The 71,655-nt window shown below is 42.8% G+C and overlaps 2 protein-coding genes across 3 annotated transcripts; one reads left to right on the top strand and one right to left on the bottom strand.

Moving 5' to 3' along the window:
* Positions 1 to 13,381: 13,381 nt before the first annotated feature.
* TSPAN2 (tetraspanin 2) lies at positions 13,382 to 55,821 on the top strand. 2 transcript variants are annotated; one of them, XM_020282140.2, is made up of 8 exons: positions 13,382 to 13,522; positions 28,812 to 28,914; positions 40,428 to 40,525; positions 42,256 to 42,330; positions 43,525 to 43,623; positions 44,863 to 44,934; positions 50,721 to 50,804; positions 53,431 to 55,820. In XM_020282140.2, exons 1-8 carry the CDS (start codon positions 13,454 to 13,456, stop codon positions 53,494 to 53,496), a joined length of 666 nt encoding a protein of 221 aa, XP_020137729.1. In that variant the 5' UTR covers positions 13,382 to 13,453; the 3' UTR covers positions 53,497 to 55,820. The 2 variants fall into 2 exon arrangements, with proteins under 2 accessions (XP_020137729.1, XP_075856118.1); XM_076000003.1 differs by lacking the exon at positions 42,256 to 42,330 and having other exon boundaries at positions 53,431 to 55,821.
* A 13,572-nt stretch (positions 55,822 to 69,393) lies between these two features.
* Positions 69,394 to 70,343, bottom strand: TSHB (thyroid stimulating hormone subunit beta). The gene is made up of 2 exons (XM_012778397.2): positions 70,182 to 70,343; positions 69,394 to 69,731 (listed from the first exon to the last, which is right to left on the bottom strand). Exons 1-2 carry the CDS (start codon positions 70,341 to 70,343, stop codon positions 69,477 to 69,479), a joined length of 417 nt encoding a protein of 138 aa, XP_012633851.1. The 3' UTR covers positions 69,394 to 69,476.
* Between the last annotated feature and the right edge of the window lie 1,312 nt (positions 70,344 to 71,655).

The following is a 71,655-nucleotide window of genomic DNA, read 5'->3' as shown; positions in this document are numbered from 1 at the left end:
ACACCAGAAGCTAAGGAGGCAATGAACACTGTCCAAGGCTCTGTGACTGGATGGATCTCAGCGAGTGCTTACGTAACTGACCTGGAAACAGGATGCCCCAGGAATTCTCCACATCTGTAAATGACAGTAAATTTGAGACAGTAAAATGGTTGCTGCTAAACTCCTAAAAGATCTTTAGAAGCTGGATGAGGAAGAAGAAATGTGGCCAGTGAGATTTCAATGTGAGTAGAGAAAGTGAAAGTATTTAAATATACATACTAAGATGAGGAGCTTTTATGAATTGAAAGTACCCCAGTGAGAAATATGGACATCTGGGATCTGTCCCTGTCTGAACTCCCAGCTAACCATGTGATCTTCATGGGCCTCAGTTTCCCCAACTATACAATGAGGAAATTGAAATGATTGATCTTTGAGGTCCCTTCCAGAGTTTATAATTTTTTTTTTTTTTTTTAGAGACAGAGTCTCACTCTGTTGCCCGGGCTAGAGTGCCTTGGCATCAGCCTAGCTCACAGCAACCTCAAATTCCTGGGCTCAAGCAATCCTCCTGCCTCAGCCTGCCAAGAAGCTGGTACTACAGGCCCGTGCATGTGCCACCATGCCCGGCTAATTTTTTTTTTTTTTTTTTTTTGAGACAGAGTCTCACTCTGTTGCCTGGCTAGAGTGCCGTGGCATCAGCCTAGCTCACAGCAACCTCAAACTCCTGAGCTCAAGCAATTCTCCTGCCTCAGCCTCCCAAGTAGCTGGGACTACAGGCATCCACCACCATGCCTGGCTAATTTTTTCTATATATGTTTTTAGTCCGCCAATTAATTTCTTTCTATTTTTAGTAGAGACAGGGTGTGGCTCTTGCTCAGGATGGTCTCAAACTCCTGATCTTAAACGATCCTCCTGCCTCGGCTTCTGAGATTGCTAGGATTATAGGCATGAGCCACCTCACTTGGCCAGAGCTTATATTCTTAAAAGCATCTTAAAAGGCATTGTAGTTAGTTTCCTCAAGTAATCACCTCTAAATGTGAATAAACTATTAGATATTATAAGTGTCAGCAAGTGTCACTTGCCTCAGAGTTCCCAGTCAAACTTGCCCCTAAATATTAGTTTTAAACTGATTAAGCCTCCCTTCCATATTTAGTGGGGTAACCTGTGCTTCCCGTCATCACTGGATCCTGGGGAATTACAGTACCTCTTTCCTCATCACCTCTTGCTTAAGTTCCTACCAAAGCTTCTTTTACAATGAGCAGAAAGCCAACTCAAACTGGCTTAAACAATAAAGGGAATTCGTTGGCTCATACAACGGAAAGGTCTAGTAATCAGGAAGATTTCAGGCATGATCTAATCAAGACTGGATTTCATTCTATAATTCCCTTGGCTCTGCTCCCTCCCTGTATAGAATTTATCTCGAGACTGAGCTCCTCATAGTAGCAAAATGGCTGCAGCACTTTCAGGCCATACATGTGCTTAATATCCAGCAAGAGTCCAACACTTCAGACTGATTGAATTGATTTAGGTTAGATAGCCATCCGTGGTGGTAAAATGGGGTTACGATTGATCAGGGCCTATCCCATAAGCCAAAATGTATGGCTGCCATGCCATAAGACAAGAGAGGAAGACAAGGGGGAAGTAACCAGCATTTTCACACTGCAGTTGAGTTTATAAGCCCCGTTCTGCCCCTCATCTCCTGTAGTATTCTCTCTGGCCTACACCAACCCAAGGAAGAAGGCAGCCACCCCTTCCTTTGAATGACCCAGAGAAAATGTCACTCACATAGACATTGTGGGTCCGATTTGTGACAGGGAGGCGTGTGCAGCACAGCACAGCTCAGCACAGATTTTTAAATGTAACATCAAACACCCTGTTTCTCACAAGCTCCTTGACTATCCTTGGGACTGGTATTTTATCATCGACACTGTTTTAGTCTTGGGCCCTAGACTACCAGCTTGTTGTTGATTTTAATTTATATTTCCCTGATTTTTGAGATTCAGAACATTGGTATATGTTTATCATCCATTTGGATTCCCTCTTTTAAAAAGTACTCTTTCAAGTCTTTTTGCCTATGGGGTGGTCTGCCTTTTCTTATTTTTGTGTAGGAATACTTTAAATATTCTGGATACTGGCTTTTTGCTGATTGAATGGCTACAGATATCATCTTCCATTCTATAATGTCTCTTTACTCTCTTAATAGTATCTTCTGATGAGCAAAAGTTGTTAATTTTAGCATAAAAACTCTTTTTATTTATGGCGAGTAGGTACTTTTGTGACTAGCCTAAGAAACATGTTTCTATCTGGAAGTCATACAGATACTCTCCCATATTACCTTCTAATAAATAACTATGTCTGACTAACAAACCCACCCAAAGCTTAGTGACGGAAAACAAAGATCACTTCTTATTCTCACTCAAGTGGCTGGGGCAGCTCACCTTATCTTGGCTGGACTTGGTTCCAGGCTGGGTTTGGCGGGGGCAGCTCACCCAGGGAGTTGTGCCCGTGTGTCTCTCATCTTCCCAGGCTCAGCGGGCTGGCTCAGACACAGCCTTCCCATGGGACGGCATAAGTGGAAGAGGCAAGCAGAGATGAGCAAGGTCCCTTGTGGCCTACGCTCAGAAAGGCATGCTGTCACTTACACTAAAGCAAGTACCATAGCCAAACCTAACTAGAGTCAAGGGAGAGAAAATGTACCCTGCTCTTTTATGAAAGGAACCACAAAGTCGCCCGGGAAAGGGCATGAGCACAGGGAGCAGAGAAGAATCAGGGCCAATAAAGCAATAAATGACATTCTCTGTAAGTCTTATAATTTCGCCTTCTGTTTTAAGTCTATACTCTACATGGAGTTGATTTTTGTGCGTGATGTGAGGTTGGGGTTAAGTTTTCTCTGTGTGGATACCCAATTGACCTAGTGCCATTTTTTAAAGGACATTTTCCCACATTGTGTAGCAGTGGTACTTTTATCATAAATAAAATGTCCACATACATGAAAGTCTGGGCTCTATTTCCTCTTGGTTTATTTGTCTCTCCCAGTGCCAATACTACACTATCTTAAATACTGTAATTTATTATTGCATGTAGAAAAGCAAAATAAGTATATAATTAGATCATCTGAAAACAGTAACAATTTTCTTTCTTCCTTTCTAAATCTTATACATTTAATTTCTTTCTCTTGACTTATGTGGCTATCTGGTATAATGCTGAACAGAAGTAATAATAGCAGGAATCTGTCTTGTCCCCCCAATTTTAATTTGTCATATCAATATATTCCCTTCTATACCTAATTGCCTAGAATTCTACTAAATAATCAATATTGAATTTTATCACAAGGTTTTTCTGAATATATTGAGATGGTCAGAATTTTTTCCTTTAACCTATTAATGTGTTAGATTACATAAATTGATTTTTTTGTTGTTTTTAGTATATATATATTTGTAGGCAGATTCTCACTCTGTCACCTCAGCTACAGTGCAGTGGCATGATCATAGCTCACTGCAACCTCAAACTCTTGGGCTCAAGTGATCCTCCTGCCTCATACATCTGAGTAGCTGGGACTACAGGTGTGTGCCACCACACCTGGCTAATTTTTTCTATTTTCAGTAGAGACAGAGTCTTTCTCTTGCTCAGGCTGGTCTCAAACTTCTGAGCTCAAGCAATCTTCCTGCCTCTGGCTTCCAGAGTGCCAGGATTATACATATGAGCCATTGCGCTCAGTCTTGAATGACTTTCAAATGTAAACCAACATTGCATTCCTGGGGTAAATCTTATATGATCACAATGTATTAAGCTTTTTATGCATTAATATATACTTTTTGGCTATTATTTTGCAGGAGATTTTTGCATCTATATTCATAAGTGAAATTGACCTATAATTTTCCTTTTTTATAATGTTCTGTCTTTTTGGGGGTTTAGGTTTCAAGATTATGGTACTAGCCTCATACATTCAGTATTTATTAAAAGCTCCCTCTTTTTCTAGTCTGTGGAAAAGTTTACATTAGATTGGAATTAATTCATAGTTGGATGTTTAGTAGAACTTACCAGCAAAGGGCAATCCAGGACTGGACTTTTGTTTTTTGTCTTTGTGGAAAGATCATATGCAATTCCTTAAAGGTACAGGACTATTCAGACTTTCTAGTTCTCATTGAGTTAGTTTTAATAAGTTACTTTTTTAAGGAACTTGTCCATTTCATCTAGGTTTCAAATTTATTACCATAGAGTTGTTCAACTACAGGTCTGAAGTGATTGACACCTTTTTATCCCCGACATTGGTTATTTGTGCATTCTCTTTCCTTGATTAGTTTCAACATAAGTTATTGATGTTGTTAGATATTGTGAAGAACAGCTTTTGGCTTTGTCAGTCTTAGACTTTCTTTCCATTTCATCAATTTTTGCTTTTATCTTTATCATCCTCTTTTTTTCCCTGCTTTCTTTGTTTTGTCTTTAGTTTCTTTCTTTGTTTTTCTTTAGTTGGTTTTAACTACTTTTTGAGACGAATGCTTATCCACTTAATTTTCAGTCTTTTTTTCTCACATATACATTTATGGCTGTAATTTTCTCTGTAAGTTGTTTTAGCTACATTCTATTATGTTTGATAAACGATTTTTAGTACCATTCAGTGCAAAATATTTCTCTAATACAGTATGATGTCTTCTTTTGGTTATTTAAAAGTATATTTCTTATTTTACAAATACATTGGGATGTTCTAATTGTCTTCGTATAATTGCATTATTGCCATTATGTAAACTCTGTGATTTCTGTTCTTTGAAATTTGTAGAGATGTGCTTTACGGCCCACGGCACAGTTACTTGTTGTAAATGACCCATGTGTGTTTTAAAAGTATGTATATTCCGCACTTTTAGAATACATTGCTATATCTATTATTATCCATTGCTCATACCAAACCACTCCCAAAACTTAATGGCTTAAAACAATAACCATTTGTATTTGCTCACAATTCTTTTGAGAACTCATCAGCTGGGCTCACTTATCCACTTGCAATTAATGAGTTGGCTAGAGGCTAGCTGGTTATAGATAGCCTCGCTCACATAATCTGGCAGATGGCTGGGGAGTCTTAGTGCTTCACGTGGCCTCTCAAGTCAGCTAGCTTGAATTTGTTCACGTGGCAGCAGCATTCCAACTGGGCAAGTACAAAACTGCAGGCCTCTTGGGCCTAGACTGAGAAGTCACACAATGTCATTTTTGCTGCATTCTATTGGTTAAAATAAGCAACAGTGTCAATCCAGATTCACAGGGCAGGGAAATATACTCAACTTCTTGTTGGGAGGAATTTTAAGAAATGCATGGCCATTTTAAATCGACCACAGTGATATATATTTTTCCTCTGATATTAATATAGTTATATCAGCATTTATTTATGTGATTAGTATGTGCATTTCCATTCTTTTGCTTTGAACGTTTCTGGGCCCTTATGTTTTACATGTGCCTCTTGTAAACAGCAAGTTTTTGGATTTGTTTTTGTCTTTGTTTATGTTTTAGTCTGATCTAAACTGGAGCTTTTTTTTAAACTGGAGCTTTTGCTCTGTTAATGTTTAATAAAGTTACTGATATGTCTGGGATGCTAAATTTACCATCTTACTGTGTGCTTTTAATTTATCCTACCTGTTCTGTGTTTCTTTTGCTTCCTGAGATGATTAATTTTATATGTCAACTTGACTGAGCCATGGATGGGGGTGCCAAGACATTTGGTCAAACATTACTCCGAGCATGTTTGTGAGAGTGTTTTTGGATGAGATTAACATTTAAATTGGTAGATTGAATAAAGCAGATTATCATTCTTAATTGGGTGGCCCTCATCCAATCAGTTGAAGGCCTGGACAGAGCAAAGAGGCTGACCCTCCTACAAGTAAGAAGGAACTCCTCTGCCTGACTATCTTAAGCTGGGACATTGATGTTTTCCTGCTTTCAGACTTGAACTGAGACATTAGTTCTTCTTGGGTCTCAAGCTTGCCAGCTTTCAGACTGGAACTATACCATTGCCTCTCCTGGATCTGAGCTTGCTGACTGCAGACAGATCTTGGGACTTACCAGCCTCCAAAATCATGTGAGCCAATTCCTTATAATATATGATGATTGACTAATATAAACAATCCTGCACCTTGCTTTAGAATGTAAAGGTACTTAAGTATCTATAATTTTTCTCTCAGCCTTTGGGGCCTCTGTTGAAACTTAAAGACAACAAGAAAAGTCATATTAAAATTGTGCCAGATTATTATTCTATAATTTTTTAAGTCTTTACTAATTCAGATGATTCAAATGAGGATCAACTATGAGGCACAATAACTATTCAGACTTAGAACTCAGACTTGAATAACTTATGTTCCTCTCCTTCCCCCAACTGCCTGCAAAAGTGAAAACAAAAATGGGCTAGTTGTTCTCAAACGGTCCATGGAAGGTCCACAGTTATCCTTTGAGTTTGCTCTCCTCTCCTGTTTCACAGTCCCTTAAGACTTCACACCCATCTCCACAAACAGGTATACACTCCTTCCTCCCACTAGCAAATACCAGAAGCTGAAAAATGGTGAAAGGAAGCTATTGCTGCCTGAATGCTGCCGGGAAAACATTGTAAAAGGAGCTCCCAGCAACCTGTGACCATGGAGATGGCTTGTAATCAGCAAACCAAGGCCCTCGCTCTCCTTCCTTCTCTGGGCATCCAAGAAATGGTTGGTTTAGAAACCCTGAGCCCACAGACTATTTTCCATCAACAGCTGCATAGCAACAGGATAATTTGCTGTAAACCCAGAAATGAAAAACTGCCCATGTGTTGCTTATGCTTATCAAAACCAGAGTGATGCTAGACAGCAGGCACACTAGCTTCTTTTCTAGCAATAGGTCAGACCTGACATTCTGAACTATCTTCTCGACTGAAACTAAGACACTTGGATACAACATATAAGCACTTAAAAATATAACCACACTGCTGAGCTAGCACAAAAGGAAAAGAAACTAAATGAAGTGAAAGCAAGAACCCCAGGAAGTAAGCAGGCACCAAAGCCACCTTTTGCCCTGAGTTTCTGTCTCAATAGCTGCAATGACTTGGGGTTCATGAAGTAAAGCCTGAAATGCCACTAACACAGAGAGTCCATTAGGAGACCCCATGCAAACCTGCTGCACTCTTCTTGGGGCTACAATCTCAAGGGAAGAGTAGACGAGAAATAAACTCACCTTGCAAAAGAGGACAATGAAATGTATCTGTTTTGATCTTGGTGTGGAGCTAGGGAAATCTCCCCTGAGACCTTGCGACCACAAGCCAGCATTCACATGGCTTTGCTATCTGCATTAATAGTCCGCGGTAGTGCTTTGCGATGATGTGCAGAAGGCAGAGGAAATCCTCTCTGGAGGAGCAAAACCTCAACTGAGGACTAAAAGAATTCCCATCATTTTCCAAGGAAAGTAAGCAGCTTACAGTTAAAAAACAATCATACAATGCACAAGGAACAAGACACTAAGATCAATAGGTAGAAAATTCCACAGGCAGCAAAATCAGATCACAGAGAGTTCAGATAGTGGGGATTATGAGCTATAGAATACAAACTGTTTCTACAACTCCATCCTTGCCTATTTCCTCCTGTTTCCAAATGCAGCCCCCGTCAGTGTCTGGCTCTTAGTCTCTGTTTCTTCAGAGACGCTGCTCTTGCTTTTCCTTTCTTTCGACCTCTCTCTCCCGAGGCACCTTCTCAAGGACTAGGAACACATCTAAATCTTACCCATGAAGGAAAAAAAGAAAACTCGCTTTCATTCACCTTGCTGCACCGCTCATGGCTAAGCCTCTTTACTTTATTTATTTTATTTTTTTATTTTTAAAAGCCTACAGCACCCAGTATTCCCAGGCGATCTCCCAAAAGCCTCTTGAAAGAGCAAACCTTGTGACTCCCCCTTTCTGCCCTAAACTGCGGTCCAGCTTCCCCACCCCACACCCCCCTTCTGAAGTGGCTCTCACCCAGGTTGTCAGTGTCCTTAGGCACCAGGTCACCAAATCCAATGAACTATTCTCTCCCAGAAACTCTTTCCTCGCTCGGCCTCTGTGACACTACTTTGTTCTGATTTTTCTCTTAGGTCTCTGATCATTTCTTCCTGGTCTGCTTTGAGTCTTACGTCTCTTCCGCTCACTCTCTAAAATGCTATTCTAAACTTTCTGTTCTTGACACTTCTCACATTCTCCCTGGGCATACCATCTACTCTCATGGCTTAAAATAGCCATATATCTCCGAGGCATGCATGTCCTGGGGAGGTAAGAAATCTATCTTTCCAGAGGGCACTCCAACATGAACAGTTTTAAGAGAATCACTTTCCAGATCCTCCTGAGAATCACTCTGCCTGAGAATATGCCTGTGATCAAGGCATCTTCCTACACAAGCTACCTCCCACCCATCCTGAATCTGATCATGGAACATTTCCCTAGGGTGTAAAAAGTTCTGGGCCACCAATTTGCAAAATTGCTGTAGGTAATGAGAATGAGAATAACTACAATATGGGTAATAAATGCTCTTATAAGTGAGAAGGGTTCCAACTCTATCCTTTCAATAGAATTGAAGAAAGGCCAAATAGAATTGTCAGTTGATTGACTGATTGATGATTTAAAATAGTCAGGTTTTTTTTTTTTGTTTGTTTGTTTTTTGTTTTTTTTTTGAGACAGAGTTTCACTCTGTCACCTAGTTTGGAGTACAGTGGCATGATCACAATTCACTGCAGCCTTGGCCTCCTGGGCTCAAATGATCCTCCTGCCTTAGCCTTCTTAGTAGCTTGGCTAATTTCTTTTTTTTTTTTTTTTAATTTTTTTGTCTCACTATGTTGCCCAGGCTGGTCTCAAACTCCTGACTTCAAGCAATCCTCCCCTCTAAGCCTCCCAAAGCACTGGGATTATAGGCATGAATCATCATGCCCAGCCTAAAAATAGTTTTTGATGATAGACCAGTGTGTGAATTGGGGCATATAATTCAGAAGGAGTTTAAAGAATTGATGGGCATTACTATAACAACTTCTTCCATCCTCATCTACTTATTTGTCTAAACAAAGTTTTTCAGAATTAATATCAAAGCAATTAAAAACATTAAAGGAATTTATGCTGAGCTCTATATTGTTGTAGCAATAAGTAATATTCATTCATGGATACATGAACTAATAGAAAAAAAACAACCCCACTAATCTCATTAAAAGATGCATTTCCAGCAATATTTTGCCTTTATGTTTAATGACTGTTTATTTAAAATTATATTTATTTTAATCAATTGTATACTAAAAATAATTTTAACAATAACTCAATCCAGAAGAAATTAATTAACACTTAGAGGCTTACGGTCTCAGGAGGAAAATTTTAATTTCTTTTAATAAATATAGTAATTTTTGTACAGGCAAGTATAAAAGAACAGTCAAGAAAAATCTTCCAAGCATAAAAATGCATTACTTTAGGATTACATTTTGTGGAGTAGAAATATAAGTTAAAGGAGAAAAAAGAAAGATTAAAATTTTCACCCTGTAAAGACAGCATGTTTGTATATTTTTTTAAATGGATGAGGTAGCAGCTCACACTGGCATTTAGTTTCTTTTGGATGCATTAAAATGAGTGACATGAATTTCTCTTAAAAGTCCAATATTTAAAATACATCAGAAATGACATCTTTTGAAAATATTCAAATTTGCAATAAATAATTTATATGCTAACTTAAAAATGTATGAGGGTAAATACTGTACAATTCCATTTATAAGAAATTCTAGAGCAGGCAAAATTACAGTGAAAGAAAATCAGAACAATGTTTGCCTCTAGGAGTGGTGAGAGCATACACAATTAGAAAGGGTTACAAGAGAACTTTCTGGGGTGATAGTAATATTCTATTTCTTAATGGGGCTTAGGGTTAGAAAGGCAAAAGTATTTGTCAAACATTATCAAATGGTGTACTTAAAGTGTGTACATTCATTGAGGTAAATGTATCAAACTATGAACATATATTTGAACTCTAATTACTGTCTTACATGTTATAGAGCTTAGAGGTGAAACATATTGATGTCTAAAATTTATTTGGAAATGCCTAAAAAATGACATAGATTGACAAATGGACCAATGTAACCAAAGCAAAATGTTTATTATATTAAATAGAATCTAAATGGTGAGTATATGGTGTTCACTGCACAACTATTTCAACTTTTCTAGATGTTTGAAAATATTCATAATAAAACATTGCAAAAAAGGTACAAGGGGAAATTTTTTTTTCATAACTTTCTTAGGACGTATGTGGGCAAGAGTTTGAAGAGCACTGGCTTCCATTTATCACCATTTGCTGGCGAATCTTTATCTTAAAACTTATAACCCAAATCTTTCTCCTAAATTCCAATCATATGTCCACTCCATCTGGATTTCGCAACCAGATCTAAAACTCAGCAGATCCAAAAATGAATTTATTGCCTTCCCTCTATCAGTTAGGAATATCTTTAGGTACATGTAACAGAACACAAAATCAAACAAAAAGAGGGTATTTTTCTTACATAACAAGAAATCTGGAAGTAGGTGGCTGCTGGTGTTGGTTCAGCGATCCCACAACGTCCTGGCTGGCAGGTCTGCAATTTTTTTGGTCTTTCCTCATAGTCACAAAATGTTCTAGAGCGTCAGGCATCATGTCCGAGTTCAAGACAGGAAAAAAGAGAAAGGAGCAATGCCAGTGACAATTAGTTTAAAGGCTAACTTCCCTATTATGCCATTTAATGTAGTCCCCTACTTTCATATAATAATGTACTCTTGGAAATCAGCTAGGATGTCTTTCGGCCACCATATATACAAAATACACGTATACATACACACATACACATAAAATACCTAGACTACAATTGGCCTCAGAAATGGCTGACTCAGTTATGGGGTAATGTCAGCCCTGATTCAGGTTTTCTCAACTTTCCACTTTGTTGTTCTCAATGTTGTATCTGTCCTCAGGCTGATATGAAGATGGGGACAGCAATTCCAAGTATATCATCCGGACCCAACAACCTTGAGAGGAAGAAGAGAGATCATTTGGCTCCCCACTAGACACCACTCCCATCACATTCGCCAGAAAGCCTGTCAATTAGTTTCCTGAACTAACACAAGGGAGATAGTCCTATGGAAGGTCAGCTTCTGCTAAGAAATGTAACTCTGTGAAAGGAGAGTTAGGCAAGTTTATACTCAAAATCTAAAAAACTGCTATGTTGCAGGTAATCATCTGTCTCTGACACATGTGTGCTAAAATTGTAGTTTGAAAGCACAATAGATTTCTGTGTTATATAATAATAAGGATTCTGTTCCCAGAGTATAGAATATATAATCTCTAAATATATTTTGTCTTAGAGGCATAAAATTCAACAGTGTCTTTAAAGTCTAATATCATTGTTGTTCCTTCAGTTGATTTATTGAGTGCCTCCTGTGTCCCAGACACTACTCTTCTAGTTCTTTTCCTTTATAATACTACTGAGGTGACAGAAACAGAACTATAAGTGTTTGACTGAAGATAAAGATTCACCTCTTTCTGTATATCTGACTTTCCTCTTTGTCTTTATTTCACTATTTGAGACTTATGCGTATTATCAGAATCAGCACTTTCATTTTTCTGCCTTCTATTCATTTTTATAAATAAATTTCACCATTGAAACAAATGTCCCAAGACACAGAAGTAGGCAAAGATGGCAACATGGTAGAAACGGAATGGTTGGCTGATGGAGTTCAATAGAGTAATGTAGTACTTACTCTGTGCCAGGCACTGTTCTAGGCAGTTTACAAATATTAACTCATTAATCTTCACAGCAAAGCTCTACGAGGTTGGTGCTATTATCTCCATGTTGCAGATGAGGGAACTGAGGCCCAAGGATGGGGTTGCAGGCTGTTCATTGGATTGAAAGCTGAGATTTGGCCTTCAGCCTTCCTGACACACCTCCTCCTCTGCCTTCGAGGGCTCCTGCTTCCCTTGGGCTAACTATGGTTTTCATCCTTCCCCCAGAGGCTTTGTTCTCCCCACCCTGGGCTTTTCCACGTGCTGTCTGCCTGGACCGCTCTTCCTCTCTGCTCAGATTCATTCTTCCGGACCAGATGGGGAACACTCTCCTTAGCAAAGGCTTCCCTGGCCGATGCAGAGAGGCCACGTCTGCCTGCCCAGCACCTAGCAGGGGTGGGGTACCTGCGGCCTCCCGCCTCGAGGCCACACGTGGCCTTCTGGATCCTTAACTGCAGCCTTTTGACTGAATCCAAATTTTACAGAACATAAGGATTTCGTTCTGTAAAATTTGGATTAGGTTGAGGGGCCACCCTTGGGGATCCAGAGGGCCACATGTGGCCTTGAGTCCGCAGGTCCCGCCCAACCCTCCCCCCGCCTTACTCGCTTACAGATCTGTCTCCACTACCAGGGAGCGTGGTGATTCCAGGCCCCGCTGTCTCCTCATTGTTGAGTCCCCAGGGCTTGCTACTACGCTGGGCTTATAATAGGCACTTAAAGTTTTGCTGAATCAACAGCATAAGCTCCCTGCATTTTACACTTTCCTCTCTCGCCCATGCTGTCTGACACCACATATTGTAGACACTTAGTCAACGTCAACGGGAGTGGGAGCCTGAATTCCCCCGCCAGCAGCCGAACTTAATAAAAACAAAGCAAAACAAAAACCTCTCCCTGTTCTCCCATCTCACAATTAAGATCACGAGAATCTGGATTCCTTCCAAGCCCTCCCAGCAGCCGAACCCAGCAGGACCCGCGGAGTCTGAGCCTGGCTCCTGCAGGGGCCAGCCGAGCAGGGTGGGGAGCAGCTGTCAGGGCCAGGCAGCCGCCTCCTGCGCCTTCCCGGGTTCTTGCCTATTAAGGTAAGAATCCTCAGAGGAGCGCGGGAGGGGCCAGCTGGAGGGTCCCCTAGAAGCGGCCTCTGCGGCCTGTGTGCTGGCCTGGCGCCCGGGAACCACGTCTCTGGCCACTCGGCTGGGTGCCCCGCGACGGGTCCTGCCGGCTTCAGGGAGGGCTCGGTCCTACATCTCTCTTCCACCTGAAGTCACCTTCCTAGGTTTCCACAGCCACCGAGGCCGCGTCCTTATCCCTCAACCACCATCCTCTCCAGGGAGTCTCTGCGTTGCGCGCTGCTTAACCGGGTCCCGCGTCCCCAGGACGCTCCTTCCTCGCAGATGCTCGGACAGCCGCCGCCAGCGGTGCGCCCGCGGGAGGCTAGGAAGGTGGTCCCCGCGTCAGGAGGGGCGGAGGCGGCCCCTGCGTCCGAGGAAGAGCGGACGCGCTTCTTCTGGCCGCTTGGTCTCCACCCTCCCGGCGCCCCCACCCCTGGCCAGCCTCGCCGCCTGGGGTCCTCGCAGGCCCCGGCCCCCCGCGCCCCGCCCCCCGCGCCCCGCCCCCCGAGGCCCCGCCCGCGGCCCGCCCCGCCCCGCCCCGTCCCCGCCGGCGCCCGCCGCTCCCGGCGCTCGGAGCGCGGGCCTGGGGACTCGGGAGCCCGCCGCCAGGGCCGCAGCATGGGGCGCTTCCGCGGGGGCCTGCGGTGCATCAAGTACCTGCTGCTCGGCTTCAACCTGCTCTTCTGGGTGAGACCCGGAGCTGGAGGGCCGGGCAGGGGCCGGGCGGCGGGCGCGGGGCCGGGTCCCCGGGGAGCGGACCGCTGCGGCGCCCGAGCGGCGCTCCGGGAGAGGGCAGGGTGTTCAAACGGCGAGGCCAGAAGGCGACAAAGAGGGAGGGGAGGGCTGGAGGGGAGACAGCGGGGAGAGAGAGAAGACTGATCAGAAATGATGAGAAGGGGAGAGACACCGTGCGGCTGTGACGAACCCCCTGCCTTGGTTTTTATCTCCCAGCTGGTGACGCCAGGTGCGGGCATGGCCTCTCCTCACCCCCGAGGGCTTGGGGCCCTGGCGGCCCGCTCCCTTCCAGCCTGCCGTGCACACACCCCCTTCCTCTCTGCCTTCCCGCTGGAGCCCAGCCTGGCCGGGGCGTTGGGAGAGGAGCCCCTGCCCTTGGGGCTGCGGGGTGGTGCCCCACGCGAGGTGTGTGGACGCGCCACCCGGCTGTGATGGGTTCGTATAGGGAATTAGGGGTAGGAGTGAAAATTGAAGGGCGGGAGCGTCGTTTTTCTGGGCGTTAGGGAAGGGTACCGCTGGGTGAGAGGAGGTGGAAGGCGCTCTTCTGGCAGGGGTGGGGAGCGGAGGGGCTTCCAAGGGGCAGCGGCGTCTCCTCACAGCCGCCAGCCTGCAGCCTCTGCTAAATACTAAGGCTCCCAAGATGATCTCATTCAACTTTGCAGGGGTGTATGGAACTGACAGCATTCCCGGGATTAACGCCTCTCTGAGAGATAGGGCCTTGACCCTGGACTCCTGTGTTAATGAGACATGATTAGGGCTAGACCATCACTGGATCCCTGGAGACCCTGTCCCAGGCCCTGGACAATTGTGAGACATGGTCTGAAAATTGTCTTTTCTGCACTTTTCCTCTTGGGCTTTCTTAAGAGAATGTCAGCCAGTGTAAGTGCTCAGACAGACCCTGAGGGAAAATACAGAGCTTGCTTGAGGTGAAGAGCTGCTTGGAGGGGGAGGGAGCAGCAGGGGCCTGAGTGATTTGAAACCACTGGGCTGGAGGAGGTAGCTGTCCTCTCTGCTCTGGGAAAGTTGTCTTCCCATGACTGCAACTATTTAATTATTGAATGATGGTCTCTGTGTCTGCCAACCCATTCGCCCAGATGCCAGGGTGACTCCAGCAACTCCAGGCTCTTCAGAGGCCAAAGGGCCATCCTCAGCATCCTTCCGCAGTGGAAGGTGTGAAGGAGGTACCTCTTGGACATCCCCAGAATCTTAAAGATACACATGGCTTTTGTACACCTGGTCATTTACATGCAGCATACTATTGGGAAGGACATTTCTGAAGGCCCCTTATGTTATGTAGTCTGGGCTTAATTTCAAAAGCTGTTAATTATACATGTCATGCTAAAGTGACACCCTTCACTCTCATTGCTTACAAATTCAAAAGGAGTTTTAAGCCTGAGAAGGAATTCTTAGGCTGAGTGCATTGCTTATTTAGCGCCTGATGTTGTGCCAGCCTTCCCAGGGATAATTAGAAACATTTATTGACTGTGTTCAGTGTGTCAGGGACAGTGCTAAGCACTTTACATTCATGATTACACTTAATCCTCACAACACTTCTGATGTGCATACTATTATTATCCCCATTTTTATAGATGAGGAAACAGAGGCTCAAATAGGTTTACTTGGTCAAGATCACACGGCTAGTGAGTGGCAGAGATAGGACTCAAACTCAGCCTACCTGCTCTTAAGTGCTCTGCTGCATTCAATTAACAAGTTGTTCTCAAAAGTGTGGTTCCCGGACCAGCAGCATCAACTTCTCCTGGGAATTTATCAGAAATGCACATTCGCAGCCTGTCCCAAAGCTGTTGAATCAGGGGAGGAACCCAGCAATCAGGTAATTCTGATCTCAAGTTTGAGAACTACTCTATTAAACAATTATTAAACAAATAATAATTTACAAATATAAACACTGTCCCCTAAGCTGCTAATCTAGTTGAGGAGAGGAGACCCAAGCATATAGCACAACACAAAAATAAGACAATGTAGCAAGTGACAAATTTCACGCTGTTGACCATAAACACAGCAAGGAAGGGAAGTGGGAACAACGCAATGTTTGAGTGCCTCCATGTGTGAGCCACTGAGGTTTGATGTGACCTTTTAGATACATGATCTAATTCAGGAGTTTACAGAAAGGATTACAGTAGTAGTGAGGAAACAGAAAAGTTCTCTTTAACTGGGAGATATTTAAGCTGAACCTTGAGGGACTGGGAGGATGGAGGTGAGCAAAGGTGACAGACACACCATCCACCAACAGAGGAACAGAGCAAGGGGGTGTGTGGGCCACCATCTGACTGAGGAAGCCATCAGGCTTGTTTGCAGAGATCCTGAGCAGCCTGTGCTTGTACGAGCAGGGTGTACTTGAGCAATTTATTCTTACTTCTAGTCTTGTTTTCTCATCTGCACAATTGGAGTAATAAAGTTCTTGAGAGGATTAAAAGGAAATATGTTAAGTATCTGACCTCAACTTTCTATAAGCCTAGTACATAGTAAATACTCAAACAATTTTTATTATTACTAAATGCCTGGCACATAGTAAGCATTCAGTAAGTGTTAGCTCTCTTTGATTCCCTTAATGTTGGGGAACAGTATGTATGTTTGCCAAGTGACTTGCTGCTTCTCTCCATTTGAGGAGAACTGCACATTATCCTTTCAATTTGTACTTGTGAATTTTCCCCACTAGAGCTTAAAACACTCTGAGAGCGGGAATTTTGTTCTGTTTTGTTAACAGCTGTATCTCCAGCACCTAGAATAGTACCCTGCACATAGGAGGTACTCAATAAATATCTCTAGAATGAATTAATGAATCTTCAGGTTAAAGAACTTGGTATGAGTAGCCTTCTTGATTTGCACAGATAATCAATAATCAACTTTATCTGAAGGACTGAACCTGTCTCTGTTCATGACCGAGCTGTTTGTGGTCTGCTTACATAAATCGAGCATGGTAGGAAAATATGGGGACCTTCCCCTCCCCTGGTTCCATGGGAGGGTTGGGGGGCCGCTGTGCGGAACAGTGGCCATGTCTATACCTGCACGACCAAAGCCAAAAGGGCAGACCAAAACAGGTGCCTAGTGACTTAGGGGAGTGCGATTGTGTGGGATTAATTATTGAGATATCTACCTTCACTGCGACTGAGGGAACCTGATTCCAGAGAATCTCCACCCTAGTTTCTGAAGTTGTTTTTTCCTGGTTGGAGGGCTTTGTGGGAAGTTCGGGGAAGGAGCAGAGGACTGCTTTCCTGGAAGGACAGGCTTTAGCCATGACTTAAAGTGTGACATGTACACACACCGTTAGAAGCTCATGTGCCTGCTCTCTGAGATATAAGGTCCCCTGGGTGACATCACTTCCTTTCCTGTCAAAAACTCGCCAGAGGCAGGTATGGAGGTGGAGCGGGGTATGTTTTGTGATCTGCCATTTGACAAATCGTTTTGCAGCCTCCTCTGGCAGCTCGGGTTAAGTTTCCCTAAGCTGTGCTCCTGGTTGAATAAACATTCAACAAGATTCTGCCCGAGCCAGCACAGTACTCCCTGGCCCAGGGCAGCTGACTGTATTCACCATTGAATTTTTAAAAACAAAAGTAAAGCCTCTCCATTAACCCCACTAAATTAATTTCTGTTATCGTGGCTGATGTCTGGCATGAAACTCCTCCCAACATCAGCCTAAATTCAGACACTGCAATCAGATAGCATGGCATATTCCTGTGCCTTTCATTGAAATCACCTTTATTTTTTTCCTCCGTTGCATAGCAATATAAATAAAACACTACAACCCACCAAGCCGCACATGTTGGTTTAAAGAAAAACCTGGGCACTGTTTATCCCTTGGTTTGTTGTTGTATGCTCAGCGTTTTCCTATCATTGTGCTGCACTAGCCGCTCAGTGTTACCAACTGACAGGAAGCAGGGTCGCTCATTGTTGAAAGTCAGATGCCATATATGGCAAGCTTGAAGTAGCTCTCCTTTCCTTCTCACCCTTAGTGCTGCAGCTTTGCGCTTTCACTTGCTGATGCCTGACAGGTGCTTTAAGGAAAGACTGTCTCACTGGCCTGGGAGTGAAAGAAGTTTGACTCAAATGAAGCTCATAGAGGTTACACCGCTGCCTCTTTCTCAAACTTACTTCAAACAGTAACTTCAGAGCAATCACCTGTCAGAAAGACTGGCTTAGAAAAGAATTCCTAAAGAAAATATTGTTTGGGGTCCACTCAAAAGCTAAACCACCCTAGAAGGCAGATAGGAATTTCCTCAGCCTCCCTGTAGAATAGTCTTCATTTCTGATTTCTGTCCAGGTGGGAAGAGAGCAGCAGTGGTCAGCCTCCCCTAGTGTGGATGAGAGGGACCTCGTGTTGATGGGAGGGACAAGAAATCTGCAATAGGGGCCAGTCTGGGAAGGCCAGAGCTATCGTTCCTGTGGTCTGGTAGACATCTGGACAGATCTATGTAGTGTGGCACTTCTAATCCAGGAATCCAGAGCCTGGGAGGTGGGTACTGGCATCACACTGCCTGAGTTTATTCCTGGCTCCACCATTTACTACCTAAGGGACCTTGGGCAAGTTGTTTAACTTTTTGAGCCTCAGTTTTCTCATCTGTAAAATGGACGTAATAAAGTACCAACATAAATCTATGATCTTTATGCAGAAAAACATGAGTTAAGATACGTGAGGTAATAAGTATGGCATATGCACATAGTAAATACTCAATAACTAGAAGTACAGTGGGAAAGTAAAATTTGGAATCCAAGGGGTTCCTAAAGGTAAGGGGAAGCAAGCAGATGGCCGACGTCCAGTCAACCAAGCAAAGCAGCACGAGTCTTGTGGTTTATCAAGGGCATGGAGTCAGAAGGAGAGATCCCTTCCTCTACAATCAGTTCACTCAGCAAACATGCACTGACCACCATTTATGTGCCTGACATCCTGCTAAGTGCTGGAGATTCAAAGATGATTAATTGATTAATTAATCAAAGATTGCTCTTGATGCACATGTGCCGGTTTTTTAGCCTCCATTTTACCTTTGATTATAGTTTATTCCCTCTCTAGTCTTTGCTCTTTGGGGGCAGAGACTGTGTCCTCCTGGCATCCCCTTCTTCCAATCCCTCGGGCACCTTAGAGCAGGGTTGTTTGTGCCCTGCTTTGCCACTGTGCTACCAAGTGGGGGCCAGGGGGAGGCAATGGGAAAGTCTTTGGTGACCAGCGCCTTTCACACCTTAATGTACATACAGAGCACCTGGGCATCTTGTTCAACTGTATATTCCAACTCAGTGGCTCTGCATTTCTGCAAGCCCTGCTAGTCTGGGAACACACTTTGGGAACTGCTGTTTTAGGTGTGGCCTGAAGGGGTCAGGCACCCGCCAGTGGCACTTTTTTCTAAATAGGACAGGGAGTACCCCTCCTCTTGGTTTGCTCACTTGGCTGGCTTTTGGCAGTTCTCTTAATTCAGTTACCACTTTACCTTTTTGTTCTAAGTCTCTTTTTTTGCACTAATACTTGATGGTTTCTAGAATGACCAGGAGGCCACTTATGTATTGTCCATGGCATTTCACTGTGTTATTCCAAAACATCATCTTGGGGCCGCTATCCACATGTGACAAAAGAGAATGTCACCTCCATTCCCCAACCTTAATAGTGATGGTTAATATCACAACAGGGCTGCTCTCCTGAGACAAGTGATGCTCTGCTGATCACTGAAACAAACCACGTCATGGTTGCTAAGGAATTAAGGAAAGCACAATGCCAGTATGATGGGAATACCAGATGGGCTGGGAGCACATCTTACGGATGAGTTACGTTGGGTTACATTGGCCGGCCCTTTTCCTCATCTTTAGATTTGATTGGAAACAGAAATAGCAATACTAATTAGCTTTCACCTGATGTTTTAGATAACAAAATGCTTTCACATGCATTATCCCATCTAATAATGAATCGCAGCAATTCCATGAAAGAGAGGTAATTATTCCCATTTTACAGATGTGGAAGCTGAAAGTCAGGCACGGTAAGTGATATGTCCCAGGTCTTCTGATTTTAAACCGCACGTTCTTTTCACTGTTTTAACTTATTGGGACTTGTGGAATATAAGGTATAAGAAATGCTACTAACTTAGAAAATATGAAGTCTGTGATCAGGGAGATTATATCCACTGTTGGATTTAGTCTTGATGCATTCCAGAAATGCAGGGGCAAAGAGATGCCCAAGATATTTGGGCATATGGGAGAGGTGGATTGACTGAGAACACTACTGATCACTTCCTGGCAGAGGAAAAGTAGGTGTGAATTGAGAAAGGGTATGTATCCAGAGATAGTTTAACAAATTAATTTCAGCAGCAAAAACTTGCAGAAGAATAGTGAGTGCTGTACAAATGTAAGCTATGTGCCAGCTGCTTTCCTAAGCACATGTTATTATTAACTCCTTTAATCTTCACCACAACCCTATGAGATAGCAGCTACTATCAATCCAGTTCACATACGAGGAAACAGAGGTACACAGAGTTGAAGGGCCCTGCCTGGTCTCAGAGCTAGCCAGCGCCAGAGCCAGGCCTGTGGGTGTGTCCCCAGAGTCTCTCTAGGCTCTGGACCACTCCAAGTCGACAGATTAACAGGGAGAGAAGGTTGAAGCCATGACGAGCTTGTGAATTCTAGTCCTGTGCTGTCCAGTACAGTGGCCATGCTGCTGATCACATGTAGCTATTTAGATTAATTAAAATTAAAAGAAACGTAGCATTCAGTTTGTCAATCACACTAGCCACACTTCAGGTGCTCCATGGCTGTGAGTGGCTAGTGGCCGCAGTATTGGGCAGCACAGAGAACATGTACATCACTGGAGAAAATTCTATTTGGACAGCTCTAGCCTAAATATAATTATTCTTTCATAAATACATCTTTTCATATTGTTCTCTTATTGGGTCTTAAAAACACTAAAGAGAGGAGGACAGAGTTTCTGTAAGAGGCTACTGGCTTTCTAGTCTAGAAGCTTTAGAAAACTCAAGAAAATTCCACTGTCATGGGAGGGAGGAAGCACAGAGTTGAAATAAAAGTGAATAGAGGAAGATGGCAAGGACTAAGTCACTGGAAGCATAGGAGTAGTGTTTCCTATCTTGAAGACTATGCTTTCAGTTTGAAGGGAGCATTAGTGAGTTTACCAACATCATAATGCCAAGTGCTGGGCACTCAGTGTTCTAAGTGCCTAACATGGACTCATTTAATCTCTTAAGGAGGTGCTATTATTACCTCGACTTTGCAGATGAGGAAGCTGGGGTTAGAGGGGCTAAGTGGCTCTCCTAAGACCACAGGACTAGTAAGTGGCAGAGCCTGATTCAAACCCAGATGCCGAGGACCCACGTTTGTACCCGCCACAACTCTACACCACAGTGCTGTACATGTGGACGTGCTTGTTATTATCCTATCTGAGGGCATCGTCATTCACTCTGCACACACAGAAGAGGTAAACTTTCTGGAAGAGCAGTTAGCAAATGTTCCAATATGGGTACCAAGCTCTATCTTCCCCATCGTAATGGCGACCGGAAAGGAGTCAACTTATAAACTGGGGCCGAGGGAATCGTGCAGGGATGGCAGAATCCCCCAACAGAGGTGGGCAGGGCCAGGGGTACATTGGAAGCTGCTGTTGCTCTTCCAGGAAGCTGCCGTGCTCTTCCTGCATATGTCCGAATCTGTCTAGTCCTCTGTGAATGGGCAAGTGCCACACCTTCCTGACCTCAAACAGGTTCTGGTAAAATTGCTACTAAAAAAAATCTCTATAGAGCACCAAGCCAGATTTTCATGATATCTGCTGGCTTCCATCCAAGCTAACTTCTTACTGAACAGAGTATTTTGGCTTGTTCTGATCTAGCCTGAGTTCTACTTGAAATGTTTTTTTTTCTGCCATTGTCACTCTCTAACAGCTAAAACTGGGAGAAGATCATCGCTATTGACCAATATTTAAGAATCCTGTTTATCTGCTCCCAAGTAGTTCTCTCAAACACCTGAAGACTATTAGGCTGTAAAATAAATATTGTTTAATGTCTCATCTTGGCTTGCGTAAAGCCCTAGATAGATGAGATGTCACAGTAGTCCTTGTGGTGCCCAAGATTGGTGATTATGTGTTCGGAGGGCAAGCCCAGGATAAGAGCCAGCTGGATGCTAGGAGGAGCAAGCCCAGACAACCAAGAAAGGACCATTTTTGTCCTCTCAGAGCTTATCCCCTCACTTCTGTGACTTGCTGGATTGCATTTTCATTCCGTATGTATTTGATCTTCCTTTGGTGGAGCCATTTGCTCACTGAAATCATTAGCTAGCAGTCTGTGATATTCATTTGCCATATAAAGAAAACTATACAGGTATCATCTTTTTCCTAATTCTTGCTGTTTCCTACTCTCCTCCTCCTCATTTTCCCTGTAGTTTTTAAGAGACGGTATTACGTGTAACCTCTGAATAAGCACACTGCACTTTCCATTCTCTGCCTGCAAATTATCTGCTCTGTCATTCACAGCCAACTTTTCATCCCAGGTAAACTTCCATTCCCCAGCCCTTCTACACTGCCTCCCAGCAACGTCCATTGCTCCATGCAAGTTAACTTTATAACAACCTAAACAAACAGAAGACATTGTGTCTGGCACAAATTTGTAGCCCAGTGTTCTTTCCAGAGATGAGCAGAACATTCCCGATTGTACTGTGGTTTGAATTACGCACCCTTCCATCAATGCAGAGAATTAAGCATTAATTGATCATAAAATATACCCTTACCTGAAGGAAGTCTTTCTTAGCATGAGCTTGTTCTTATGAAATTGTGTGAGGAAAATAATATGGAAATCAGAAACACTGGCATCTTAAGGAGCTACCATGCATTTCCAAACCAACACAGCCTTCTTATTATCACGAACTGAGGTGGTCCTGCCTCCCAGTTCCCCTCACCTGGTCCTGATGTCGAGGCCAGGCAGCAAGGTCCCTCGGAGGCCATTTGGCATGAATGTCATATGGCATTCAGCTCTTGTGCTTTTTTCTGGTAAAATCCTTGATTTTGAGAAAGTGCCATCTGAATCCTTGTCTTGCTTTCACTGCATAACAGGATGAAAACCTTCGGAGATGGTTTTCCTCTTTGAGAAAATTAGTATCATCTTCCAGAGCAAATGTGCTTGTGACTTTTGCCTGCTAAAAGGGTGAGACCCCATTACCCTCATGGTATCATAATGGGGTTTACAATCAGATCAAGAATCCTAAGTGCTCATCACATGATTCCATCTGGGATGAGAATTGCCACCAAGAGCAAGAGCAAGAATTAGCTTAAAAGCATTTAATGAAAATTCTAGGGTTGAAGCATCATTTCCAATTTTTCATGACTTCATACCTAAGAAGAGAGTTACAAATGAGTTGGGTTGTGTGTACACGTGGTATTCACCCTGGAGAAACAAAAATACAGAACTGAGATTATTCGTTCTTTCATTCAAATGCAGTGTGTGTGTGTGTGTGTGTGTGTGTGTGTGTGTGTGGTGCTTTGATCATATCAAGTGTTCATATCCCCCTGCTAGGAGAAAACATGTATAGATTTATTCTTTGTGTACGTGTATGGTGCATGGCACACATCCCTGCAGGCACAAGAAAACACAGAGCTCATGCTACATGCTCTAGTCCTGTTTTCTTTTTCTGTGTGCAAGTGTTTTGCTAGGAATATTCAACGGTGTATTCACACAGTGCCTTCCAAGGTATCTATGGTGTTTCCCAGGTGCAGATGAATTTCAAATTAGTATTTTGCAAAGTATTGCCTTGGAGACTTGTGAGAGAGGTTGTTCCCAATTGCTCCTGTCAGCCTGTCTTAGCTCGAGCTGACATTTTTTTTAATTGACATTAATACCATAGACTGTGTAGCTTAAACAACAGAGATTTATTTCTCACAGTTCTGGAAGCTCCAAGTCAGAGATCAGAGTACCAGCATGGTTGGGATCTGGTGAGGGCTCTCTCCCTGGCTTGCAGACAGCTACCTTCTTGCCCTGTTCTCACATAGTGGAGAGAGCACAAACTCTCTGCTGTCTTTTCTTACAAGGTCACTAGACTTATGATGTGTGTACCCTTATGATCTCATCTAAACCTAATGACCTCCCAAAGACCTCCCTCCCAAATGACCTCTCCAAAAACCATCACATTGAGGATTAGGGCTTTAGCATGTGAATTTAGGGGGGGATATAATTCAGTCCATAACACAACCTAAATGGTACCTTGTGAAGGCCTTTCATTCATTCATTTAACAAATGTCTGCAGGGAGCCCTTTCTGCAAGGCAGAGAGGAAGGTGTTTGGGATACCAGCAACAGAGACCCTGTCCCTGCCGTCACACAACTATGGCCTTAATTTTTAATTACAGAAATATTTAAGTAGAAAAAGTTATATGAGCTATAAAGGAAGGTGCATATCTAGGCCAGGGTAGGCTTCCCTGAGGAATGACAATGGAGCAGAGCTGTGTCAGCTGGGGAGAGGGGCAGGGAGGAGAGCATTCTAAGGCCAGGAAACAGCAAGAGCGGAGGCCTCCAGGTGGGAGAAGGGCCTGAAACTGTGGCTGGAGCATCTGAACACCATTAGTTGTGGTTCCTACTTAGGTATAAGACATGTGCTGTCTAGAACTTTCTAAGTGATAGTTTTTTTATCCAAAAAAGGGGAGGGGGGCTTTCTGCTAGATCTGGTCACCAGAGAGCAGGTAGCATATATTTGCTCTTTGTGATCCAGCTGGCTAGCATCGGGAGAGGGCGGGCAGGGGGCAGACTGCAGGAATGATCTTTGCATTCTTGCATCTCAGCTCCACCCACTTCCAACCAGCCTGCACCCTCCTAGGCACCACGTGTGGAATTCATGAAAGCTTTTCTTTTTCGAAATGAAAAATTATGTCCTCAAGATAGGACATTTTATCAGCAATCCCAGGAAAGTGGAAATAAATACAGTCAAATAAAATTAAAATCCATTAATGGTTCTGCCTCATGCTAAATGACTTGTTTTTGGCAGATAGCCATTGAGGGAAACTTTTGTCCATCCACTTTACTTTAAATGCTTTCTAAGCAGGTCTCAGTCCTCTCTTCCGTTTCTTTAGCTTTAGAACACAAACTGTCTTCTCTAAAGACATATGCTTACAATTTGTAATTCTGTGTCCTGCAAACTCTCTGGAATATGGTTAGCTCCTGAAATAACTTGCTATAAAAACCCATACTATAACTGTACTGGCGATCCTCTGTTTAATGACATGGACTTATTACTGTCTGTTCCTTTCCTGGCATTCTTATCTTTTTTTTTTTTTTTTTTTTTTTTTGCTGTTTTTCTTCTCTTCTCTTACTAAATAGTGGCATACTCCTGCCCTCACAATTCCATTTCATCACATTCTCTGAGCACCTTGCGCAAAGCTAGTCCGCAGAAAAGAAATATGGCACAAGGAATGATGCTTTCCGCATCTTCTCGTGTGGATTCCAGTGGGCTGGTTCTGTGATGGAATTCCTGCCTGCAGGCTCGGGTTCCCTCCTGGGCCACTGAGTGGGGATTAGATTCTCCATGAGCCCCTGAGATCCTCGGGAGAAGGACCAGATCTCCATCTCTGGATCCTTGGCTCCTGGCTCACAATAGATGCTCAATAAATGTTTCTTAAATGACTAACACCAAAGCTTACCTCGTGCTTTTGTATGAAAAAGTCCATTTCTGGAAAAACAACAATATTTCTCGTTGCAATTGCTCCAAAGGCATGGGGCTCAGGACTGCTTCTGGAAGCAGGGCAGCCACTGGCAAGGTTCTCTGGTGGGTACAGTGATTCTGTGTGGTTCTCATGGCCCTCCACATCCACGCCCAAGTGTCGTCTCCCTGGTCCTCAGCTACTCAGACCTTTATCTCTTGCTCTGATTGTTCCCCTCAAAGTGAGGGCTCCTACCTCCCCTCCAGGCCCTGTTATAGACTTTCCACGGTGGCAGCAAGGAAGATAGAAGCCATGAGTCTGCCCCAAGTCCCCCCTCAAGCCCCAGACTCTGACACCCCAGACTCGTCTCTTTCCCCCACTGCACTGAGGTAAGGAGAGGAAGCCCTTAGCCATGCCGCTGCCTGGAGTTCTGCTTGGTGACTTCTAACTCATTCTTCCAGCTGTGAATCAAAACTTAATGGTGTCTGCTATATGCCAGTAGTCCTACTTTGCTCCAGTCCCTTGGCAGTGTGCACGCTCTTCCTCTTCAGCACACTTCCAGCATTATGTACATTTATTTACTCTCATGATTGTCTTCCAGGTCAAAGTGTGAGCCATGTCGTCTTCATCACTGTCTCCCGGATGTGGAGCACAGTACTTGGCCTGAACCCTAGTTGATTCTTAATAAACATGCAAAGAAGACAGACAGGGAGGAAGGGAAAGGAGCTGAGGGTGGGGGCTGGAGAAAGAAAGGAAGAACAAAGGGTCACTTCTCATTCCTTATTTGTGTTAACATTGGCTGAGGTGCAATGCTGTGTCTCAATGCAAAAGACTGGCTGAGATTGCAAGAAGACAGGATGGGGACATGGAGAAGTTAGGTCTCATAGGCTTCAAGTTTAGGAGCAGAGGGATTTGCAGGCTTCCCTCAGGTCCTGGGGGAGACTATCTCTTCCAGCTGTAGGCAAGCAGAGAGTGATGAGGACTGAGTGACTCGCTTTGTTCCTGACTGGACTGGAATTGGTGTGAATTTTTTTCAAGCAATTTCTGGTGTGTGGTAGGCCAACCCAAGTCCCGTGAACCAGCATTCCATGAGCCTTGCAGGAGTGGTGAGTTAAAAAGGACTGGAAGGCTACGTGGTCTCTGCCAATGCCACTTTCCAAAGCAGGGATCTCTCTGTGTCTCGTCACAAGCAACCTCTGCGCTGGCTGGCCAGGCCCTCACCCACAGGGCCCCCACACAGCCGGGAGCAGCACGCTGGGAGGATTCCCTTCCACACAGTGATGACATTCAGCTAAGTCACAGTTTCCTTGACCCAGGAGGAAACCCGTGTGGTTTGGGGTTAGGAGGCGTGGATAAGCAAGCGCAGATTTTTTTCCAATTGCCCCATGGCTTTAAATTGCAACCTCTCTTTTAATTTTCCATTATGCATCAAACACATCTGTGCCAGAACTGGACAAATGTATTCTGTCTGGGAGGACGATCCCAGACAGCTGTAAATTAGAGTTTGTGTACAGAGATTCCAAAAATGTGGCCTCGTGGTAGGGTGTCCCTCGGACCAGTCACCTCCTCCACAGTCTGCTCCAAGAGGCTGCTGGCTTTGGCCTGAGGCCTCTGTCAATAGATTTTGCTTTGTATTTGGAAATTCTGTCTTTCCGTCAAGTCGCCGCAGAGACGGGTGTGCAGGGCTGCCTGTGAGGCTTTGCTGGGCAGACCTGTCCCAGGCAGCCTCCCCGTGCTACTGGGAATGGAGCCTGACCAAGGGCATCTCTCTCTTTCCTGCACAGGAACAGTGAGGACCTCAGAATTTATTTCCCCCCAACTTAAAGCATGGCCCAAGAAGACCCCACTTTTTCTGGATTGAACCAAAAAACTACCATGTAATGCTTTTAAAACACAACATTTTTAAAGCTACAAGAGAAATACATGCTTAATGCAGAGAATTTAGACAACATAGTGAGAAGAAAAAAAGTTTCCTGTAATCTCACCCTTCAACAATAAGTACTGCTAATGGTTTTAGTAAGACCTCTTTCAATAGGTTTTCCTGCCATGCTGCCCTTTTTAAAAATGTAGAAGTCTTTCAAAAGCTGGTTGAGCCCAGTTCCTTCAGCTATCCCTCACATTATCCAATTTGTACTTCCTTCTGAGCACTGGAAACTTTTAGTTATTCCACGTGGGAGAGTCCAGCTGGTAGAACTCTGCCCCTCTGACTCCTCACGAGTCACGCCGCTTTTCTGAAGGAGCTGGCCACAAAGGGAATTGGCCCTGGGAGACAGGAGGTGAAGAGGGATTATGTCCTCCGATAAATCCAGCCAGTAGCCCTAAAGGGTGGTGCCAGGTCCTTTATAAGCTGCCGGAAAGATAGAAGGATCCTGTACAAGAAAGCCTTTGATCCGGCCCTGACTTTGATGTGGGATTTCCTTATTAGACCTCTCTATTCCTCTGATTTTTGGTCCTCTGTCATCCTGTGGCCAGCATCTGTCTATGCCCTGCTCTGTTTGGGCAGGGGCAGCCTCTACATTGTTCACCTGGGCATAGGCGAGGACAGCCCACCAGCCGCGGGATGGGCTGGCAGAATCAGGAGGCTATTTTTACCTCCCAGCTTACTTTCCCATCGTGCCTTGAGCCCAGAAGGTGCCCAGTACATGTCTGCTGGTTGATTGATACGGCGAAATTCGAGAGTGGTGTTTGTGGAGAGAACACCGTGGCTACAGCCTGCTGGCTTGCAGTGGTGACAGTCCTGCATGGCAGAAAGGGCTTCCAGCTTCCACGCCGAGCCTCACAAAAGCCTTCAGAGTGGAGGAGAGGAAGCGGTGATGACTCTACCAGCCGCCAGCCTGCCCAGCCACTGCCCGCGCCAGCCACTCAGCCTCTCCATGAGCCACACGGCACACAGACCACGCTTTTTCAGAAAATTATTTTTTCCTTTCTCACTTTCCATGGAAACTCAAAATAGCAACCGAAAAAGAAGGGGGAAAAAAAAAAAAACTAAGACCAGGCTCCCTCCCTGCCTGCAGAACCATCCCCAGGCAGGGCAGTGACCGTATAGAACAGGGGACAGAGAGGGCTATAGACGCCTCGGAAACAGCTTTCTAATTGAGGACTTTCTAATTGTGCACCCATGAGGTGTGGGTGGGTGCTGAGGGTGGTGTATTTTCTTCCAATTTAGAAAAGTGGGTTTCCCCCAGGTCTTGGAGTTCATCTTGCTCCTGGTGACCTGGTGGCTGAGACACAGGCACGTCTCACTGTGGAGTTGGTGAGGAGGTCCAGTGTGCCCAGCAAGGGACAATACGGCAGGGCGCAGGTGCCCTCCAGGGGGGACTATGGGAGCATTGTTTGGAGCGGCCTCCAGGCGGCGCTGTGTGCGCCCATAAGCACAGGGCAGCCTGGCAGCGTGGAGAAACCTGCGCTGGGGTCACGAAAGCCTAGTTCTAGCATCATGTCAGAGGCCTGAGGGGTTTCGAAAACATCCTCCCTCCTCTCTGAGCCTCCACTTCCTCCCCTATAAAACTTGAAGGGTGGACTGGGCAATTTCTAACCACGCGGGCCCATGCAGCCCGCAGCTCCTGGGTCTGCTCTGTGCACACACCTGCCCTTCTGTTGTAAACGCGCTGTTGTTTGCCTTCCAGCTGGCTGGCTCAGCAGTCATAGCTTTTGGACTATGGTTTCGGTTCGGAGGCACCATAAAGGATTTATCATCAGAGGACAAGTCCCCGGAGTATTTCTATGTGGGTGAGTGACTTCGGCTTTCCTAGCTTTAGCCCAGGGGAGGGCTGCCCATAGGCTTACAGCAGAGCCTGCGCTTGAATTTTGAGGGGAGGAGGAGGGACGGAGGGGCAGGGAAAGAGCTGGAAAGGAGCCAACAGCCACACCCCTATACACTCCACCTGGCCTTCAGAGATGTGCACTGGTGAGCAGGCGGAGGGGACCTGCTCACCCCTGCACCCCACCCCTCACAAGGTCCATTTCCACTCTCCGAAATCAAGGAAGGCCAGTGCCACGATGTTGAACCATTGTGCTGCTTTTCTTCTCAAGGAAAGAAGTCTTGAGAAAATATAACTAAAACTAATTTCAAAGAATCAGAAAACTCCCTTTTGCCCCTGAGTAAAGTGGGTACCCCACAAGGCTGTCATTCACTGGTCCAGCTGGGGTGACATGGGGCCTCTGCCGAGTCAGGATTTTACTTTGTGCTCTTGTATTTTAAATTGTCTGTGATGGGGACATAACTCAAAATGCAGAGAGACATCTCTAGGTTTGAAGGTACCAATCTCAGCCCCTCCATGACTGGGGACTGCAGAGATGGGGAAGAAGAGAGGGGAGGAGGAGGGCGAGGAAGGCTGCCCCTGGGAAGAGGCTAGGAGGGGCCGTAGCCCTGCCTGGGCCAGCAGTGGGAAGGGGCGAGGAGTGCAGAGGGACCTGAGGCTGTGCTATTAGTAGGGACTGAGCATCGCTGCACTGCGTTTAGTTGACCCACTTCTAGCCCTCTCCTGTGGCCTTTTCTTATCCTCCAGCTAGGCGGGCCTGGACTCTGGATTTCAGAAAGCCCAAGACCATTGTCATTATAGGTGACCCCCCCTATCTGGCTGTTTTAAGATCCGCACCAGGCATAGAATAAGCTTCAGTTACTTGTGGCAACCTCTGTGCTTGGGGAGAAGGAGGGTCCCGCACAGGTGATTCGCTCCAAATCCCAAGAAGAGCAGAGTCTCTCCCAGGAGAGAGCGAGAGGGTCCAGCCCCGCTCAGGGCCACGGACGTTTCCCTGAAGGGCTGGCTCACAGCCGTGTTGCCTCCCCTTCCAAACACTCTTCCTCCACGACACCCTCCTGCGAGGGAAGAGCCATGTCAGCTGGGATAGTTTTAGAGGAAAGTAACAGAAAACCTGCTAAAGATGGACAACAATAAGGACATTTCACACTTCATGAAATCTTAGATGCAGCTTTTTGTAAAACGCCCAATTATTTTAGATGCCACTAAGAAAGGAAAAAAAGCTGACAATTTAACTATGACATAAAAGATGCATACTAATTTCAGAAATGTTAAGATGTTGAAAAAAATACATCTCAAAGTTGATGCAATATGATAAAAGAAGTCTGGAGATGGGGAATTTCTAGAATTAGTTCAGGGCTCGTGGACCCAGGTCCTTCCCTCTTTCTACTCTGCCATCCCCACTATGTTCTCAGACCTCACCTCTCATGGTTAAAAGATACTGCAGGGGCTCCAAGTATCATTCCCTCACACAGCAACACCCAAAGCAGAAAAAGAGGAAGTTTCACCTCATATGGCCCTTTTCAGGAATGAATAAAACCTTTTCAAAAGGCTCCCAACACATTTCCCCTTGCAGTTTATTGGCCAGCATTGCTCTGTGTATTCACGCCTAAACCATCATGGCCAAGAAGAGAACTATTAGGGCTGGCTCTCTGACTAATTGATATTCACACTTGGGCCCCAGAGTGGCCCAGCGCCCCCACCCCCAGGGCCTCTGACACTTGGACAAGATTGGGGTTTTATGACAGGGTAAAAGTGGAGGAATCTGCAGCACACTCAATACTGAAATGCCCATTTCTACCTACGCGGTTTCCAGGTGGTACACACCCTTCCATCCGAAAACTAACACATACATTTAGCATATTCTTCCTTGCCGAACTCCTGGCTCTGAGAGTCTGCCCAGAAGCATTCTCCTATCCCAGAGCAGGCCCCGAGTGCTCTGAGGACAAGCTCAGCCCGTCCTTGTCCTATACCACCCCAGGAGTCGGCGAGCCCACCCAGAAGGCGCATAGAAACAGGCAGAGGGGAGGGTGGGGGAAGGAATGCATCTCCCTTCACATTGCTGATATCGCAGAACTGCTGATTTCATAACCACTCCCACAGTTTCTAACTCAGTTTTAGCATAGTTGCAACCCAGTGCTCGCTCGATGAACCACAGCAAAGGTTTAATCCCACTTTATTGGGATTCTTGCCGCTACAGACGTATATAAAAGAAATGTTCCGTAATCAATACCAGACAACAGTGACAAGCATAGTACATGCCGTGCAAGTGGTCCAGACATAACCACTGAATTAAGAAGTGAGAGAGCACCGGGGGCTGGTGGGACAGGCCTCAGGGTGCATGGAGCTTGAATGGGGCTTGGAAGGACAGGTGGGTTTTGGATAGAGTGAGGTAGGAAGAGCCTTTTTCAAGACTCTTAGGTTGGCCAACATATGGCAGGCAGCTACCATGTTTTTCCTTGTCTGTGGGGAATATGGCTGATTGTTCAGGACATCTTTTTGGGGAGTCTTCTTAACCCAGCCCTCCCCAGCCATTTACAATGGATGCTCGGGGTGAACCTTATTTCCTGTCCCTACTCTGAGGTCAGTAGTTACCTGATGTCCTAACATGAAGTCAGTCCCAATAAAACAGTGGAATTCTTTTGCTCCTAAACGTCAGGCATGTGGGAGTTCAGGGTGTGGCATTCAGTCTGTCTACTCTTATGTACTATTGGGTTTGCCCTGGAACCCTATTTATCTCATCTCCCTCAGATACAATCCTAGAACTTTCTAGCAAAAACTGCATTTGTGCCCTTAGGTCAATGAGGAGTCTATCCTTAGTTAGAGCCAAAACATGGCAAAATACCAAACAATTCAGTTATTTTAGTTTTTTGGATTTCACCAAATATTTGGTTTTATGTATACATAGTTATGCATTCAAGCAGGAGTGCCTCTACTCTTTCCATTTTGGGCAGTTTTTCTATATTAGAAAAAAAGGTGATTTATCAATATAACCTAAATATAATCCGTCAGCCAGCACTTACAGTCCTGGGCTCTGGGGTCATGCACAGAAAAGGATAAGAACGCTCTAATTGGCCCCCTGTAACTTGCAACATATTTGAAAAGACCACACAGACTTAATAGTTTAAATTACAATAAAAACTAGTACGTACCTAAATGCCAACCAAGTGGTTTTTGCAGTGGGTGTATCAGAGGTCATTCTAAACTGGTGAGGCAGGAAGGGTTTGAGTTAGGTTTGGAGACTGGGCTGTAATCAGTGGAGAGGAAGAAGAGCAGGGACTGCAGAAGCTGAGGAACAGGGATGCACAGGCATGTCCACCGGGCAGCAATCAGCAAGCCCAGACTGTGCAGGGGGCTCCTACTGGAACCGGGTCCAGGTGAGGCGGGGAGTAAGGTTGGGAAGGTTGGGGAGGGAGGGAGGGAGGGTCAGTGTGGAGGGCCCTGAGCATCAAGGTTAATTTGGTCGGCAATAGAAGGGTAGCCTGGGGCTTAGGGCAGGGTCTGGTCTGCACTGCATTGTAAAGAGACTATTCTGGCAGCAGTGGGATGAAAGAGGAGTCATAGGACAGAAGAATATATGGTAGACCATTGACATCATCAGGCCTGAAGAAATGAGGGCGTAACCCACAGTGGTTGCAGTAGGAATTATGAAGAAAGAGGCAGAAAGAAAGGAAACATTATTAGCCATTATTAAGCCTGACTAATCAAACTCAGGGACAGAAGAAATGAAAAGGGCAGAAGATAGCAGTGATGAAGTCAAGCCTGCAAGTAATAATCCATGGTTTTCAGGTGGAAACCCGAGCTGAGGGGTAAGCAAGACGCCTCCTGCTCGGAGAGGGGCAGCTGTGCGGAACTCGGTGGAAGCCAGTCCCTGGGAGCAGCCTCTGTCTGTGTCGCCCCAGAGACAAAGTGCTGATAGCAGTTTCACAGGTGTGAAACTTTGGGCTCAATGTAAGAAAACCTTTTTAATGATTTAGTAAACCAGAAAAGTTGGACTGACTTCCACAGATGAAAGCGAGCCCTCCTTTATGTTGGTTATTTAACCACTAATGTAGCAAAAATCAGAATTAGGCTTTTATCAATTCGGGGAGATTCCCGGCTTGAGCAGGGGGCTGAACTAGCTCTCCACAAACATCCCTGGTTCTGTTTTCTAACCTAAACCAAAGCAATGTGCCCCCTGCCTGAGATATGAGGAGTGAGTGATTGTGTCAGATCTTTATAGGCATGTCTGCCAGGACTCTCTCTGTTGCAGATCATAAACACCAACTCAGATCGAGTAGAGCAAAGAAGAAATTTATTGACTCATACAGCTGACCGGTCCAGGGTCAGTGCTAGTCTCAGGGACCCAAATGGTGGGACCAGGATCTAGTCTGTAGCCATTGCTTGGCCCCGCTTTCCTCTGGCTCCATTCTTAGGCTGGTGTCTCTCCGTGTGGTAAAACGGCCTAGAGCCAGTGGCTGTAGGCTCCATCTCTGGAGTCCAGTAGAAGAGCCTGCTTCTTTCACCCCAGCAGATCCAGCCGAAGCCCCAGGCCTAACTCTCACTGGCAACATGGGCGCCAGTGGCTGCTTGCCGGCTAAGCCTGGGCTTCACGCCTACCTTAGAGTGGGAGGTGAGTCCGCCCTCTCAAACTGCAAGGACTGAGAATGCAGGAGGTTCCTTTATCTAACAGAGAAAAAGAAGAAGTGAACCCCATGTAGGGAAAGCAGCAGTCCACGAGCAGGGCCTGGATCCTTCTTGCTTGTCCTTGGTGGCATGCGGCAGGGATGTGGCTTTACCCGCCCTCAGTCCTTCCTCAGCCCGTCTCCCCTAAGTCTGCCCAGAGGGGCTGGTGGTGACGATGCTCACGGCAGGCGGCTGGGGCCCGCGGTCAGCATGGCGTCCCAGCTCCTCCTGCTGGGGCTCAGCCTCACCTCCAGGTCTGCTGGCCCACCTCTCTGGATGGTGGCAACAAGAAGTCCTTATAAAGCCAGGGACCTTTCTTTCAATTCAAATATTTCTTGCAATATAAATAAAAAGAGGAATATACGTGTTTGTAGAAGTTAATATATTTTTTCTTCAACAAATAATTTTCCAAATAAGAAATGCTCCTTAACAATAAAATAAGATGAAAAATACAGTAGGACACCATTTATGGACTTGGGTAGCATACAGAGTGGGGTAATAGGACCTTAAGAAAGAAGCAGTCCCAGTTTTTGGAAAATCTCATTCCATGTCACAGGGCACCATTCAGTGGCATCATCATAGTTCACTGCAGCCTCCATCTCCTGGGCCCATGTGATCCTCCTGCCTCAACCTCCCAAGTAGCTGGGACTACAGGTGCACGCCACCACACCCAGCAAATTTGTTTTTGTTTTGTTTTGTAGAGGCGATAGTCTCTCTATCTTGCCCATGCTGGTCTCAAAGTTCTGGCCTCAAGTGATCCTCCCACCTTAGCCTCTCAAAGTGCTAGAATTACAGGCATGAGCCACCACACCAAGCCCCAAGTGGTGCGTAAAGAAATAAGGCCTCCAAGCTTAGACACTTCTTTCTGAGGGGGACTCCAGAAAGACACGTCGTCTAGCTCCCTGCTTCTGGGTAGATGACTGCCAAATTTTATAAGAAAAATGGTCCCATCTTTTGGAGGATACTTTCCTCTCTGGCATCCTTGGTCCTCTCTCCTTGGTGATGGAGTGACTTTCCCTTCCTGCGATAAAGATCGGACATGATTTCCAAGCCAGAGGGTGACAGATCCTAGGGCAGGGCAGGAGGACTCAGCTGTGGGAAACGAGGACAAGGAGGGACGTACCCAAACTGTCGCCTGCCGCCTCTTCTCAAGGACCTCTGGGTCCAGGCCGAGGCCATGGGCCCATGCAGGGTCTCTGTGTGCACTGGTTGCTAAGGTGGAGAAGGGACAACGTGGCAGGAGTGGAGCTGGCAGCAGTAGGGCTTGGGCTCCTCAGAGTTTCCTAGACCGTCTCCACTCCAGCCTCTCGCAGGGCGCTCTTGGGAGTAGCCCCTGCATCTTCCAAATTCCAGCAACCTGCCCATCTGACGTCCCGCTACCGTCCCTCTCCGTCCGCCTCTTGGGTGGGCAGATACCCCGGGGGTCTTCTTTCTAGGAGTGATGTCCTCAGCCCCTGGAAAGCTGGAGAGGCTGTGCTGGACGCATGAAGTCATGTCTGTGAGCAGAGGGTGTTAGCGGTTTCTCCGTGCAGGGGTTGCCCACACACACAGGCGCCACTTGGCTCTCGGGGATGGTGGCCTGACTGCAGCTGGCTCTCCCTGTCCAATCCGGAGTCTCTGCGCCTGGCTTCGGTTGTGGCTGGAAGTGATGTGTAAGGAAAGCGTTCCTGAATGTTAAGGGGCTGGCTTGCCTTTTTAAAACCTCTGACTCACTCGGGCAATATTTTTTTACTTCTTGGTTCTCGGTTGTACCTGACAGTCTTGGCAGCTGAACAACAGAGAGGTACTACAGCTTACATTATTGAGCAGTCTCTCCAGAGCATTTTCACAAGGACCTGGAGCAGATAATCCTCTCCACACAGCAGATAACAGAGCTGAAGAGTGGCAGGCTTACCTAAAGCCACGGCTGGCAGGCCGGGATCCCTGGCTCCCAGCCCTGCACGTTCAGAGGAAAACCCAGGAATCGTCAATTCTAGATTCCCCAAGCACTTTTCTCAAGGAAGAGGAAGAACCCTCCTGCCATTTATAAATTTCAAAATGAACTGATTTCTAGCTAAGAGAGTCACTGTTCTGAGTTCCTACTTAAAGTGTAGATGGGCGTTAAGGGGGGTTATGTACTTTGGATTAACCCCCTCGGTTCGATTCCAATTTTGTCCCAACTAGCTACCCAATCTTAGGTACAGTACTTAATTTATCTGTGTCTCAGAGAAAATACGGACTTACCAGTTGTCTGATGAGCCCTCAATAAATACTGGCTATTGTTGTTACAGGTTTAGCGTCCCTAATCTGAAAACCCAAATTCCAAAATTACCCAAAATCTGAAACTTTTTGAATGCTGACATGACACTCAAAAGAAATGCTTATTGGAGAATTTGGGATTTGGGATTTTCAGAGTAGGAATGCTCAGCTGGTCTAATACAAATATTCCAAAATCCAAAAAGATGCATCTGAAATCTGAAACCCTTGTGGTCCCAAGCATTTCGGATAAGAGACACTCAGCCTGTGGCGTAGTAATGAGGGCATGGGGAAGGGGTCCCTGCGAGGGGCATGACTACCTAGGAGAGTGCGGGAAGGACAGATAAAGGAGTGGCTTAGATGCCATTTAGTCAGGATGAGAGATTTGTATATACACTGAGATTTCTTAGCCTACAGGCTCTTGAGATGACGTCTGTCCAATGCATAGTGCAGACACCACCCAGAGCAGGCTGAGCCCGCCAGGAAGTGGTGGTGGAAGGACTCCATGACTAAGACGTGTTAGACAATTAGAATGGTGTTCAATAACTGATAGCTGCTGCTGTTGTTATTTAGAAAGAACTCAAGCCCTCCCCCTTCCCATTGCACCAAGTCCCATCCAATATTCTAGATATTTGTAGAATTATGTGCATTCAGGGGAAACTGGAAGAGAGAGAGTTTTTATGCAGAGGCATAAAAAAAATTTTAGATGAAAAATGGTCATTAGCACATTATGTAAAACCGTCTGCTGCCAAAAAGCCATTGAAATTGATGACCCTATATAGTTCCTAAAAGGGAGGAGCCATTTTAAAATAAATTTATGCTGATAGGCCTTTGGGAGGCCCTTTCTCATTTCCATGCTAATGGGCTTTGACATAAGTATCCGAAACCTAAGAAGGAAGTGAAGTGATGTAATTGTCTGAGAAGAAGGTCTCACCCCAAATAAGATCTGGGACATTAGAATTAATGTCCTATTATCAAAAAGACAAAAAAAAAAAAAAACCCAGATGCTGGTGAGAATATGGAGAAAGGGTAATGCTTGCACACTGTTCATTGGGAATGCAAAATAGTATAGCCATTATGGAAAACAGTGTGGAGGTTCCTCAAAAAACTGAAAATAGAACTACCATGTGACCCGACAATCCCACTGCCAGGTATATATCAAAAAGAGGGGAATTCAGTATATTGAAAAGATACCTGCACTCCCATGTTTTTTGCAGCACTATTCACAATAGCCACAATATGGAATCAACCTAAGTATCCATCAATGGATGAATGGATACAGAAAATGTGGTACACATACACAATGGAATACTATTCAGCCATAAAAAAGAATGAAATTCTGTCAGTTATAGCAACGTGAATGGAACTGGAGGTAATTCTGTTAAGTGAAATAAACCAGGCACAGAAAGACAAATATTGCATGTTCTCACTCTTATTGGGAGCTAAAATCCTGATCTCACGAGGGTAAAGAATAGAGTTGTGGTGACCAGAGGCTGGGAAATAAAAGGGTGAAGGAGATTAAAAGAGGTTGGGTAATGAGTACAAAAACATGGTTAGATAAAAGGATTAAGTTCTAGTATTTGATAGTACAGTAGGGAAATTATAATGAACAATTTGTTATATATTTCAAAATAGCTAGAAGAAAATAATTGTATTGTTCCCAACACAAAGAAAACATAAATGGGCTGGGAGTGGCGGCTGGAGCCTGTAATCCCAGTACTTTGGGAGGCCAAGGTGGAAGGATCACTTGAGGCAGGAATTTGAGACTAGCCTGGGCAACATAGCAAGAAAAAGAAATTTGTAATTAAAAATTAGCCAACTGTGGTGGTGTGGGCCTGTAGTCCCAGCTACTAGGGAGGCTGAGGCAGGAGGATCACTTGAACCCAGGAGTTTGAGGCTGTGGTGAGCTATGGTCACACCACTGCACTCCAGCAAGACCCTGTCCCTAAGAAAAAAAAAAAGAAAGAAAAGAAATGATAAATGCTTCAGGTGATTATTAATATCCCAATTATCCTGATTTGATTGTTACACATTGTATACATGTATCAAAATATCACATGTACCCCCCAAACATGTACAACTATTATATAGAAAATATAAAATACAATATACAAAAAGCAATATAAATATAATAGAAAATAAAACTATAAAAATAAAAATAAGTTAAAATTAAAAAAAGAAAGTGTCTCAGGGAAAGCTTTTGTTGGTAGCATGTCACTAGATATCATTGGCTTCCCAAAGCCCAGCTATCAATGATAAAAATGCAATTTCAAAGTGTTTCTCTTTTTCAAATCAAGGGAAATAGGGCTTGGAAAGCACGAGGGATTTCGGAAATAGGTCATGCCTTTGTCACACATGCTGCTGTGGGAAGGCCAGGGCTCTACAGAAACCTTGCTGGAATTAAAATGTAGCTGAAAACTAATTTATTCCCTCGGTAGCTGTGTTTTGAGGGACAGACCATGAAAGGATAAGGGACCCTTAGAAGCCACAGGTGGCCTCATGGTGTGCAGAGCAAGGCAACCAGATTTGGAGCTGGATTCAGCAGGCCCAAGGAATTTTACCACTTGTAGAATTTCTTCTGATTTTCCCTTCATCTCCAGCCAGCAGTGCCGATTTGGAGTTGGGCTGAGTCACGTGGCCCACGCGTACAAAACAGATGTGCTGGGAAGAGCCTCAGCAGTGGACACCGTTAGGGCAGTTCGGGTTGTATTTGCCGTGAGCACTGGGATTCTGATAGCCTAGGAACGGAATAGTGTTCGAATAAGCAAATTTTCTTGGAAAGCTCATTATTTCTGAAGGGCAAGGGACCAAGCAGTCTTGTTCACAGTGGGGAGCAACTCTTCAAACCCCTGTCCACTGAGCCCTGGTCTCTTCGGGATCACCCCTTTTCCTGTAGTCCACACTTTCTCGGGTGTGAAGCCACCATCCTCATCTGCTTGACCCTGGAGAGCCAGCCCTGTGGTGGCTTCAGGGTGTTTGCTGAGATGTCTCCCTGCATAGATCTCTCAGCAAAGATGGGCGATGAGAGCCGCCAGTCCAGAACCAGTTTGATTTCCTCTCTTTATCCACTCGCCCAACACACACTGATTGGGAACTCTGCCTTGTGATGGGCATGTTCTAGACAGGATGAATAAAGGTTGTTTGTGGACCTGAAAACTCCAGAGAGACAAATTTGAGAACCTGCAAAGGCACAAGGCAGAAGTGAGCAGGGCATGGTCAGATCATGTGAATCCCAAGTGGCTGGAGTGTGAGATGGCTAAGGCCTTAGCGAGGACTGGCCCCCGGGCTGCGGCTCCATGTAGAATCTGCACACTGTGTTATGTAGCAGCTGTAGCAGCAGCAACGGGGACAACGGGCACTTTAAGCAGTACGGTGGTGCGCCATGAGACATTCTGGGAGGGACCTGAAGATGGTCTTGCTGCTGCCCCTGCATTCGGCCTGCTTCAAGGGCCTGATGGAAGAGGAGGGTGGGGAGGGAGTCAGGGCTCCAGGCCAGGTAAGTCCCACCCTGCAACCTCCTTACCTCTCCCCCCATATTTGTAACACAGAATAACACTTGCCTTACCTACCCGGGTTGTTTTGAGGAGCCAGTGAGATAGAAGTGAAACAGCTTTGAAGACATTGAAACACAGAGGAAGACATTTCTAAAAACACTAAGACGTTTAGACAGTGGGGCCAACAATACTATTATTTTTACTATGGTATCATTTCCCTCATTCCTACATCCATTCCCCCGTGAAATTATTCCTTTAGAGAAAAGGGAATGGGAGGAAGTGGCTGGGCTGGGACAGCAGGACAGAAACACCTGCTTCAGCGGTGCAGAGCAGCAGGGCTTTGCCCTCCCGGAAGGGGACCCCGGGAGCAGGCCTGGCGGGCTCCGGAAGCAGAGCGGCCTCCCTGCGGCTCCGTCTAGTCTGAGAACAGATAGATCTGCCCACAAACCACCGTCAGCTACCCAGAGGAGCCCCAGGAAGTGGCCTGAATGCCAGGCTCAGGGGTTCCCCACAGAGGCAGGACACCAGCCCCCCACCCTCCCTCTGTGAATGGGAGTGGTTTCCAGGTGACTCATGTGAGTGAAATGCAAAACATGAAATACAGCCTATTGGCGTTATCCGTATTGTGTGCTGACTTATCTCAGGATCAGAGCCGGAAATAAGAAAAGGCTTGGCTTTCCTTCTCTCAGTACCAGAGCATTTCTGGTTTCTGCCCTTTTCTTCTCTGCCAGAACAATTGTTCTTGAGGCTTGACTTAAGGAGTATGTGACATCTCCACCCATATTCAGGCTGCCACTATTGCCGGAGAGGCAGGATAGAGTCGCTGATGAGCCAGCTTTTGAGGCCCACGAGTATTTTTGTCCAAGCTCTGCCCAACACCAGCTCTATGATCTTGAGCAAGTCTCTTAACCTTTAGGGTTCCAGATCCTCTCTCTAAACCATGGAGGAAATTATGGCACCATGAGAGAGCTCTGCAATGCCAAACTCTTGAGCCTGCTCGGTGGTGGAGGAGGCAGTGCTGGGGGCCAAGCACCAGGCACTTTTCTCAGTGGGCTCTCAGTGGTCTCCTCTGACCTCTTCCCCACAGGGCTCTACATTCTGGTTGGAGCCGGGGCCCTGATGATGGCCGTGGGGTTCTTCGGGTGCTGCGGAGCCATGCGGGAGTCGCAATGTGTGCTGGGATCAGTAAGTGGGGCATCGGGTACACGGTGGGGGGTGGGGAGGGGGCGGGAGTTGGACATCTGGCCCCAGCCCTGGCTCCTCCCTGGAGTCTTGGGAGCCCTTGGCCCACGCTCCCTGAATCTTGGTTTCTCCATCTCTTGCATAAGAACAATATTATCTTTGTCCCTGTCTCATATGAAAAGTGTGAAAAAAATGAGGTATAAAGATATTTTTGAGAGGAAAAGTCCTTAGTCATTGTAAGGGGTGATTATGATTGTTCTTTTAAAATGATATTTCAGTGGGTGAGGCGGCTAAAAGATTCCTATAGCCAGGGAAGTGCTGTTATCTACAAGCAAAGCATTTCTGTTTGAGACAAATAACTTAACCTAATATCCCTCTTCTGTCTTTTTTTGACAAGCAACATCTGTTTTTAAAAAAACAAATAATTTTAATTAACTGCTATACATACAATGCCAGTGTAGCCTGGGAGAAACAAGGCAATGGGAGAAGAGGAGCAGAAGGAAAGAAAGTGTTTGTATCTCTCCGTGGGGAGTCAGAAACAGCAATTTTATTAGGCAACCTCTCATTTCTCTTTACTCATTGTAATCTTTGGATTTTTTAACTCTGGTCACTGCTTCTGATCCCTCACTATGTGAAGTTTCTCGCTTGTTTCTTTAGCCAGCCATTCTTTCTTTCTTTCCCCTGTCACTGAGCGTCTCTGGCTTGTGTATCACTGACCCTAGTTTGATCAGAGCAAGCACAGCAGAGTGGAACAGAAATCTGTCCAGATGGACACCCCCACTCCACTCTCACCTCCTCAGAGAAGCTTTCCAGACCACGAAGTCTCACATCACACCCTTCCCCAAGCCCAGGCCCCGTCAGTGACTCTATCTCCTGATCTTCTTTTATATCTTTATAGACCGTTTTTTTCATGAAGTTTTGTTTGTTTGTTTGTTTTTAGAGACAGGGTCTGACTCTGTTGCCCAGGCTAGAGTACAATGGCATCATCACAGCTCACTGCAGCCTTGAACTCTCCACCTCAAGAGATCCTCCCACCTCAGCCATCCAAGTAGCTGGGACTATAGGCATGCACCACCATGCCTGGCTAATTTGTTTATTTCTATAGAGATGGAGGTCTCACGATGTCACCCAGCTTGGTCTCAAACTCCTGACCTCAAGCAATCCTCCCAGTTCAGCCTCCCAAAGTTCTGGGATTACAGGCCTGAGCCACTGTGCCTGGCTTCATCAAGCATTTATTGAGCACATAGGTGCCCGACACTATTCCAGGTGGTGGGAGTTCTATATGACTGTCTGAAATTATCTTACTCACCTTTTTATTCCTTTACTCATTTATCATATCTTCCTCTATCCAATATAAGATCCATGACAGCAGAGACATTGGGATCTTATCTTGCTCATCACTGTATACCCAGCACCAAAGACAGTACCTAGGGTAGGATAGATGCTCAATAAACAATTGCTGAGTGAAGAAACAAACAAACTACATGATACAACCATTACATAAAAGAACTACATGATACAAACTACATGATACAACCATTACATAAATGATTGTATCACCATGTAGTCATACAACCATTACATAAAAGAAACTAAGGGACAAATGCTTCCTGCTGGATCAGTTCAAACTAATAACCTTGCCTAATGCTTTTCCAGTGGAACTAGAATCAAAGGGGCTAAATACATTGAAAAGGTATTAAATTACTGAAATTAGTATTTTCTCTCCTCTACAGTTTTTCACCTGCCTACTGGTGATATTTGCTGCTGAAGTAACCACTGGAGTATTTGCTTTTATAGGCAAGGGTGTAGTAAGTAAAAATTACTTACAATGTATTTTTTATAAAGTGTTCTCTTTATGGCAAACAATCTGAGAATATGAATACCCACAATGTTATTAAGAAACTAAACAGCCCCCAACATTATAGTTTAGGCAGAACTTTTTTTAACCTAGATATGTACAGAACTGAGCATATGTGTGTATAAATGTATATGCTTATACAAACACACAGTTTTTCTGAAGAGATAGTTTATAGTTTTCATTAGATTTATAAAGTGGTCTATGATTTTTTTAAAAAAGAGCTAAGATTAACCGCAGTTTAAAATGGGGTAGGGGTAGATTACAGACTCTGACCTGCTGTAGGCTGGTGAAGCCAGTTTAGAGTCGCTGCCCAACTCTAGGTGTCCAGAATAGGTTATCAGGAGGAGCCACAGAGGAAGTGATCTTCTTAGAAGGATAAAACCTACCTGTGGGATAGACAGGAATGGAACGGAAAAGAAGGAAAAAATGGAACCGTAAGTTTCCTATATTTCAGATTAGTTCATATGCCATCAATGTTGTGTTTATGAACTTATTTTAGACTAAAATAAATGGTAAACAGGTAGAATAAGTGAATATCACCTTTGGAATTTTTTTAAAAAATAGCTGGATGTATTTATAGGTTAGTTTAAATTCAGCTACATATGGAAGTGGAATTGTATCTGAGGATTGTTTGAGATTTCTATGGATTTGGGGTCACGTATCTTTATACTAGAAAAAGCATTCTCTAAGCTTTATATTATATTTGAATGTAGAAAGTTTTCCTTAGTGATGAATACCTTTTAAACCATGTTATAAAAAGACTTGAGTCCTTTTAACCAGTGGGGCAGCAAGATTGTGGAGGTCCTAGCCCTGGCTGTGCAGCAGAGCCACCTGCGTGGAGCTCAGGAATCTGGGGCCAGTTGCTGCTGCAGCCCAGTCAGGTTTGGGAACCTCCACTCCTAAGGAATCTTTCTAGTCCTTCAAGACTATTCTTGGTTAGTCTATCCTCCCATCCTCAAAAGCATCTTAGGAACTCTAGAATCTGTAATCCATCCCATATATGTAGAATGATCTTAAAATACAGTCAGAGATATGGAAAGGCAGCATTTTTGAAGGGTGTGGAAGAGGGGGTTTTCCTTGATGAAAGGAGAGTGTTTGAAATGTCCCACTCACTGTTCCCTCAATTGTCCTGGCATTGTTTCAGGCTATACGACATGTCCAGACCATGTACGAAGAGGCTTATAATGATTATCTGAAAGACAAAGAGAAGGGAAATGGAACTCTCATTACCTTCCACTCGACAGTAAGTAACTTTACTTCTCCCTTGAAATCGCATCTTCTGAAGATTATGTGTAACCAATTCTATCTAATCACCTGGATTAAAAATTAGAAATTCAGTAACGCCAAGGGGCAGCATCCTATTTTAGCCCTTAGAGAACCACAATTTGCATTACGTGCAGAACCCTAGAAGACAAAGAGGCCCACCACACAAAGTTCACAAGAGGAAGTCAAGATATGTTCCTGAAAGACACAAAAGAGCGTGAATGAGAACACAGAGAAAGCAGCCCAGATAAATATCAGGCTCTTTCAAAGGGCAGCATTGTGGTATAACAGACACAAGCGTGATCTTTAAGTCAGAAATGCCAATTTCTAGCTGCAGTTCCACCACTTAACAGCTGTGTGACCTTGAGCAAGGTACTTGGCCTCCCCGAGACCCACTCAGCCCCCTCATTTATTATATAAAATGAAGAGATAGCTGCATTCCCTTCTGGAACCTTCTGTGGCACTGTGCTGTCAGTGGCATGCTCAGAGCAACATACAGTTAATCAAGAAAGGCTTTTCATAGAAGAGACGGGCCAGGCCAGAGTCATTCTGATCTTTCCAACGCTGTGATGCGGAGAAGTAGCTACACACTCCCGGGCCAAGTGTTTTCAGGCACCTGGTTCTTGTCTGTGGCAAGACTCTTGGAAAGTGTCCCCTGTTTGTGTGGTTTGGCCTCTGCTGCCCCAAGGACATCCAGCAGCTCACAGGTTCCTTTGTGTAAGTGGCCAGCCCTAAAGCAGGACACCTGTTTGCTGGCCAGTCCTCAAGCCTGGCCTGTCAGCCCTGGAGTTCAATGTAGCCACTTCTCTGCTTCCCACACTGTCCCCAGTTAATGAGCCCTTGCTGAAGCTCATAAAATTTTAGCTCCACTGCAAGTTAAATAACTCCCGGTCTGAAAGAAGGAACCCAAAAGCCCCAACTCCTGTCTAAATGGCAGCAATTTGCACAGACACCGTCAATTAGCTTCTTGCCTTGTTTGGGTTGCCTTGAGTCACTTCCCATCATAAAACTCAGACGGCTTTAGAGAAGTCGTTTTCCTGTTTTGCTAGCATGATCATGTGATTCTTCATTCTCGTTCCAGAAATGGCAGTCAGGGTGGCAGTGACTGGGCCTTGTCACTGCTTTGCGGCCTGGGCACCCCAGTCCTTAGCGGGATGCCCAGGCTTGCAGCTGCTGCTTCTCCCTCCCGTGTCCTAAAGTCTCTTCTCTGACTCTCTAGTTTCAGTGCTGTGGAAAAGAAAGCTCCAAACAGGTCCAACCCACGTGCCCCAAGGAGCTTCTAGGACACAAGGTAAGCTTCTACCAAGGTTCCTTCCTTACCTGTAGTGTGAGGTGGGTTTTGCCTTCGGGGTGGAGGCAGGAGGCTCAGGTCCTACCTCTGAGGGGTTCTAGGAGGGCCTCTGCCAATGGCCTCTGTGCCTCAGCTTTATTCCATGTAAAATAGGTGAGAAGCAATGCTGAGTCCCACTCCCTTGGTACCCAGGGATGACGGTGTGCTGACCTGGCAGTAATGCTGCTACATGCTTATGGCATTAACTAGGCTCACCAGGGCCGGAGGTGTGGCCCTGAGGAGGTTGCCCCACACCTCTCCATGCAAGTCACAGCACTGATGTCTCCTTTATGCAGTGCCGCGCGTCAGGCACTATGCCGGTTTCTAGGAACTCTAAAATGAGAAAGGCCCGGTCCCTGCCCTCAGCGGCCTTGCAGTCTAACCAGGGCAATAGCGATGTGTGAGAAGCCTGGACAGGGCACCCCGGAAACACAGTAGAGTGAGGAAAGTTTCATAGAGGAGGAGATCCTCGAGCTGAGTTTTGGCAGAGGAAGGGCATCCCAGGCCCAGAAAGCAGCAGGAGCAGAGGCTTGGTGGTGTGACACTCCTCGGCTGCAGGGGAACAGGGCGCCCCGAGGGGATGGTGAGCAACGCTGTGGGGGAGGCAGGCAAAGGCCTGATTTCACACCTGGAGGTCTGAGGAAGCCATTGTGTTCAGTGGGAAGGAACGTAATCAGTTTTGCATTGTAGGAAGAATGCTCGGGCTGCTGGGTGAAGGGTAGACTGGAAGGCTGGAGATTAATGAAGGGAGACCACCTTGTGGTCACCCTGGTAAGAGAGTGGCCACAGCAAGTCACAAACAGTAGGGATGGAGAGAAAGCAACAGATTCAAGACATGCTCAGGAGGTAAAATCAACAGGACCGGGTGACTTACTGGGTGTAAGTGGTGAGTAAAAGGAAGGAGGCTAAGATGTCCAGATTCTGCTTGGGTGACTGGATGGGGAGAGGCTCCACTCACCAGGAGAGGTGAATACAGGGAAAGGAGGCAGATGACAATTTCCATTTTGGTCAAGTTTGTACCCCAGGTGCCTGCGGGACTTACGAGGAGACTGCGATGAAGACACAGGTGTGGGCCTCTTAGCATGTTAGGGGTGGCTGAAGCCATAGGAGTGAGTGAGAACACCCAGGGAGAGGGAGTAGAATGAGGAGCATGGGCACTGTCACATAAGGGATAGGCTGAGGAGGAGGAGTGAGAAGGGGAGGCTGTGAAGGAGGAGTCAGAGGGTCAGGCAGGTCCAAAGACGGAGGCGTCCAGGAAGCCGAGGGAAGAGATGGTTTGTCCACACAGTAAATGCTGGGAAGAGGGCAGGCAAATGAAGACTGGAAATCATTTGTTGGATTTGTTGCTTAGAAGATTACTGGTGACTTTTGTCGCACAGCTCCGGTGAAATAACTGGGGAAAGCACAAATACAATGCGTGGGAATGAAAGAGGAAACTGTGGGATTGTGGAGACAAGGATGTAGTTGCTTTGAGGCCCTCAGCTGTGAAGAGATGGGTGAGATTTTAGCTCCAGCTGTGTCCTGAATCGCCCATTGAACACTTATTGGGTCCTCTGCCCGGATGCAACGAGCAAGACACGGTACCGCCCTCAAAGTGCTCACGTTGGCTGGCAGACGTGCAGGGGAGCCGCTAACGCCACACGGCACAGTCAGGGCAGCCCCACAGGGAGCACCGTAGACTCACCTGGGGCACAGGATTCCATTATTCACGGGAGGCCGCCCAGGTGTAATTCTTAGGATGAATTTTGAAGGATGAATAAGAATTCAGTAAGCAAACAAAAGAGAGTGGGATGTTCCAGGCAGAGGGAATAGGGCAGAAGCATGCAGGCAAGAGAAGGTAGTTGTTTCCAGGTAAGTGCCAGTGGCCGGAAGCCCTAGGCACCTGTGGGAGATGAGCGAGTACTGCCACGAGGAGGGAGCATTCTTACAGGGCCTTGGATACTCTTGTGAAACCAAAAGTCTAGCCTCTGTGCTGCTGGCCTCGGAAGCCCTTGAAGGTAGGATCTGGCATGGGATTTGCATTCCGCTGACTTTGCTGTAGTGACAGTGTTGGGGACTGATGGAAGATGAATGACGAGGAGTGGAGGACACTGGTGTGGGAAGGCTGCCACCCTCATCGTCAGCCAAGAGTCGTTAACTGGTACGAGCCAGGCTGAGCAGCAGGAAGTGACAGGAGGAGGCCATTTAGAAAGTAAAATCTACAGGACCAGTGGACAGTTAGCGATCAGAAAAGAGGGAAGAATCACTGCCAGGTTTCTGACCCCACCATCTACATAGATGACGGTGTCATTTTATTGAGGTAAGGAATGGAGGAGAAGGAGCCAATTATGGGGAAAAAATGAGTTTAGTGCTTAACGTGGTGATTTTGAGGAGCCAGTGGAACTTCCAAGTGGAAATATCCAGTAGGCAGTTGGAAAGTCTGGTTTGTGGCTCAGGAGGGGGGGGTTGAGTGTCAGTACTTTATGGGAATCTTAAAGCTATAGATTTGGATTTGACCCATTAGATTTGGAAGAAACGAAGGATGAGGATAGAACCCTGGGGAACAGCAACATTTAAGGGTGGGCAGAAGAAGAGTTGCCAAAGAAGGAAACTGGAAAGGGCAACCAGGCCAGGTGAGGAGGAGGGAACGGTTGCCAGGGCCAGGGCTGCCATTGAGCTTGGTTCAGTATTGACCGACTACCTACCTTATGTGGGGCTCGGTAGACACACAGGTGAATGAGAAAAAGTCCCTGCCCACAAGGAACTTGTAGTCTAACAAGAGAGGTGGACACAGAAATAGATACAGTGGGGTAATAGAAGAAGGCACAGAGGAGAGGCCTGAGGCTGGGACCCAGAGGAAGGCTGACTAGAGGTAATGATGTCTCAGCTAAATCTTTAAAAATGAGAAGGAATATGCCAGCACTGGGCGTGGGAGGGGGAAGCCTGCCTGCACAGGGAACAGTGCAAGCAGCGGCAGAGAGGCAGAAATGTGACAGTTTGTGTGGGGACCAAGAAGGTCCACCAAGATAACTGTTGAAAAGCTGATAGAATTTGTCTTTAAGGAAGTAACTGGTGACTTGGTGTGAGGGGCCAAGTAGGGACAGAGCCCAGGCTGCAGGAAGTGAGACATGAAGAGAGATGGCACCCTTTCAAGTAGTTTGACTTTGAACCAACGACACACAAAAAAAAGAGTTCATAAAAGATGACATCCACAATATCATTAAACACATAAAAAATGTGGGCACTTAAAAGTATTCTTAAAAATTAAATAGCTCATTAAAATGAAAAGATGCTGTTGTTTAACCGATGAAATTGGCCATGTTTTTTTCCCTTAATAATAATATAGTTTTGGCAAGAATGCTGTAAAATGAGCTTTTTAGAGAAATTGACACAATAGTTTTAGAGGCCAGTATGACTATGTAAGACTGGAGAGGTAAGTATGTTCATTTTTTTTTTTTTTTTGAGACAGAGTCTCACTTTTTTGCCCAGGCTAGAGTGAGTGCCGTGGTGTCAGCTTAGCTCACAGCAACCTCAAACTCCTGGGCTCAAGCAATCCTGCTGCCTCAGCCTCCCAAGTAGCTGGGACTACAGGCATGCGCCACCATGCCCAGCAATTTGTTTCTATATATTTTTAGTAGGCCAATTAATTTCTTTCTATTTATAGTAGAGACAGGGTCTCGCTCTTGCTCAGGCTGGTTTTGAACTCCTGACCTTGAGCGATCTGCCTGCCTTGGCCTCCCAGAGTGCTAGGATTACAGGCGTGAGCCACCACACCCGGCTTGTTCATGCCTTTCAATTTAGAAATTCCACTTCTTGGAGTTTATTCTAAGGAAAAGGAATCAGAAAGGTAGGCAGAGATTTTTGTGCAACTGTAATCATTGCAGTATTATTCATAAGAACAAAACGTTGGATAGATCCTTAATATGTGACAGTAGAGGATTGTTTAATTAAATTATGGTACATTCCTATGATGAAATGTTTTACAGCGATCAAGAATCATGGTTTCAAAGAATTTTTAGTGAAATAAGACATTTTTGAAGTTGTAATATTAAGTTAAAAAGCACAGTTCAAGATAAAGAATGAACTAAGTATGTGGGTATGTTTGTGTGTGCAAGAATCGCCAACAATGTTGGTTGTTCTCTCAAGTGGTAGGAGTACAGATGTTTCTCTTTTTTACACATCTCTCTTCCAAATTTCTACAATAAGCACATATTCCTTTGGGGACTGAGTAAAGCCAATCCACGCTCTGTTCGTTTGTTTTTCACAAAGAGAAGCTGGCAATGAAGGGAAGGGCCTGTGGGCAGAGCTAGAGGAGGACGGTGTTGTGAGGGCTCATCTGTTTAGATCAAAGAACTCCAGCAGGTGCTGTATGATGAGTGAGAATGTCAGCAGAGAAGGAGAGGCTGAACGTAGAGGAAGGACAGAAGGTAACTGGTGGCACGGGCCTCCCAAGAAGCAGAGAGGGCATAAGCCCCAGAGCAGGATGAGGATTGACTTGCAACAGACATGGGCACCTCTTTGGTTCTGATGAGAGAAAAAGGAGTTAAGGGTGGTGCTGCTTGTTCCCTGCATGTGTCCGCTGCCGGCGACAGAGCCTGGCACTGAAGGGAGGGGCATCAAAGTGTGTAGGAGAAGAAGAGGAAAGTTGGGAGAATTGCTATAGATTGACTCCTGCTTTCTCCAGGAAGTAAAGGGGCCACTGCCTAGAGCAGTGGTTTTCAAACTTTTACCAGAACGCACTATAGTTATTTCCTCTGGGTCTGTGTCCCTCTCTAAACTGTGAGCTCCCTGAGAGCAGAAGAAACTATGTCCCATTATCTCTGTATCCACCACCGCCTTCCAGCGATTGGTGCCAGGTAGATGCTCAAGAAATGTTTGTTGAATACATGAATGATGAATGAATGAAGTATGATCGAGAAAGAGGAGAGTGGTGAGGGTTTCATGTAGCTTATGTGGGTTTCAGAGGGAGCTGACTAGTGATCAGTGAAAGGATCTGAGCAGCCGGAGGATGCGTTGGATTGAGAGCATCCCTCTACTTAAGAGGACTCTGAATAGCTATTGAAGCTCGAGAAACTAATAATGGTTACAGGTGATCTATTCTGCTCCCTGTCCCATTTTCCTCTACCCATGAAAGTCCTTTGAACCCACTGTGCACGGGTCTCTAATGGGCACAAATAAAAGGATAGGGACCCACCTAGCCCAGCCAAGCCCAGTCACCAGAGAAAAGAATGGTCCTCTAGCTCCTAAGACTTGGTTTCCTTAAGCACTGGCTTTCCTTTATTTAATTTGAACCTGTACAGGCATTTTAGTTTCTTGATAGGTAATGACTACCTTGCATAGTAATTGGATCAAGTACATAGAAAGTCTTTTAAACTGTAAATGACAATACAAAAACAAGAGGTTATTATTTTAGGGATATTTTAATTATTTTTCTGCACTGTATGTAGAAACAGGCCCCAAATGCTTTAATGCCTCAGATACCAGAGAAATAGCTTCCTCCAGCCAGATTTCAGGGCCCTGAAGCAGCTATTGACCTAAACAGGAAAATCCCACCAAAGGGAGAGGGTTGCATTCTTTTTCCCCAAACTACATTTTTGCCTTAAGGTTGTCAGGATGATGTTATCCAAGAGTAATGGCTTAAATATGAATAGAAGCGGACATGGATGAAATCTCACAGGATGATCTGTAGTGATGGAAAAGAATGGATGAGGGTAATGATTCACACATACATTCAGTTTTTATTCTTGACTTTCTTTTTCCCAAAACAGAATTGCATTGATGAAATTGACGCCATAATCAGTGTTAAGCTCCAGCTCATTGGAATTGTTGGTATTGGAATTGCCGGCCTCACGGTGAGAAAGTTCCAGAACTTACATTTTTTGCCCCCTAAGAATCCTTGAACTGTTGCATCTTATTTCTGTTCAAGTGTGATAGAGCAGTATCTTAGGAGAGAATTCTCATAAAGAACAAAGATCTTTGTTCATGTACATCTTCTGAAAATAAAGCTAATTAAATTTTAATACATCAATACTTAGACCTCTAAAATATAGTACAAATTTCAGCTTTTACCTAATTATGACTTTGAGTTTATCATTGTGGTAACTTCCCATTTTAAGGCCACCAATCTTAACCTCTGTAAGTGATTTTCAATTCTTGGGCTCTTTCTACTGTTGCAAATTCAAAATAACATAATGTCAGGTTAATCTATCTCACCTAGGATTTGAAGAGTCAGCATAGCATAGTGATTAACAGAGTGAGCTCTGGCATCAGTCTAGATTCAAATCTGGCTCCACTACTTACAAGCCCTGGGATAATAAGAAACTTTCTTAATTTCTCTATGCCTCAGTTTCCTCATCTGTAAAATGGGGAATTTAATATACTAACCTCATAAGATGGTTGTGAAGATGAAATGGGATACTGCATATTACACATTATGAATTAATACATAAAAAGTGTCTGGAACATATAGCACTCAATAAATGCCAGCCCTTTGTATAATGTGAATGTTCCCAAACCCAGAATCCAGGTAGAGGGAATAGCATATATGAGAAGGTGTGAAGCTCGGTACTTCTAAGATGCAGAAGAAGAATGTGCAGGAAGAATTGATAGCAGCAGGTGGGTATAGTAGGGTTAGCAAGAGATGGAAATGGAGAGGGCATTGGGTCCCCATCATTGAGGTCTTTGTGTGCCCTTTTGAGAGGCTGGGCTTCGTCCTTATAGAGAGAGGGGGCTGCCGAGGGTCAGAAGGACCTGTGGTGAAGGATAGAGGAAAGGTTAGAGGGAGGCAAGATTGGAGTCAGGGAGGCCAGTTCAGAGGTGATTTCCATTATCCAGGGCATGGGCTGTAATAGCTAGTGATAAGGGAGCACTCTCTTCAGCCCTCTACTAGATTAATTCATGGCCTGAAGGCAGGGGCTTTGGGAATTGTGAGGAAATCAGTGAATTGGCAGTTCTCAGGGGACATACAAGCACCTTTCCCCTTTCCTGTATTTAGACGACAGAGAAGTGCGACAGTGGCTGGAAATACTATGCTGAGGACCTCCAAATCCAGGGACATCCCTCAGGCCCTTCCCACCTGCTCTGGGGTTAGCCTGGTTGCAGTTCTGCAGCTCCCCCAAAGACAACCCTGAGGCAGGAGGTTTGAAAACGTTCTGCATAATGGAAGCATCAAATAGACCCTCCTAATAATCCTACAGTCCTAACAAACGAGCCTCCTGGGAGCAGTCTCCCCTGACTCATACCATCAGCAGGCTGGGACAGAAGAAGTCTCTTTCCAAGGAGCCCCTTCAGAGCACAGGAGGGTGGGTCAGGGCTGCGTCCAGCCTTACAACCATGGCAAAGGGAAAGTGCCTCATGGGGTGTCTCAAATCAGCAACCCCAGAGTTTCCTTTAATTCTTTTTTGTTTTTATTCTTTTCTTTATAAGGTAAGAGTTGCACAGTGTGATCAGTTAATTAAATGTCCATCAGATGTCTCCCTGGCCACACACTGGCATTGAGTCCTGTCAGCCAGAAGCTTGAAATCCTTCTCCTGGCTGTGTCCTGACCTAAGTCTGCCCCTCCCCTTCCAGAACAACTAGTCCTTCATACTTGGTTGAATTTAGCATTTATAGATCCCAGTCTGACTTAGGATGGAATTGAGGAGAGAACCAGAGAGTTATGATACCGAATTTTTAAAGCAAATGTTGACAGTAATTTATAAAGTGGTGCCCACAGATAAGATTTCACAGCCTCTGCAAAATTGTAGGGGAAATGATTGAGGACAAGAAGGATCTTTTGGCATTTCTTCTATTCAGACCACATAAGTGGGTATTGATTTCACCCAACTATTTAACTTCTCAGATAGCTATCCAAGAGGTAGAAGAAGTCAGTAATATCAAAGCTCAAATACCTGTTGTACTTTGGTAAACTGAGTTAAACAGTTAAGCATTATTTGTACTTAGAAATGGACCAGGAATGAAGCAACGCTCCACTTTTTAATATGTGGTCACTGTTGTAAAAACTTAGAGCCTTTCCAACAATAGAAAACTATTTAGACCATAAGCATATTTAAACAAATGGTTATGAACACATTTTCCAAAATGAATATATATAAACAAAATCTTTGATTAACCTGAAATAAAATTCCAAAACTAGTACTGTATTAGTCTTTCACAATTATTAAGAATCCAAAACTAGTAGTGTATCAGTCTTTCACAATTATTAAGAACTGTTCTATAATTCTGAAACAGAGCCCTATTCTTACAGCAGAGCATTGTTATTATTTTTTTATAATAATACATTTCAAGTCACGTTAATATGAAAAATCTTTACCCAGTAGCCAACATGAAGTAGCATATAAAAATGTCATTTATAACCAGTCATTACTGTTTATAATTAATTACTTGTTAACTTGGAGTAGACACCCAGGGTGTTTGCTGAGCTTTTTATAATTCAGTACACGTTTAAAAGTCACTAACGAATGGTTCCTTCTGTTTCAGATCTTTGGCATGATATTCAGCATGGTGCTCTGCTGTGCGATACGAAACTCGCGGGATGTGATATGAAGCTGTATACTTCTCCATGAAAATCGCAGTCTAGGGCTTTCATACCAAATGTCACAGGAGCTGTCCCTCAGCTCATTTTTGATATTCAAATGACATTAGGGTCTAAAATAATTTGCTGTCAATTGTACATTTGCACATGTATGTATGTTTGACTCATTACTGGTTTGCCCCTGGAGTGACTGCCTGTGTATGTTGACTGAGAGCATATTGATGTGTGATCTGTGTTTCTGGTATATGCATTGTACATAATGAAATCTGTTAGCTGGGAATTCCTGATTCTTGTTATGTAAGAAGAACAACCCATTTAACTCCCAGAAAAAGATCAAGAAATTTTGAGAAACTTTTAAAACTTAGCTATTCATAAAAAGTGATAATGGGTCAGTTTCTCAGACTCTAGTCATTGAAAATTAGATACAGGGAATTCAGGGATTTCTGGTTAATGGAAGCAATAAGCTGCAGGAATGGAGAGATCACAGTGGAATGTTAAAATTGACTGTGTCTGAGTTGGGTGTAAGGGTTTCCTGGGATTTTTTTATATACATGATCTCCCCCGAATACAGTAAACCACAGTTTTAGAACTAAACACATCTGTAAAACTAAATATAGCATGGAAAATCTAATTTGAATAAGTCATGTTTTCCTAGTATTTAAAAACAAAACAAAACAAAACCTTCCTCTGGAAAGAGAAGTCACACAGACAATCATGTGCCCTATAAAAGTGAGGGTTTATAGGACAAAAAAACTTTTAACAACTTTTTAAGGAAATATTCTTTCTTATACAAAGACATGTAAATATTGCTTTATTACTTCCTTTTCTGACTCTGAACTACTGCAACCCTCCCATGCCCAAAACAGCTTTTATCTCAGACTCTTCTGTGTTCCTCCCAATGTAAGGACAGAAAGACTGAAGCAAGAGATCTGGCGGTTTCAAATTGTGAGAAAGAGAATTTTTACTGGCATTGTATCTTTGAAATACCTCATAATTTGAGTTTACATATTTTCCTAATTTTTTGTATTTTCTTATTTATTCACCTAGAGAATTCTTCAGAGATTAAGTACTACAGTTTTTACCACTTAACATAAGTAAAACAAAGTCCTTCATAATTCAGTATTATCTTATGAGCATCCTTGGCCAAACCAAAATAAATAAAGCATCTTCTCCCAGTTGTGTGCACACAACAGAAACAAGTTCAGGAAAGAGATGTATTTATATATATATATACACAACACAAAAAAATAAGTTCTTTCTGTGCAAGTCCACTATGAAAATAAAATTTTCTGGGCTTTTTGTGGGGGGAGAGAGGGGTCTTAATGCTTGATTTTAAATATGTAAACCCAAATTTAGGATCTAAATTGGCATATTTGTCAGTAATTTTTAACTAGCAACTTGTTACTTTTAATGAATCATAGATCCTTAAAAAATATATTTTAAAAGGCCACACAAAAGTTGGGGGACTTTGGAAAACCCCAAGTGAACTTCTATACACATGAGAACATGAGTGTTGGGATGTGCACTAAAGCAAAGTATTAATATTATGCTCCCAAGAAACTTTTAAAAAACATTTTGTTGATATAACTGCTTGAAATAGTCTCACTCCTGTGTAGAACCACGTTTCTCTTTCTGCCATAGTTACTACTGCTACCAACAATGGAGGAAACTTTTCTAGGAAAAAAGATTAGAGGCAAGCTAAAAACTTAATTGTGCATGGCTAGTTTACTATGTCTATAGCTAAAGAAAAGATTATTTTAAGAAAACCACTTCATGAAATAAATACTTGTACCCCAGTAGTTGAGAAATGTCACTTTTTAAGCAAAGAACATACAGTCCAGCTCCCTTAGAAGCTTTAGTTCATCTGTCTTCCTGCAGACAGGAAAAAGGCCCAAGTACATACTCAGGTTCCTTCCAGCACAGAAACAGCTCTGCTTCCACAAAAATGTTTCATTCCCTATATGAATTTACAGATTTTTAAAAAACTATAACAGTTAAAAGTGGAAGAATAAATACAAATTTATTTTTAATTTTTTTTACATTTTTGAATCAAAAAAAAGGGAAGAGAAGGGATCTGTTCTACATATGATTAATATGCCCCTTTTGGAGGTAAGCTTTCCAAAATATGTGCATGAGCAAGATTAGAAAATTCCACCACTGGAATTTTATATATATATATTTATGTATATATATGTATGTGTATGTATATACACACAGATATATAAATATAGACAAAAGATATATATCTATCTGTGTGTGAATAGAGTATGTCTATATGTAGATATATAATCCCTATATATCTTGAATCTATATATCTTGAATCTATGCCTTTTGATTATGTATACGTATATTTAAGTTATATATGTATACATGTATGTGTGTGTTACGTATATATGTGTGTGTATATACATGCACACATGTATACATAAATTTTTGGTTATTTCTGTTTACCCGAACTAATCTGAGATTAGACTCAAACATTCTTTTAAGCCTCTCTTGCCAAAGCACCAAATTAAAATTCTTAATGATGAAATATTTTAACTTATTTCAAATTAAATTTTCTATGTACTAAAATTGCTTATTTGATTTCTCTTAAAGTCCTTATTATATCTTTCTACACACCTTCCCCCAACTTATCTAAATGTCCAACTACCAATCAAATCAAATAATATAGTAAAAAAATGAAACAGAGTGGTAACCCTTCTATAATGTGATAATTAGTAGTTGGACTCAAAATCAATACCCTAAGGACTCTTATTACATATACTGTTGTCCCTTGGTATTTGTGGGGGATTGGTTCCAAGACCCCCCACAGATACCAAAATCTATAGATGTTCAAGTTCCTCGTATAAAATAGTATAGCTGGATATGGTGACTCATCCCTGTAATCCTAGCACATTGGGAGGCTGATGCAGAAGGATCACTTGTTTACTTGAGGTACAGGAGCTTTTTAGCTTGATGTAATCCCATTTGTTAATTTTTGCTTTGCTTGCTTGTGTTTTTGAGGTCTTACTCAAGAACTCTTTGCCCAAACCATTGTCCTAAAGCATTTCCCCAAGGTTTTCTTCTAGTAGTTTCATAGTTTCATATCTTACATTTAAGTATTTAATCCATTTTGATTGAATTTTGTATATGGTGAGAAATAAGGGTCTAGTTTCATTCTTCTGAATATGGATATCCAGTTTTCCCAGCACCATTTATTGAAGAAACTGGCCTTTCTTCAACTTATGTTCTTGACAACTATGTCAAAAATGAGTTAGCTATAAATGGATTTATATGTGAGTTCTATATTCTGTTCCATTGGTCTCTGTGTTTGTTTTTATGCCAGCACCATGCTGTTTTGGTTACTACAGCTTTGTGATATATTTTTAAGTCTATTAATGTGATGCCTCCAGCTTTATTTTTGTTTTTTGGTTTCTTACCAGAATTGCTTTGGCTATTTGGGGTCCTTTTTAGTTTCATATGAATTTTAGGATTGTGTTTTATATTTCTGTTGAGAATGTCATGGTATTTTAATAGGGATTACATTGAACCTGTAGATCACTTTGAGTAATATGGTCATTTTAACAATATTAATTCTTCCAATCCATGAACATGGGATATCTTTCCCTTTATGTCCTTTTCAATTACTTTCATCAGTATTTAAATAGTTTTCCTCTAGAAAGCTTTCACTTCTTCAGTTAAATTTATTCCAAGGTATTTCATTTATTAATATTTATAGTTATTGTAAATGGGATTGCTTTCTTAATTTCTTTTTCAGATTGATCACTATTAACATATAGAAATGCTACTGATTTTGATCTGTTGATTTTGTATTCTGCAACTTTACTGAGTTCATTTATCAATTCTGTGAGTTTTTTGGTGGAGTCTTTAGGTTTCTCTAAACATAAGATCATATTGTCTGCAAGCAAGGATTATTAGACTTCTTCTTTTCCTATTTGAATATTTTTTATTTCTTTCTCATGCTGAATTGTTCTGGCTAGGACTTCTAGTACTATGGTGAATAGAAGTGGTGCAAGTGGGCATACTTGTTTTGTTCCAGATCTTAGAGGAAAGGATTTCAATTTTTCTGCATTCAGTATACTAGCTGTGGGTTTGTAATATATGGCCTTTATTGTTTTGATAAAACAATGTTTTATGTATGTTCCTTCTATACCCAATTTGTTGAGAGTTTTTATCATGAATAGATATTGAATTTTATCACGTGCCTTTTCAGCATCCATTGATATGATCATATAGTTTTCATCCTTGGTTCTATTAATGTGCTGTATCATGCTTATTGGTTTGCATAAGTTGAACCATCCTTCCATCTCTGGGATAAATGCCACTTGATCATGGTGAATGATCTTTTTAATGTGTCATTGAATTTGGTGTGCTAGTACTTTATTGAGGATTTTTACATGTATGTTCTTCAGGGATATTGGCCTGTAGTTTTCTTTTTTTGTTGTTACTTTGTCTGGTTTTGGTATCAGGGTTGTGCTGGCCTCAGAATGAATTTGGAAGTATTTCCTCCTCTTCTATTTTTTGGAATAGTTTGAGTAGAATCAGTATATTTCATTAAATGTTTGGCAATTCAGCAGTGAAGCCATCAGTTTCTGGGCTTTTCTTCTATGGGAGATGTTTTATTGCTGTTTCTATGTCAGTATTCATTGATGTTCAGGTTTTTCATTTCTTCATGGTTCAGTCTTGGTAGGTTGTATGTGTCTAGGAATTTATCCATTTGTTCTAGGTTTTCCAATTTGTTAGCATATAGTTGTTCATAATAGTCTGTAGGGATCTTTTGTATTTCTGTGACGTCAGTTGTCAAGTCTCCTTTTTTGTCTCTGATTTTATTTTGGATTTTCTTTCCTTTTTTGTTAGAAAGTTTTGTGAATTTTGTTATCTTTTCAAAAGGCCAACTTTTCTTTTTATTGATGTTTTATATTTTTCAGTCTCAACTTCATTTATTTCTGCTCTGATCTTTATTATTTATTTTCTTCTACTAATTTTGTGTTTGGTTTTTTCTTGCTTTTCTAGTTCTTTGAAGTACATTATCGTGTTGTTTATTTGAAGTCTTTCTGCTTTTTTGAGTGTTTCCTCTTATTACTGCTTTTACTGTGTCCTATAGGTTTTGGTATGTTGGGTTTCCATTTTCATTTGTTTCAAGAAATGTTTTAATTTTCTTCTAAATTTCTTCATTGACATTGGTTATTCAGGAGCATGTTGTTTAATTTCCATTTATTTGTACAGTTTCCAAAGTTCCTCTTGTTATTGATTTCTAGTTTTATTCCATTGTAGTCTGAGAAGAAACAATATGATTTCAATTTTTTTGAATTTTTTGAGTTTTGTTTTGTGGACTTACAGATGGTCTATCTTGGAAAATGTTTCATGTGCTGATAAAAAGAATATGTACTCTTGCAGTAGTAGGGTAAAATGTTCTCTCTGTTAGGTCCACTTGGTCTTGAGTGTAGTTTAATTCCAATATTTTTGTGATAATCTGCTGATTTTTCCATCTGAATAATTTTTCAGTTGCTGAAAGTGGGGTATTGAAGTCCCCTACCATTATTGCATTGCAGTCTCTCTCTCCCTTTAGATCTATTAGTATTTACTTTATATATTTGGGTGCTCTGATATTGTGTGCAAATATATTTACAATTGTTATATTTTCTTGCTAAATGATCTCTTTATCATTATATAATGACCTTCTTTGTCTCCTTTTTTTTGACTTAAAGTCTATTTTATCTGATGTAAATATAGCTACTTGCACTTTTTGGTTTACATTTTCATGAACTTACCTTTTTCCATCCTTTCACTTTCAGTCTGTGTTAACTTTATATGACTTTATAGGTTAAATGATTTTCTTGTAGGCAGCATATAGAGTTATGTCTGGGTCTTGTTTTTTATTTATTCAGTTACTGTTTTTGTTTTTGTTTTTGTTTTTGAGACAGAGTTTCACTCTGTCATCTAGGCTGGAGTGCAGTAGTGCAATAATAGCTCACCGTAACCTCAAACTCTTGGTCTCAGGTGATCCTTCTGCCTCCCAACTAGCTAGAACTATAGACACATGCCACTGTACCTAGCAATTTTTTAAATTTTTTGTAGAAACAGGTGCAAGTGATCTTCCTACCTTGGCATCACAAAGTGCTGGGATTATAGAGTAAGACCACTCTACAACTTTTAATTTGAGAATTTAATCTGTTATTTTGATAGGAAAGAACTTACTATTGCCATTTTGATATTCATTTTCTGTTTTGTTTTGTTTTAAGTCTTCTCTTCCTTTCTTTCTAACTTTCTTTGTGGGTAAGTGATTTTCTCTAGTAGTATGTTTTCACTTATTGCTTTTTATTTTTAGTGTATCTATTATAGATTTTTGCTTTGTGATTACCATGGATTACAAAACACATCTCAAAGTTAGAATAAATTATTTTAAACTGATAAAAGCTTAACGTTGATCACAAGGGAAAGATAAAAAAGCAAAGAAGACACTAAAAAAAGGACGCTTTAACTTATCTTCCCCCTTTTTTGTTGTCTCAATTTATAACTTTTTATATTGACAATTTCTTAACTAATTGTTGTAGTTATTAGTTTTGATAGCTTTGTCTTTTAGCTTCCATACTACACATATGAGGGGTTTACACACCACAATTACAGCATTAGAATATTCTGAATTTGCCTGTGTACTTATGTTTACCAGTGAATTTTATACATTTAAATGATTTCTAGTTGCATGTTAGCATCCATGTCTTTCAGATTGAAGAACACCCTTAAACCACTTCGGTATGGCACTCACCAGTCACGAAACCTTGCCCACAGCTGGCACTCATAGTCTGCACGATAGTTTGTGCTGGGCATTGATGACAAATCTGTTTTGCTCTTGTGTGATGAGGAAAGCTTTAAAGCACTGAAAGCTTGTTATACTTTACAGGCAGCTTTATTGGTAATATAAATCAGAATAGGTAACATATACATATATGTTTTCATTACATTATTTTTAAATGTTCACAATTTTATTTTGATAAATGAAAAATTAGAAAAGTCATATCATGGCTGTAAGCTAAAGTTGATGCTCAGCTGTGCACATTCATATGTGGCTGTCGACTATGGTCGATGCTCGTACCGAAGTGGTTAAGCATTTCTTATAAGGCAGTTCTGGTGGTGATTAATTCCCTTCGCCTTTGTTTGTCTGGGAAAGTCTTTATTTCTCCTTTGTGTTTGAAGGATAGATTTTCTCAGATGAATGTTTTTTTTTCCTTCAGCACTTTTAATATGTCACCAAAATCCCTCCTGGCCTGTAAGATTTACACAGAGAAGTCTGCTGCAAGGCATATTGGAGCTCCTTTATATGTTATTTGCTTCTTTTCTCTTGCAGCTTTTAGGATCTTTTTTTGTCCTTGACCTTTGAAAGTTTAATTATTTTATGCCTTGGTGTGATCTTACTTGAGTTGAATCTGCTTGGTGTTCTTTGCCCTTCTTGTACCTGAGTATTCTTATCTTTCTATATGTTTGGAAAGTTCTCTGTTATTTCTTTGAATATATTTCCTATCTCTTTTTCTACTTTTTCTTCAAGGCTAATAACTCATAGATCTGCCCTTCTTAAACAATTTTCTAGATATTGTAAGTGTACTTCATTCTTTTTTCTCTTCTACTTTTGTATTTTCAAATACTTGTCTTTGAATTCACTAATTCTTTCTTCTGTTTGATCAATTCTGCTGTTGAGACACTCTGATGCATTTTTCATTTCATCAATTGTATTTTTTAGCTCCAGAATTCTGTTTCTTTTTTATTATTATTTCAAGCTCTTAGTTTAATTTCTTGATAAATTTCTGAATTACTTCTCTGTATTTACTTGAAGTTCATTGAGCATACTTAAAATAACTATTCTGAATTATTTGAGAAGTCACATGTCACTGTCATTCCACGGTTGGTCACTAGCACCTTATTTAACCTGTTTGTTGAGGTCATATTTTCCTGAATGTTCTGGATGCTATGGATGTTTGTCAGTATCTGGGAATTGAAGAGTTGGGTATTTATTGAATCTTTGCAGTCTGGCCTTGTGTGTACCCTTCCTTCTTCAGAGGGCCTTCAAAGAATTCAAAAGGGAACTGAGCATTGAGTTTCCAAGCCTGTGGTACTTCAGCCATTTCAGTACTAGTGGGTATTTTGGGAAAATCTCAGGATAGTATAGAAAAACTGCCCTCCAAACTGAGATAGCACTGAGAAACCAAAGAATGACTCAGACAAGTCCAACTTGGGCAAATTAAATGAATTTATTAGAGATTTACATATACAGGGCATTTACTCCTGGGAAACCCAGGACTTTTTTGGGGAATAAAATCTGCACTGCCTACCCATTGTGGCACCTTAAGTTTCCTTTTTAGCAAATAGCATGGAGTCTTCCCCAACATCATTGCATGTGTACAGACTAAACATATTAAGCATGTGCAACATATTCACCCCATGTCTTCATGCAATCCATGTTATGTTAACAATATCATAATTTTTCCCCAGGCAGGGATTTTAGTAGTAAAGTGAGCTAAAAGACACTCTAGGACAGCAAAAGTAGTTACAAGCCATCTCAACCAGTTTACAAGAATATGTTCACAGGTGCCCTCAAGGCATTGCAGTTTTTCTTGGTATTAATACTTTCTGTGTCTATCTTAAGCCATTGCTTTCCTATTAACCCTTAGGTGTCAACTTTTCCCAGCAGGGAACCTTTTTCTTTTCCTTCAGAGGGTTCCCTAACCCCAGGTTCTCTGCAATGCTTGCAGACTCCCAGATACCCAGATTTGATGGACTTGGGGAAGATAAGGGAGAATTCCCTGGATTCCCAGGTAAAGACCCTCAGTCTCTTCCTTCTCATTCTCTCAAGTGGAAGGAGTCCCTACTTGGGCTTGGCTGCCTGGTGTTGGAGTAGGGATGACATAAGCACTTCTGTGGTCACTGCAGCTGGCACCTCACATCTGATACCCATGGCCTCTACAGTACCAGGGCTCACCTGAGGCCCATGGCTGCTATTGCCTGACTGCTACTAATGTTTATGCAAGGCCTAGGGCCACTTTAGTCAGCAGGTGGTAAAGCCAGCCAGAACTCAAGTTCATCCTGCCAGGACAATGGATTCCCTTCTGGCCCTGGCTGGTTTTAGAAGTGTTGTCTAGGAACAATGCCCTGGAAACAGAGGCTTCAGGATTCTGCCTGATTCTTTGTGTTACTGTGGCTGGGCTGGTACCCAGTTGCAAGACAAAGTCCCTTGTACTCTTCCATTTCCTTCTCCCAAGAAGAAGAAATCTCTTTCCATACTATACTGCCTGGAGTTGGGGGTGGAGTGATGCTGGCATTCTTCATTCTTGTGGTCCCTGCAGCTGGTATCTTTCTGGGTCATACCCTAAGCCCACAGCATCCAAGACCAGCACAACGCTGGGGCTCATGCACAGACAACAGCCACTGTGGCTTGGCTGCCACAGAAATTTATTCAGGGCCCAGGGCCACTTTAGTCAGCCAGTGGTGAAGCAGGCTGGGACTTGGGTTCCTCCCACTGGGGCAGTGGATTCCTCTCTGGCCCAGGACTGGTCTAAATGCTCCCTCCATGGGCACCAATGGAATTCTTCCCACTTCTGTGTCCCACTGTGACAAGACAGCAATGATTTCCAATGCCAAGTCCCACACTCACTTTGCTATCTTTCTCCCAGTTATATGGATTCTCTCTCCTGGCTGGGGTTGAAAGAGGGATAGGGTGGGTAATGTGAAACTGTCCTTCTACCCTCTTCCATGCATATTTCCCTATTGTTATGCTAAAACTAGGTATTGTGATCTTTCACCTTATTATTTAGTTCTTATGAAGGTGTTTTCTTGCATGGATAGCTGTTCAATTTGATATTCCTGCAGGTAGAGATGACAATTTCTGGAGAGTTCTGTTTGGCCATCTTGCCCTGCCTCTCAGCTCCTCTCATTTAATTTAAAACATCTTTGGATTACTCGTAATACCTAATACAATGTAAATCTTACATAAATCATTGTTATACTGTGTTGTGTAGGAAACAATGACAAGGAAACAATTCTATACGTGTTCAGTACAGATGGAACCATCCTCTTTTTTTTTTCTGAATAATTTCAATCCACAATTGTTTGAATCCATAGATGCAGAATCCATGGACACTGAGGAAATGTAGTGGTATTTCCATTAATATGCCTATTTTCTCCAGAATAGTTCCTTTGTTATCTGTGATTGAATCTGTAAAACTGCACACTGATGCAGAGTCCAGTGTTGTTCCCCATGCAGTTAGCAATGATGGTTGTTCTGCTTTCCTAGTGAGCAGTGCTTCTAGGTTTGGCTGGGTAAGAATCATGCTAGTGGGAATATGGCAGTAAAGGAGATAGCATGTTTCCCTTCTGACATAAGTTTACCAGAGATTAAAAGGAAGAGGCACCCTCCTATCATGGGTAAATTGTAGTTTTCCTGGCCCTGAGGATAGCCACTGGGAGCTTCAGTCGATGTATTCCAACCCCACTTTCCTGGTTTGTGGCCCCCTTGGCATCCTCTTTGACCACTATCTTCTCAATTTCAGCAACTCCATTTTCCCCACCCCTGAGAGATAACCTTATTTTGGGTTCATCAAAATTAAGTTTTTGCTAAGTTATATTTTAAGAGGGACAAAAAGTTTCTCCCTTTTTTCAACATGATTTTTCATTTTTTTACTATCAAGTACACCTATAAGGTATTATATGTAGGTGTCTCTTTGAAAGGAGAGAAGAATACACCAGTGCAGAATGTTATTATTTTTTGGCATCCTCATTATAACAAGAAACATTAAATACATACCAGGAACCCACTGTTCAGATGACTATGCCCTGGGGACAGGAGTAGCATAAAGAATAGAAGTAAGATGTCCTGAATGTTGCAAAGCATCATCTATGCTGATTTCATAAAGTTTTTAATGTGTCAGAGGCCCTTCTAAAGCTTTGGTGTTTGTTTTGGGTTTTTTTTCTGTACAATTTATGATGTTTTAACTTATATTAACTGGAAGAAATTTAAATTAAATCAAAAGAATAACCAATATAAGTGCTTAGTATACCTGGAAACTGATGAATATTATATATTATAATTATTATATTGATATTCTGGTAAAGGAAGTTTTTGTCAATTATAAATCAGTTTTTTAGAAATAATGCATAACTGAAGATACTTCAGTACAATACCAGTTATCTATTTGAATACATACATTTGTGGAATTAACAAATACCTTTGATACATTTCCCAACTCTATTTTAATTCAAAGACTTGATATCAGTAGTCATAGCCAGAGTCCCTAGAGTTTTCTGTGAGCCTATTCTGTCTTGTAAGATGCAACCCACACTCATATTGAAATGGTTTTTGGTTTTGTTTTTAACTTTGGGGATTACTATTTTGTACATTGGAACAAATTATAAGTATCCTGAAAACATCATATGCTAAGTCTCTGCTCTGGAGAAAAGGAGCTTACTGTGGAGAAAAACAAGCAACATCTTACCATGGGATAGTGCTATGATAATCATTAACCCAGAGAGGGCCACTCAGCCTTGGGGAGGTTGGTCAGGGGAGAGAGATTTCTTGAATGTTGGGGTCTCTAAACTGAGTCCTGAGGAACCCATAGTATTAATGATTAGTCTAGTCAAAAGTGGTAAGTAGAGAAAGAAAAGGATATTGCTGGGGAACAGCATGTAAGAAGACCCTGAAACAGAGAAAGCATGGAAACATTCAAAGAGGGCATGGCAAGAGCTGGGGAGATAAAGATCCCTGTTAAACTGCATTTAAGGTACGTTATCTTTGTCCTGAGGTCATGGGGAAAATTTAAACAATGAGTTACAAAATCAAATTTGAACCTTTTAAAAACCAGTCTCAGTTTGAAGCATGATTGGATAGCAAAGACCAGAGTCATGAGGATTTCTAACTGAGGTACTGGAAACCCTACTAAGAAGAGGTAGACTTAAGAGAACTTGGATGTGAGAGAATAATTCCCAGGTTCCTGACTTGGAAGGTGGAAGATAGAAGTGCACAGGAAGAAAAGCAAATTGTAAGGATGGTGCGAGTCAGAGATGACTGTAGGATATCTAAGAGGAAATATAAACAGGCACTGGATACATGGCGATGAAGCACAGGAAAGAAGTCTGGACTAAAACTATAGTTGAGGAATCTTCAATATAAAAGTGATAAGGCCCCAATTTGAGCAAGATAAGCCACTTCATATGATTAAATTCCCAATGATAAAGTTTTAAGGATTAGAAGCTTCTACTCTAGTAAGTTAAAAGCTCACAGCAATTCTTTACTCCCCACCCATTTCTTAATCTCAGTCTGGAGAGTGTCTCTTAGCTGCTTATGTTCCTTTAATAGCTACCATCCAAACTGTCTTTTGCTGTAATGAGTGTAATTCCTTAGAACATGCAAGGCTGAATTAATACAAACCCAAGTTTCTCATATGCTCTACATTTAACAGTGTCCAAAGGATCAATAGGACCCATAAAGTTATCACAGCACTAGCCCTTCTTACACAAAATTTAGAATCTTCACCCCTACGGCATCAAGCAAAATTACCAAGCATAAATACGTCCAGACCTACATTACTATTGCCTGCTAACGACTATAGCATAGATTTTGAGTCATCTAGGAGAAGAAGGTAAAAAGAAAAGGCATGAAAAAAAGGATGAAATGTTGATTTCACCCTCATTAGAACTGATTGTAAATGCCAAGGATGTATTACATTGTGAATCCAAATATGTGAACTCCACTGGGCCCTCTAGGGAAGCAGAGGTCAGGGCAGATCAGAACTAAAAATTATTCTGTGTATTGGTCCATTGGCAAGACATTATTGACCTTGCTGAAAACAGTCAAGAGAGCATGGTAATGGAAGCGAAGTGACAGTGGATTGAGAAAAGAATGAGAAGTAAAGACTAGATGGTTAGTATAGTGAATTCTTTCAGAAAGAACCTAAAATAAGAGCTCAAGGAGAGAGGGGGCAAATAACTAGATTGGTTGCACAGGATCAAGAGAGGGTTGTTTGCTTGTTTTTGTTTTTATTTTTTTAGGATGGGAAAAAAGTTTAAGGATGCCTCGAACTGGGAAACAGTCAAGAAAGAGGAAGCGAGAGAAGATATAAGAGGAAATGGCAAGGTCCTGGAGGAGATGAAGAATGGAATTAGGAGCATCTTCTGAAACTAGTGAGAAAGATGCTGAATTGGTCAGGACTTTGCAGCTGCAAGTGTTGGAAACCCAACTCTAACTAAACAGAAAAGGAAAGTTACAGTTTCTTTAAGAAGTGAAGCTGGCTTTAAGTTCAAATGAAATCAATAGATCTCTCCTCAGTCTCTCTTGCTCTCCCCTGGGTTAGCTTTATTCTCAGACTAGCTGTTTCCAAGAGAGGCCAAAGATGGCCAGAAGTGGCTCCAGGCTCACATTCTATCAGCTTAGGAACCCCAACAGGCCAAGTACTCCTTTTCCCAATAGTATAGGCTTGGTTGATCTCAGGCTTGAATTCAAAGTGTGGAGGACGAGACTCCCCAAAGGAAAAATCAAGGTGTAGCTACCAGAAGAAAGAACATGGATGCTCAGCAGGCAGAAATAGGAGGTGGAAAGAGGGCAGTAGAAGTAGAGAAAGTGACAGAGTTGTCTTAAAAGATAAATAGGATAAATAGGAATTAACCAGGAGAGATTAGAAGAATCCAGTATTGAACAATAGAGTGGAAGGTATCTTTATAAAAGAATTTTTATTGCACTTAGACTTGCTCGTCTTAAAAAAAAAGGCAATTTCTTATATAAAAGAGTTTTTATTACTAGAATTCCCTTATAATTCAGAGTCAAATGACAATAAGAGAGGCTTTTTTAAAAGAACTGAGTCTCAAATTTCCTCTGCCAAGAACTGATATTTTAAACTTTAGGTTGAATTTAAAGATTCCTTCAGAAGATGTTCCAGTTTCCATCTTTCTCCTATCCAATAATTTCCATCTTTCTCCTTTCCAATAATTCTTTGCCTTCTCAGTTCTTATCACTCTATTCATTCTCCCTGTCTTAAATCCAAAGAACACCAAGACCCTCCAAAACAGTATTTCCATATACCCAAGCTTCTGGATCCAGCAGAGGCAAAGTTTTAATCATTCCCAATCCCTTAGCTCTATCCTAAGGATTCTCTGTCTCAGACAACTTTACTTTCAAGAACAGTTTAATATACATATGCTTCTCAACTTATAATGGGGTTTCATCCAGATAAATCCATCATAACATTAAAAAATCATAAGTCAGGGACAGTCTATAATTCACATGTGCATCTATTCCAAATGGATTGCCTTCAGTGGGAGGAAATAAGTTGTCTCTGATGAGCTTACTCTAGGATTCTGTGGCCCATGATGGTACAGGCCCACCACACTTGTCCAGGCCTAGTCTCCTCCCTGCAGGTTGAGGAAGCCTATTTAAGTATTGTCTTCTGATCTAGATTGTTTATAAAGGGCTTCCCTAAACTACTTGGCCTTTCTACAGTTCAAGTCCTTGAAAAAACTTTTTCAGAATCCACAAAAGTTATTTGTGATTAGTGCCGGTTAGGTTTGAACATTAGACTTTTAATTCATTAATTAAAATTCTATATTTTATATATAGTTTTAAGTGATATGCAGCTTTAAATGCCTATGTTATCAAGTGATAGGAGAACCAAAAGCCCCAGATTAATATTTGGACCACACAATTATCAACTTCAATATTGAGGTAAAAATAATGTCAGTTCCTGACTTTCGCATGTAAATATACAACTATTTCCTCCCCATTGCCAAACCACAGGCTTTGTACTAATTCATCTGTACCTCACCACCACTACCCCCAACCCCACCCTGGGCACTGCCAGGTATGCAGGTATTTACAAGATGCCCAGCTAAATTTAACCAGTGGCTGTGTGATACAGGAAAGGCAACTGGCCCTGCTGATTATTAATTTTCACGTTGATGGTGGCGGTGTGAATGGGGAGTAGTGGACAAAGGGGATAAATAGTCTTTTTGAAGTCAATTCTGCAGTGCACTAGGTCTGTCTCACTTCAAGCGTCTTTTGAAACCAAACTCTCGTGAAAGAGTATCTAAGGAAGGAAAAGAAAAATAAACAGCTGCTTACCAAGCACATTTACCAGAAAATAATGTTTCAGTATTGATGAAGGTTTAGATTAGAATTTAGGATGATTCTATGCTATTAAATCCATTAGCACTCTTCCCCTGTCCCTAAAACCTTTCATAATCATACTAGTTTTTCATGACATCAAAAGTCAAAACAGTACAAGTTGATTTTGGTATAAATGCTGGAAAGTATCTCCTATTACTTGAAGGACTATGAAGGATTTAGACTTCTACATGTAAAATGATCGTGGCCTCTTTTCTAGGCTTTGTAAATTGACCTTTTAGGGTATAACTTTCACAGGTCAGTTGGCCCACCTAAGTAATTAAATTAAAGATAATAGTTCCTATAATCTTTACTGAGTTTTAATGGAGTTTTATCCAGTGCATTTGAGTGAGTAGGATAAAGTATTATATTGTAGATTCCACATACTCCTTACGCCCCACCTCTGCTCCAGCCTGCGTCCAGCCGTTGGAAGTGGATGTTCCCACTGCCCTGACGCCATCCTGACACCATGTGTTTCTTCAGCTTCTGATCACATCACCCTCTCTTCATAACTCTGTAGTGGTCCCACGTTTACATTCTGCGTTAACACAAACCTCCCACCCTCTGTTAGCAGAGCCTACTCAAGACTAGCTTTCATTAATTAGCATTTCATGTCCCTTTTCCTCCACTCCACCCTTCACACGAAAATCATTCTTCATCTGAGTTTGAAAGAGTCATTCATTCACCTTTTCTTCCAAAATCCCTTAAGCTCTCTAATGCCTTTGTGGGTATGGGTAGGGACGAAACAGTACTTAAAATGTACACAAGGTATTGTGAAACATAATGATATTTTATTAGTTTTATTCTAGGTAAACACATTTAACCAAATTACAAATTATATTGCTCTTAAAGTTAAACAGAAAATTCCACCAGATAAGACTTCTGAGGTTTGGTACAGTAGTTTGTCTTGATGGCCTCATGTATACAGTCACTATAGTCAGTATTACATTTGCCACACTTACAGCTTACAGCAACAGGATAGGAAAAGTAAGGAACAACATGGTGTGGGCATCCTGGTATTTCTACAGTCCTATAGATGATGTCTCTATATGTACAAACATCCTGGGACAGGGCGTATTTGGGAAGAAATAGCTTGCCATTGATATCCTGAGGAAAGAACATAAAAGAGAGCATAATGTGATAGGACTTTAGGAAACACATAGATAATGGAAACAAAAATAAATTCATTTATATTCCTTTGTCACAAATACAACTGGGAAAGGATCTTTAGCCTCATTCCCCAATACCAACTCAACACAATGACACTGAATCCTACCGAGACAAAAGTGACACCCTCTTATCTTTCATCCTTGTTCATGAGAACAAGATATGGTTTAAATAAATTTGGGACATCAAACTGTTATCAAATTATCTGTACCCATTGTGCTGAGTAGATCCACATAATATTGTAACCTGTGCACTCTACTTCTAAGGAGCCAATCACCATTAGATTGGGGAAATGAGGTTGTGATTTACCTCATTTTCTTTTTAGAGAGAAATAGACTATTTCAAGGTTTATATAATTTACAACTAAAAGAAGTGAGATGAACTACATACCCGTGTCATACAATATCCAGCACAGATGGTGGTGTTGACGGTTAAGCAATAAGCACACTCTTTTCTTTCGACGTGCATTGTATACTCAGTTGGAATACAAAATGACATTGCTTGGCCACATACAAGGCCAAAAAGCATGGACATCAGGAAGGTAGCAGTCATGCTAGATCAAAGATAAAATTAAAGAACCTTTTACATGTACCTTTTCAGGACATTCAGAAGGAACATTTGCAAAGAGCATGAATACACACACACACAGCCAATAATAATAATAACAGCTACTGTTTATGGAATGCCTACTTTGTCCTAAGCCCCATTAGGTGTTTTTACATATTTAACACTCTCCATAACTTTCCAATATACACTTAGATGTAGCTATGATCCACATATCCCATAGTGTAGGAGCTCGCATAGTGCAGATTCTGCTTGCAAGCTCCACTAAGCACCACTGGGCAATGAAATGGCAACCCTGAAACACCGCAACAGAAAAATGGCAGAGATGTACATGTCAACTAACTGTAAAATAATTCATCCAGTGGATAAATAATATAAATACTTTCCTTTATGATTATAAGAAGTGAGTTTGCAGGTTCAAGAAAGGCTTTCCCACAACTGTAGTTTTCTAAAAAACTTTGGTTCAATAGCTTAAATGGCAAAAAAAACCCAAAAAACACTATTTGGTTATAATCACAAAGGGCAAAGAAACCAAGAAAATGCATAACCAAATTTCAACACCATCCCAATGCATGTAATATTGCATGTAATTCGACCTATTAGCTATCAAGGAAGACACCATGAACCTAAGGAAATTCCTGAAAAGGTCAACTAAAATTGCCACTGGTGTTAAGGGGCTAACTCAGAAATCTAAGACTCCCCACCCCCTACCTCCTTCTGAACCGTTTGAATATGCCTTTAAGGTGAAAAGAAGTAGAGTTGGAAAAAGTTTGAAGGATTATTTTACACAGAAGGTATATAGAATTCATTACTTCAAAAAGAGTATAGAGGCAAAACTATAAGTTGACATAAAGAGAATAATATAATCAAGGATGTCAACTCCATTATGGGTTAGCCAGGAACATTAAAGAATTTTTGGCTACATAGAAGACAATAGAGGGTCCACAGTTCCTCAAGCAAAAGCAAAACATCCATCTCTCCAGTAGAGCCTGTGTGATGGAGAACTTGTTCAGTATCAATTGGACATCATAATGATCTGGATAATGTTATGACATACTTATTTTAGTTCTACTACTAAGGGAGTGTAATCAAATTTCAGACTTTTTGCATGTAAGCTGATCATATCAAAGATTAAGAAGATTTCTTTCTGCCTTACAAATATTGCACAGCTAGTTAAGTATGTTTGGATTGTTTTTCCTTCTTAAGTATCATTGTCAGTAAAGAAAATATATGCCTTAATGGAGTGGTATTGTTATCTGTGAACATAAACTTATTTTCTTGTTTTATTAAATAAATTATA

The sequence above is a fragment of the Microcebus murinus genome, chromosome 2, assembly GCF_040939455.1.
Source record: "Microcebus murinus isolate Inina chromosome 2, M.murinus_Inina_mat1.0, whole genome shotgun sequence".
NCBI classification, from domain to species: Eukaryota; Metazoa; Chordata; class Mammalia; order Primates; family Cheirogaleidae; genus Microcebus; species Microcebus murinus.
Note: the sequence above shows the minus strand (reverse complement) of the source record. Positions and strands in the feature narration are given on the sequence as shown.

Bases quoted from the DNA above. Each gene is read 5' to 3' on its own strand.
- TSPAN2 (XM_020282140.2), top strand. From the start codon at position 13,454: ATGGGGCGCTTCCGCGGGGGCCTGCGGTGCATCAAGTACCTGCTGCTC. The intron at 13,523-28,811 runs GTGAGACCCGGA...TTTGCCTTCCAG, and splicing joins GCTTCAACCTGCTCTTCTGG to CTGGCTGGCTCAGCAGTCAT. The intron at 50,805-53,430 runs GTGAGAAAGTTC...CTTCTGTTTCAG, and splicing joins TTGGAATTGCCGGCCTCACG to ATCTTTGGCATGATATTCAG.
- TSHB (XM_012778397.2), bottom strand. From the start codon at position 70,343: ATGACTGCTACCTTCCTGATGTCCATGCTTTTTGGCCTTGTATGTGGC. The intron at 69,732-70,181 runs GTATGTAGTTCA...TTCTTTCCTCAG, and splicing joins CTGGATATTGTATGACACGG to GATATCAATGGCAAGCTATT.